We start from the raw sequence: 72,089 nt of genomic DNA, 5'->3' as shown, positions 1-72,089 counted from the left end.
CCCATCATTAGGCAATTTGTGAAATTCCAGGACATGCCGAAAAACCAAAAAAATATTGATGCACAATCCGTAAGTTTCCGTGACACACCGGAAATCAAATGGAAGCATCGTTGCATAATTAAGAGAGGTTCCGTAACATTCCGTAAGTCAAAAAGGGGATGATTATGTAATCCGCAAGGTTCCGTAACATTACGGAAAGAAAACAAGTATCGTTACGAAATTCGTCAGTTTCCGTAACTTTACGAAAAAAGAATCACCAAAAAACAGCAGAGGGGGGTGTACTTAGTAAAAATGGGGGTGCAAATAGCACCCAGGCCCATTTGGGCCCTCCAGAATATTCCTCCAGAAGGCGGTTGCTTCTGGAGGAAGCAACCCTGCTCGCCTGGGCGAGCTGGGCGGCAACCACCTCCCCTATTTTGCTATAAATAGGGGAGGAAGTGAAGAAGGAAGGGGTGCAGCCCCTTAGGCACTTCTCTCTCTTTCGAATTTGCTTGGAAAAATTGTTTCCGTGAAGAAAATCTAAGCCGAGGCGCTTCCGAAACGTTTCCATAACGTTTTCCGTGAGGAATCTCGCAAAGGTTTCAACCGTTCTTCGACGTTCTTCATTCGTTCTTCATCGTTCTTCGATCTTCAACGGGTAAGTACCTCGAACCAAGCTTTTCGATTCATTCTATGCACCCGTAGTGGTCCACATTGTGTTTCGTGCATTTTTTTATTCTCGTTTTGTTTACTTTTTATACCCCCTGTTGACGTGCTTAAGCCATTTTACTTAAGTCATTTCTCGCTTAACTTAAAAATAAAATAAATTTCCACCGAACGTTTGAATTGTATTATCCTTTAACTTCGGTTAAAATAAATTCCGACCGTTCGGTCGTGCATTAACCACATTGGAAATCAAAAAAGAGGTAAAAAACAATATAAATAATCAAAAAACATCTTTTAGTAAAATAAAGCGGAAAATCAATCGGACGTTTTCTCTTTGGGATTTCTCATTCTTAATCGAATTGATTAATAACTAAAGTGAAACTAAAGGCTAAAATCAATTCGCCTAGTCAAGCTCGTCCATAAAAATAGGCCTTTTGAAGTTTGTCATTTCATTTTCTCACTAAGTAAAATGGATCATTTTTTTAGGTCCAACGCCTTAAAATGATCACCTCTTAAAGTAAAAAAGAATCACTTGATAAAAAAGAACTACGTAGGTCTGATTTTCTCATCCCAAATTGAGGAATACGTAGGAGCAAAGGGAAACACCCTTGTCGACCACAAAAAGAAAAAATATAAAAAGGGTATAAAGGACATAGAGACATAAAAAGGGAACATAAAAAATTAGAGTCATGTTTGCACATTCGATTAAAGGCTGTCGTCCCTCGCGACGGACGTGTGGGGTGCTAATACCTTCCCCGCGCGTAAATAGAACTCCCGAACCTTTCACTTAAAAGTTCGTAGATCGCGTCTTTTCCGGTTTTTCCGACGTTTTCCTCAAATAAACGTTGGTGGCGACTCCGCGCGTATTCCTTTCGTGGAACACGCATACCGCGAGTCTCGCGTCGCCCTCCCGCCGAAGGGTAGGTTGCGACACAAGGTTACCCAGAGAAGGAATCTACGGTGGCAATGCTTACCACCTCAAAAGACTGGAAGGCTGTTTCTAATGACTCCTCTGTGGCTTCCACATATGGCATAGAGGACGGGCAACTCACCAAGATGTCTTCCTCGCCCGATACGATAACCAAATGCCCCTCTACTACGAATTTCAATTTTTGGTGGAGTGTAGAGGGAACGACTCCCACCGAGTGGATCCACGGGCATCCCAAAAGGCAGCTGTAAGCTGGGTTAATATCCATTATTTGAAAGGTAACCTGACAGGTATGGGGGCCTATCTGTACAGGGATGTCGATCTCTCCCCTAACCTCTCGGCGGGTGCCGTCGAAGGCATGGACCACCATGGAACTTGGCTTTAGATGGGAAGCATTAAATGGCAATTTCTCCAACATGCTTTTGGGCATTACGTTTAAACTGGAACCGTTATCGATGAGCACCTTGGCCACGACATGGTCCATGCATTTGACTGATACATGCAAGGCCCTGTTATGCCCTCTCCCCTCGGTAGGGATTTCTTCTTCGGCGAAGGCGAGATAGTTGTTGGCGGTGATGTTATTGACGAGTCCTCTAAAGCCTTCTACAGAGATATCTTGGGTCACATGAGCTTCGTTCAAGACCTTTACTAGCAAAGCCCGATGAGGCTCAGAGCTCATGAGTAGTTTCAAAAGAGAGACCCTGGCCAGGGTTTTGTTAAGCTGCTCAATGACCTTGAACTCGCTTTACTGAATAATACGGAGAAACTCGCTTGCTTCCTCTAGCGACACTTCCTTCTTCCACCATCTTTGCCTTCCCTTTAACATTTGCGGGTTGTGTCAGCAGGTCGGGGGGTGAAAACACGCGACCACTGTGGGTCACGCCGCTCAGCCCCGTGATATTGGTTACCTTGGCTGACAATGAGTTGATGTCGGTGGCCTCTTCCTTCCTTTCACTTGGAGGTGCATACCTCCACGGGACTACATGGCTGTTTCGGTATGGGAAAGGAACAGGTTTAACTACCGAGGGGTATCAAGGCTTCTGGGGAGCTGCGTCTTTGGTGAAATATACCACCAAAGGCTTAGGCCTTCCAAAACTTCTCTTATCCGCGGACTGCATACATATATGCTGCTCTTCCCTCCCCTCATCGCTGACTTCCAATCGGCCTTGATCTATCATCTATTGCAAAAGGTCCTCCACTGCTAAACATGTTTCCATGTTATGTAGCTCGCCGGGATGCAACAAACAAGAATCCTCTTCATGCCCACTGTGGGGAATTACGCCCCCCTTTTGTAGGGCCTCGTAGATAAACCTCCTGGGGGTCGTCATGTCCTTTAAAGGCTTAGACCTGCGCAACCTACCCGACTCGACGGCATTAACTGCTCCCCCTCCATGATTGGCGAGCGGGTTTGTTTTCATGTTGGGTCGATCCTCTTGAAACGTTAGCCATCCGGCGTCTATCAAATGTTGGACCTTGTATTTAAGGGCCAGGCATTTTTCAGTGGAGTGGCCCGGGGTTTTCCCATGGTACGCGCAAGTTGCGTTAGGGTCATACCACTTTGGGAAAAGAGGTTGGTAGATCTTCCCGGGAGATATCATAGCCATCTGGTTGGCGATGAGGGATGGCAAGAGATCTTCGTACGTCATTGGGATCAAGGTGAATTCTGGAATTGGCCTCGGGGGAAAGTTCCTCATCGCGTTGGAACCGATGCCAAAGTGGGCATTGCCGACCGAGCGAGTCGTGGTTGGAGCCGGAGCTTGGGGGGCCTCCCTCTGGATGGGGGCGGGCGCTCTAGGCTGTACGGGTGCTGAATTGGAGGAGTTCCCGGCGCGAGCTGAGAAGCTCGGATGATGTTGCGCATACTGATGGGTACCATGAGAGTTCTGCGGTGGCTTGACCCATGTGGGCGTCGAAGTGACGGCATGGGTATCTCCTTCCTTCCTTTTTGCCCCAGTTGCTCCGATTCTCCTAGCATTGGTACTTGTGGAGGAGACGTAATTGAACTTCCCTCTCTTCAACCCTACTTCGATTCTTTCCCCGGCGAATACCAAGTCCGCGAAGCTGGAAGGCATGTAGCCTACCAACTTCTTATAGTAAAACACTGGCAAGGTGTCTACCATCATGGTAATCATCTCCCTTTCGACCATGGGAGGGGCCACTTGTGCTGCCAGGTCTCTCCACCGCTGAGCGTACTCTTTAAAGGTCTCACTTTCCTTCTTAACCATGTTCTGCAGCTGAGTGCGATCGGGAGCCATATCGGAATTGTACTGATATTGCCTAAGGAAGGCAATAATCAGATCCTTCCAAGTACGGACGTGGGAAGCTTCAAGATTAGTGTACCAAATGACAGCGGCTCTAGCCAAGCTATCTTGGAAAAAATGCATTAACAACTTTTCATCCCTAGAATGCGCCCCCATCTTTCAACAATATATCTTGAGATGGTTCTTAGGACAAGTCGTCCCTTTGTACTTGTCGAAATCAGGTACCTTGAATTTTGGGGGGATGACGACATCCGGTACCAAGCAAAGATCTGCCATGTCCGTGAACGGATAGTCGCCAAAGCCTTCAACAGCTCTCAAGCCTCGATGAGATCGAGTTTCCTTCTTTCTTCCACCGCCAGGGGTGGTCCCTCTGTGGACAAGAATATTGGTTGTGCTGTGGGGTTGTGCTGAGGCAATACATTGGGTGCCGGCCCCTTGACAGGGACCGGAGGGTAGAAATAGACATCCCGTTGGGCATACTCTCGATGATCCTCGTGAACCTCGTCGGACTGTCGAGGAGGCTCCCCTTCAAGGATGGGGGAAGGGACATGACCCGCGTCATCATGCATGACTGGCGGCATGTAATTAGGTGGTAATCCATAAAGGTAAGCCACCCGATTGTATCCCAAATGGGGCTTACTGGTGTGCCCCAGTGTGCTCCTTTCTCGTCCTACCGCATTTAGGAGAGGATGGTGCGTGGTAGCCGGGAGAGTTGGGTCTGCTTCGGCAGCCAAACTAACAGCGGCAGCGATGGCCACGTTTTTCTCCATGAGTTGTCTCATTCCTAACATGGACTCCATCATGGAAGTCATTTGCTCTTTCAAAGCTGACATGTCGACTTTCATCTGTTCCTGCGTCTCCTCTTGATCACCCATCGTTCTAGATTTGGCTCTGATGCGATAGGGATGCCTTGGGGCGCATTTAGATATGGTGTTTTTTCCTAAAAAACCAAACGTGAGGAGTAGGTAAAGAAAAATGAATGCAGGCTAGAGATAAAATGCGGGAGTGATTTGATTCGCACTGATCTTTGGAATAAAAACATGGGATAAACTCATTTTATTCAAAAAGTTATAACTAGTCAAGATCTGAGTGACAATACAAACTTCCTAGCGGTTTCTAATTATATGGGCCATTAAGTCTATCATATGCTGACAATAGCCGAGAAGTCCGTGGATCTCCTCGGGGGAGGAGTAGGTGTCCGCCATTGCTTTGGCCTTGGCTAGTAATGGGGAAGTTCTTGACTCCCGTTCAAGGTAAGAGCAAATTGGTCCATCCACATTATTGCCTCTTGATGTAACGAGTCGATCACCCTTCCTCTAGCCTCCTTTTCCGCGTACACTTGGGCATACTCGTCCGCCACTTTGTGCTCGTGGGCCGTGGCTAGATTTAGTTCTTCTTGGTACTTGCTAATGATAGCTAACATGTTGGTCTCTGTCTCGCATAAACGCTGAGACAAGTTTCTTTTGGACCTTGAGCAAGCAGCTAACTCCTCTTTCAAGACCATGCAATGTGCTCGTGATTGGTCTCTCTCTTCCCTTCGAAGCTTGAGCTCACTGTTGCTGCCCCATAAAGCTCCACGAAATTTGTCACGGCCATGCTCTTCTTTGCGAACCCTCTTGGTTTCTTGTTCAAGGGCTCTTGCGGTAGCTGCATTTTCTTCTCGTAACCCGGCACACTCTTTCCAGACGTCTGTCGTGACCAACTTGAATTTTTCTTTGGCAAGTCTTGCTTTTCCTAGTTCTGTTTTTAGAGCTCGGACTTCTTCATCCTCTTCCAGAGCTTCGAAGTTCTCTTCATTGATAATCTTTAACTTGGAGAGCCAATCTAACCCTCGTGTACGAACTTTCAGCCATTCATGATAACCGCCGATGATGCCATTACGAATGCCCCTAAGTTCTTTATCTTTCCTTAGCGGGCTTTCCCACGCCTTATGGACACTTTGTATAACCTTGAAACTTTGCGCGCCGAAATCTCTCACAAGGAAAGGAGACAGGCTTTCTTCTGCCAGTGCTCCTCTCATGGGGTACCCTAACTGTCTTATAGCAAGTGCGGGATTGTAGTTAATGCAACCCCTCGTTCTTATCAATGGGATCTTTGGGTAGTCCCCATATGAGAAGAGAACTCCCTCCTTTCCTTCCTTCCATCGTGGAAACCAGTTGATTGTTCTGCCTCTTATCCCCGCCAAGTGTTGGTCCCAATCTACTATTCTCTTTTCGACACACGAGCGATGGCTTCGGAGCATACATGGATGCCTTATGTCTTGTTGGAATAGGTGCAAAACCAACCATACACAAAGAGCGGGTAAGCAGCAGATGATCCGTGCACTACTCTTCTCACACCTTCGGTCAAATGTGTCAAATAAGTCCGCCAAGATAGCCACTACCAGGCTTTCTTTGCTATGGTGATATGCAAGGAAAGCATCAATTACGGCTAGGTCCACCAAACCATCCATGTTTGGAAAGAGGACAACCCCAAAGATTAGCAATGCTAATACGTCCATAAACGGGACCCACTCCTCTTGATTCGCCATATCCCTTGCCTTGCCTTCTAAGTACTTTCGTGGTAGGCCCACTACACCGTTTCAAGTTTGCTTTACACGATCCAATCCTCTCCCCGAATCCCTGACCACAACTGCAATCTTGCTCAAGGAGGGAAGAAATCCGGAGAAAAGATACGGTTTCCTTCCCCCAAGAGGACATCCTAGAATCTCCTCAAATTCTTCAACAGTCGGTACTAATTGGAAGTCTCCAAACGTGAAGCATCTCAAAGGCTGGTCATAGTATTGGGTGAGTGATACAACGGCTTCTGTGGATATCTCTGCTATGGTCAAATCTAAAATCTTTCCGTACGCCTTGCGGAAGGCTTGCATTTGGAGAGGTCCCATCAACCGCCCTAACTCCTTAATGCTGGTGATATCTAGGCCCTTAATCTTGACTTGATAAAACCTTTTTCCAGTTTGATTTGTTCCCATGTTTACTAAAGTGAAACAAAAACCCAGTGCGAATCAAAACTCCGACATCTATCATGGGTGGAATGGATGAATGCATGAAGAAATGCATATGACATAGATGCATTTATGAATACGGGAGCCCGGGAAATTGTCTCCTTCTTAGATACAACGTCTTGGGGTAGCACGATGCTCGACGTATGTATTTAAGAACGTGACACGGATCCTCCGTTGGTTTGCCAAAGAGAGGGGATCAAGACAGAACCCGTGCATGATGCATATGCGAAAGGCACAACATGGGGATGTACATAGTACGATAATATTCACAAACAAATATAATCAAAGGGGTACACGGCATTTGACTATATGCATGGCAGTGTGAAAAAATGGCACACAGCGTGCTTGCTCCGTGCCCCTATTTTAGGAACCTACATTGGAGAGAGCTAAAGGGGCTTTTTAGTGATAATTCCCAAGGTGGTCTTATCTCTCTTGATGGTCTCTGGAGGTATCATCCCCTTCGAAGAACATATTGCAGCAGTAGGGACTACTAGCAACAATATGTTATCAAAGAGAAAAACTCTAGATGAGGGTTCACTGTAATCAACCAAGTCGGAGACCTAGCATGATCACAGATTCACCTCCACTCCTTATGTTCCCACGAACCCGGGTATAGGGCCCTTTTTCAACTCACCGTGTGTGCGAATAGTGTTGGTGTTTGTGTGCATCAAATGAATAAATATTTACCTCATGCATACATTTAAAAAAATACACTAAAGGCATCCAAAAGTTATATACAAGAACACAAGAGAAATAAAGGGAAACCAACAAAGGAGAAAGTCATGATAACATTGCATAAGATTAAATGGCCTAACTTTCTAAAAACAATCCCCAGTGGAGTCGCCAACTGTCGCAACCTACCCTTCGGCGGGAGGGTGACGCGAGACTCACGGGTGCGTGTTCCAAAAAGGGAATACGCGCGGAGTCGCCACCAACATTTATTTGAGAAAAACGTCGGAAAAACCGGAAAAGACGTGGTCTACGAACTTTAAGTGAAAGGTTTGGGAGTTGTATTTACGCATGGGGAAGGTATTAGCACCCCACACGTCCGTCACAAGGGACGACAGCCTTTAATCAAATGTGCAAACATGACTTCAATTTGTGTTATCTTCCTCTTTTTTACGTTCTTATGTCTTTTTATGCCTTTTATATTTTTTATCTTTTTGTGGTCGACAAGGGTGTTTCCCTTGGTCCTACGTATTCCTTAATTGTGATAAGGAAATCAGACCTACGTAGTTTTTTTAGAACTAAACGTTGGTTAAATTGCTTTTATTCCTTTTTTGCAAGATATATTTTTATTGAATGAAAGGTCATTTAAGGCGTTGGACCATTAAACGATCTTTCGAGTCTTTTGAAAGGAGAGAAAACATTAAGGCATTGGGCCATTAATGATCTCTTGTTTATTTTTTGAAAGAGGTAACAAAGCTATGTGTTGATTTTAAGCTTTTTAGAAATCCACGTTTAACCAATAAAAGCGGAAAAGACCATTTCAAGGCGTTGGACCTTAAAAATGGCTTTTTAGGTGATGACAAAAGTTTGATTTATGAATTGATTTTAGCCTTAGTTTCACTTTGGTTATTAGTCAATTCGATTAAGAAAGGAAAATCTCAAAGAAAAACGTCCGATTGATTTTTTTTTATTATTATTTTACTAAAAGATATTTTTTGATTATTATATTATTATTTTGCCTCTTTTTTTGTTTTAAACGTGGTTACGGCATGACCGAACGGTCGGATTTTATTTTAACAGAAATTAAAAGACATTACAATTCAAATGATCGGTGGAAATTTATTTTAGTTTTTTATTAGGCGAGAAAATGACTTAAATAAATGACTAAAGCACGTCAAAAGGGGGTACGGAAAGTAAATGAAATAAAAATAAAAGCACACAAAACAAGTGGGGACCACTAAGGGTACATAGAATGAATTAAAAAGTTCGATTTCGGGAACTTACCGGTTGAAGACCGAAGAACGACAGAAAATCTTCGCGAAATCACCCACGGAAACGTCTCGGAAGCGTTACAGAAGCGCCTCGGCTTGGATTTTTTTTACGGAAATAATTTTTCTCACTAATTTTAAGTGATCCTCAGATACCAGGAGGGTTGAACATTTTTGTTCTGCCCTCCTACCCCTATTTATAGGAAAAAGAGGGAGAAGCTTGCCACCCAGCTCGCCCAAGCGAGCTAGGTTGCTTCCTCCAAAAGGCACCACCTTCTGGTGGAACTTCCTGGAAGGCCCAAGTGGGCCTGATTGCTATTTGTACCCCTCTGTTTACTAAATACACCCCCTGCCTTTTTTTGCTGATTCTTTTTCCGTAACGTTACGGAACTTTACGAATTTCGTAACGATACTTGTTTTCTTTTCGTAATGTTACGGAACCTTACGGATTACGTAATCATCCCTTTTTTGGCTTCCGGAATGTTACAGAACTTCACAAATTGTGCAGCAATGCTTCCTTTTGACTTCGACATGTTACGGAACCTCACGGATTGTGCAACAATGCTTCCTTTTGACTTTCGGCATGTTATGGAACTTCACGGATTGCCTAACGATGGATGCCAAGTACCTCGAAGTGATCAAATAAGGGTCGCATCCCAACAAACGGATGGTCCCCGGACGAAATTAGGGTATGGCAAGGTGGTTTTAGGATAGGAAACTTAAAGTTTTTTCTGGAAAATCTAGTGATTGTTCATCACAACACAAGCTATGCTTCAACAACACAACCCATGCTCCTAGGTTTCTGATGAATGTCCTTGTTGTTCATATGAAGCATAAGTCGTGCTCCTTCAACACTAGTCATGCTCCTTCAGCACTAGTCGTGCTCCTGGGTTTGAAGTAGGTCGGGCTTCCCAACCATGTTGTTTTGCACCCAAACCAAGCATGGTCTGTGCTGATAAAAACAACTAATAGTTTTTTGTCCATTTCTTTTTCCTACATTCTTCTATGCAAGTTCATGAAGGGCTCTTCCTCAGCTACTGGTTCTAGCACAAGGGCCAAGGTGTCTGGAGGATGTTCTATCTTTCCATGCGAGCTTCAACCACCTCCTCAACAGACACCACCATAGCAAGGTTGTCGTCAACAGGCCATTCGTCACCCATCTCCATCACCATCGCCATTCACCACATGCTGAAGAGCTTGAAGGTGAAGCCCTTGATCCATAGATTTCGGCCCAGCTTGTCGAGCATTATCGGCAGTTGTCCATTTTTCTAATTCATCCCACTCGCCTATTAGACATGGCCACCTTCATAGCTCTTGGAGCACAAGAGCGACTAATGACTTACATCTATGCCTTAGGATGGGGGACTTGGCATTGATTGATGAGCCCACTTATCGTACACCCATTCTGGAGTTCCTAGCCTCTTACTGAAGGTGTCAGTGTACTATTTCCTTACCTAAGGAGGATCCACAGACAATTTGATATGATTTCCATGACCCTTATACTAAGTAAATGGTGTCTTTTTTCATGATGGGCCAGAAGCATCACATGACATTAGTAGAGTTTAATGTCACTCTGGTTTTTGAGACAGATGCCTCCATCCTAACTAACAGAGATCGTCAAGCAAAGTTGAGGGCCCACGAAGGATATGCATGGGCTAGCACTTGGAAAAAGATCACAGGCCAAGGCCGCTACAATGCACAACTCTCCCAAGGCCAATTAGATTCGAGACCCTATTCTTTAAGCTACTCATAGGTGGCTTTCAGGTTTCATTCATGACCGCAAGAATAATGATGGGGTGGTCACAACTAAAGATGCCTACTTGTCTATTATATGACCAAAGGACATCAATGTAATGTTAGCTATATGTACCTCCAAACTGGCATGGATGTGGGCAAGAGGACCTCCAAACTACATCAAAGCTGCAACATCATTGGTTCTTTTATTGTCAGGCTAGCACGCCACCTAGGTTATGACCTTGACACTAATGATACCCAACATGTTCCTATGTTTGTCTTTCACCATACTACACTTCTGAGCATTGGTTGCATTTTTCAAGAAGGCAATGGTTATGCCTTCATTGAGCATGCACCCCATCAACAGTAGCCACCAACTCAATAGCAGCCTCCAAGAGCACCACATTAGGACACTGATATGGAAGACTAGCCTTAGGACCATTCAATGGAGGAGGCCCACTATCATGAGCCTTAATTTCAGCAGCCTCCTTTGCATGCTTTTGATATATAGGGCCTCTGCAGCTACTTAGATGAGATAAGGGCTGGGATTTTTGGCCGTCTTGATCAGATGGAAGACCGCTTCCAATCTCATCATGCTGATCTGGCTACTTTACTCGATGGCATGTAGGATTGGATGGACACTCACTAGGCAATAGCTCAAACTCGTTTGGATGCTTATGATGCCAGATTGGATGGATTCTTTCAGCACCAACATCATGGAGGTGCACCCCCCTCTTGAGGGGGGTTTTATCTTTATATTTTTCATTTTCTTTCATGTCTCCATGCACTTTCCCTTTGTTTTATTTTTCATTCTATATGTTGTATGTATGCACTAGGACATTGCATTTGGGTTGTTGTAATACAGTGGGCATTCGTGACCTGTCACTTCACTCACAACTTGATGATATTTTTTTATGACCTTTATGTGATTTTCTATTTTTTACTCTACATTGGTTTGTTGTTAATTTTTAGGAATTCATTTTGTGTAAAACACTTTTTGAAACTTTTTGTTTTGAACTTACCACTTCAATATAAGACTTTTCCATAGAGGTAAAACACTAGCAAAAAAAGTCATGTATGAGAAGTCCCTTGAGCTTGAACCAGTTAGATAAGTTTTGGGCCTCACCTTGTTGTTTGTGTGATGTATGGTCCACTTGAGTTGTTATGTACTTGGTTTATCTTGAAATACATATCATTGAGTGATTTTCGTGTGTGCATTGAACTGAGTGAGACAATTCTTAAGCTTTATTCTTAAACTCAAAATGTTTGTTTTTACCGATACATTTATCTCTTAGAAATTGTTGTTTGACTTAATTTTCATCTCTTTGACGTAATTGATAAACAATTCGCAAACTAAAGATAAAATCCTCAAAAAAATTTAATTTATGTAATATGAATTATTTAAGAAAATAACTAGTCTTTAAGATATAATATCCAAATTTTCAAATTTATAATTTATTTATAACTAGTCTTTAAGATACAATATCTGAACTTTCAAATTCATAATATCTGGGTAGAATTTATTTATCCTTATGTCAATGCATATTTTACACATCATCAAACAAATAGAAATCAACAATCACACCAGTTTTTCATTACAAAACTTTATGTTTTTAATAGTTCCAATTGCAGTCAAAAATTGATTAAAATATACCTTTTATATTATACATATATTTCAGGTAGAAATCAGTCATCAACACCGTGGATAGATACTAACACTGTTGTTATGATTACTCCAAATTTATATTTTAAACATGCATTATTTTTTAATTTACAAAAAGTTTTCAATCGTTCACAATGGCAGGTTGATCCATCTGCATGCATGCTATTTGGATGAGTGCTAATCGCTGGATTTGGTGATAATGGCACGCTGGGTCAGTGTAGTGCAATACGTGTTTTGTGAACCCACAAGGTGTCGTCTCTATGCATAAGGCAATATTCGGTAGCGTGAAAAAATAAAAAATAAATATTAAAATTTGATACGAGTGACTTACTTTTATAATTTGTTTTAATTTAAATTTTCATCTCAATTTTCATTTTAATACCTAAGTCCTCGAATATTTTCTTATGCAGTAGTCCAATGTATACGCTAAGATTCGAGTTCTTATCTATGGATGTGGGTGTGGGGTAATTTTGTTGTCTTTTGCTGGTTATAGTACACATACTCATGACACATTGGATTTTTATTGGCTGGATAGTATACTTGTCCTCATTTTAGTACTTCTTACACGGTTAATGAAAACAATAATTTAATTGCTGACAAAAAAAATTAGTATATTTTATTTACAAGAATTATTAACGAGTATTTTTAGAATATTGATTAAAAAATTAAAAAAATATATTCAAAAAGTCATAATTTTTTTTTCTCAATTTCAATTTCTTAACCCTTATCTAATTACACTATTTAATATTTACTTAAATTTATTAGGCTTAAATATTGTTTTAATCCATCATAAATATTCATTTTTTGTATTTAGTCTATAATAAATTTTTCCTTTGGATCGAATATTTAATATTTGAAAAATTTTGTCTTAAGTCTCTGTCGTTAGTCTGAAACCATTATCTGTCTATGTGGCCGTTAACCGGCCACGCAGGTATGCCACATGTGGTGTCACATGTAACCTTTGTCTAGGTGGAATTACACGTGGAAAAAAGTTTTTTTTTTTAAAAAAAGGTAAAAAAACAACGTCATTTTATATGTGTAAAAAAATTCCTTTTCTCTTTTTTTTTTCTTTTCCCAATCTGCTGCCCCTTTCTCTGTTGAGCCTAAATCCCAATCTGCTCCTACTCATTGCTGCCACTGCGAAGGTGTGCATCTTGTGCGAATATTAGTAAGGATCAACATCAGAAGAAGAACAATGAATCCATTGATTTGCACACAGCCAAAAACCAAGAGGAAAAGAAAGTCAATTAAGGGAATTTTCTTTTCATGGTTATTCCCTAAAATAACATATAGAAAAAAAATTGAGATGGAGCCCAAATTTGTCCTAGGATTCAAGCTAAAAACCATTACTAGCCCACCTTTATAAAACAAATTCTTCAAATTCTTGGATTTAACTCCGCTCTCCATAGTTACCAAAGCAGCATTCATTGGTGTTGAGTTCAAGATCCAATGGCAGTTGCCACGAGAGGAGGCAGAGGTGATTCTAGTTTTTGTAGCTTGTTCTCGTTTCAGATCTTCATCTCTGTCACATTTTCTCTTTTTTTCCCAACAAGGACAAGGTGTGGGAGAAGGAGAGTCAATGTAAAGAGAAGAAGAGGACAAAGCCACCATGTTAGATCTGAAAAAAGAAATCATGGAAAAAAGAGAAAGGGGAGTGGATCTCAGATCTGGAAAAAAAAAACCATGTCGAGGGTGAAGCTATATCTTATGGCGGTGCCATCGACATCGACATCGACATCGACAGGAAGAAGATGAAGTGGTTGTCTTCGGAGTCCCAATCGTCAGAGAATAAGTCCTTGGCTGGAGATAGGAGACCATGGAGTGGATTGGAACAAGTCTAGAATACATTAAAACGATGTCATTTTCTTTGTTATTTTAAAATAATCTAACTTGTATAAACAACAATAACAAAAGTTACACGTGACACGACACATCATACTCTTACATATCCAGTATCCAGTTAACGATTACGTAAACCGTTGACGATTACGAACTAATAGCAGGAACTTAAGGCAAAATTTTTGAAATATTAAAAATCTAATCCAAAAGAAAAATTTATCAAGAATCAAACAAAAAATATATATATTTATGATGCACAAAAACATATTTAAGTCAATTTATTATCTTTGTTACGTAGACTTTGTGTTGATGATTAATCGCGGGAGTAACACGTTTTATTTACTTTTGTTTAGACAAAAGAAAAATGGCATCCGATCAGCATGCACTAAAATGGAATAAAATTCTTGCTTTCTCATGTGTGTCCCTACCTAAGCACTTTTGATTTATAGCCTCTCTTTTTAGTATTTATTTATTTATACTTATTTTCTTCTTATTATTATTTCCCACTCCACTCAACTCGTATTATTTATTGGTTGGTTATTATTATCCCCGCTATGCGTGCCATAATCTGACACCGATCTCTGCCACCCTTTTGCATTTGCATGCCCTTCTTCCTATTTCTGATTTTTTTTTCTTTAATAATTCAAGGAAACTGGGTTGTTTGAAGATTTGGATTTGTTGTTGAAAAGTTGAGCACTTTTTTGTGTCACAAGTTTGATTTTTTGGGTATTGAGAAGGTTGTGAATTATTTTTTATAATTCTTCTTTTTTTGCGGTGTTTCAATGGGGTGTGTGATTGATGGGCGTTTCACTGTTGAGATTCAAAATGGAGTGAGCAATGGTTGTGGTGAAGTGGGTTTGTGGAATGATGGTGGTGGTGCCATTGAGGATGCTGTGAAGGTTTTGTTGGAGGGTCTAGGGGAAGATGTGAACAGGGAAGGCCTTAGAAAGACACCACTTCGTGTAGCCAAGGCCCTTCATGAAGGAACCAGAGGTGAGCGACATGCTTTACCCTTCAATTTTCTTTGATATAAAAAAGTGTTTTTGAATGGTGTGATGAGTGTTACAGTTCTTCCCCTTTGCAGTGTTGTGTGAGTAATGAATATATTTATTGAGTAGTGATTAAGGCACACCCCATTTTGGGGTGTGTACTAGATGGATAGAATACATGGATAGGAAGAAAAAAGAAAAGGAGAAGAGACAAAGTGATGGATGTGACCTGATGGTAAAATGAGTGTATGAGCATAGTTATTTATATATTTTGTGACCTGATGGTAAAATTTGGATGAATGGATCTAAGGTCATTCATGTCAGTTAACTGGATATATGGAGAATTACTTAAGACTTTCTTTTGCCTGGGAAAATGGTTAAAGAATAAAGAAACAACTGGTTACAGTTAAGGATATTCATTTGTCTTTTTTTTTTCTTTTTCTTTGATATGTAAGAATTGAAAACAAGTATTAGGGGGTTTACAATAACTTACACATCATGCTCAACCAATTGAGCTAGATCCCCTATTCATTGTCTTTTATTATTTGATGACAGTCAAATTTGGTCTATTCTAATGAGAACCTTTTGTAAAGTTTGTCTTAGTCCTTTTTATAAAACTTCCTCCAAATTGTGTACTGCATCAAAGCCATCAATTATTTTTATATATTTTGTTTTACAAAATTATCCTTAAGTCGAGATGTATTATTTTATTAGGTGGGAAATAATTAAGAGAATAGTATCCCTATGGTTAAAGAATAATTCTGGACGAATACTATAAATTCCACTAACTAAATCAACTAAATTTATTAATTTTATGAAGTAATTAAAAGAATTTTATCAAGATGTAGCGTGAGTTTGCATTCACATTTGAAACTTGCATATGCTATAATTTTCACGTCAAATGAATAAAAGTACACAGAAGCTACACTATGTTGCATCTGGCTGATGCGGATCCATTCATTTCAAACACATGGTCAGACATACGGGAAGTATTTGTTATTTTTCTAAAGACTTTCTGCATTCTGAATTACTTTTACAGTAATCTGTTTTTCCTTGCGGGTAGGAATGCCCTGCTGATGAAAAGGATAAACCTGGGTACTGAGTAGTACTGACTATTAATTCATCTTGTTAGCTTTCATCTTAATATTCCTTTTTGGAAATAGAAAACCATAGTGAACTTATAATTTCTTTATTCTATTTTTTTGACTGTCGATACGAACAACTGCATCACAAAGTCTCAGACAGTCAATCATTCAGGGTTGGTTTACATCTTGTCTCAGAAAATCTTAAGTGCTTAACCATACATATATATGAAATGCTTCCATATTCTGTCTACTGTAATAAACTTGTTTGATCTCCTGAGATCTTCACTCAGTTATATATTGCAGAGAAGATATTGGTTGGTTATTTCTTTATCTTACTTAAACATTTCCAGCCTGGCACATGGTTAGGCAGTCCTACACAGCTTTTGGAGAGGGATAATAAATAGTTTATGGAAAAATGTTGATGTGTTGCTGTTAAGCCAGTCTCTTCATTACAACAAAGTATTTGGCATGCTGTTCTTTGTCAAGTTTTTGAATTACTTCAATTCATTTATTCTTTCAGCTACATTGCTTATGCTTTTTTTGTTTATCTGCTTCTGTGAATGTCATGGCCTTGGTTTGGTCACCATTGTTATGTAAATATTATCATTTTAAAGCTTGAAGTAGATTGTTTTTGGTCATTCTTCTTTTTCTTAGGGTAGAATTACTAAAGAGATAATCATTTATTTCATTCATGAATCATGACGATGCACCAAGTACTGGGCTGAGCATGTTTTTCTTGGAAACTATTCATAAGTCCATATGTTTTGAAAGACAAATATTTGGTCAAAATGGTATCTTGAATTCCATGGATGCAGTTGCTAGATGCATTTTCTGTGTCTCTCTTGTGCTCACTTTTGCATTTCTTCTTTCTCCATGCTGTTGGGGACCTTTATTATCTGCTGACATTGCATATTACAGTTGTCAAAGTATGCATGCACATTTATAGGAGAGATAGAAGGTTTTTGGAATCCTATTTCCATATTTTTCTGCATTATGTAATCACCCAAGAATAATGATTTTATTCCATAACAATGTTTTGTGACCTTAATGCACTTGCTGTAAATGAGAAGTGTATTTCTTCGTTTTTGGTTTGTTGCTTTATATGCTTAACCTTTCTCCATAATTTCCTACTTGAGTATGTCACTTTAGCTCTGTATTTAATTAATAATTTTATCTTATTTTCTTGATTAATATCATTACCAATCATAGGGAGATGTATTTTCTTCCAGGTTACAGACAAAAGGTGAACGACATTGTTCAAGGTGCTTTATTCCCTGAAGCTGGTCTAGATAATAGAGTTGGTCATGCAGGTGGAGCAGGTGGACTTGTGATTGTTCGAGATCTTGACTTGTTTTCCTATTGCGAGTCCTGCTTGCTTCCATTCCCGGTCAAGTGTCATGTGGGTTATGTCCCCTCTGGTGAAAGAGTTGTTGGTTTAAGCAAGCTCTCTCGTGTTGCTGATGTATTTGCAAAGCGACTTCAAGAGCCTCAGCGTCTGGCAGATGAGGTGTGTTCTGCTTTACATCAGGGAATAAGGCCAGCAGGTGTTGCTATCATACTTCAATGTTCACATATCCACTTTCCAGACATAGAATCAGTCTTTCTTGACTCAAATTATCAAGGGTGGGTGAAGATACTTGTTTCTTCAGGTTCTGGGGTTTTTGAGAACAAAAATGCAGATGTATGGGCTGATTTCTTTGGTCTTCTTAAATTTAGAGGCATCAATATGGATAAAATTCATTTTAGAGGATCATCTGATCCATGCTGGTGTCCTTCTCAGTCTTCTCTCTCTGCCAAAGTTTCCTCCAAAATAGGACCAGTCAATCCTGTAATGGTTACTGCAGTAGCTTCAGTTATTGAATCTTTGGGAGAAAATCCTTTGAGGAAGGAGCTTATAGGGACTCCAACTAGATTTGTGAAATGGTTGATGAACTTTCAAAAGAGTAACTTTAATATCAAGTTGAATGGTTTTCTTTGTGATGGGATAGATTCTTTAAATGTCAATGAGGATGTTAACATCAACAAAAAAATAACCTCTGAGTTGAACATACCTTTTTGGTCACAATGTGAGCATCATTTGCTTCCTTTTCATGGTGTTGTTCACATAGGATACCTTATGTCTGACGGATTCAATCCTATCTTAAAATCGCTTTTACAATCAATTGTACATTTTTATGGTTTCAAGCTCCAAGTTCAGGAAAGGCTTACCAGGCAGATAGCTGAAACCATTGCCCCACTGTTAGGTGGAGATGTGATAGTAGTTGTAGAGGCAAGCCACACGTGTATGATTTCGAGGGGAATTGAGAAGTTTGGAAGTAGTACGGCTACTATTGGTGTGTTAGGACATTTTTCAACCGACCCTACTGCAAGGGCATCATTCTTGAAGAGTATTCCATATCCTACATCATCTGGGGAGCAATGACTTGTGTTTGAGCTCACTTTAAATAATTTAGCACTATTTCAGGTCATTCTCTCCACTTTGTAATTTCAGCGTCAGCAGTTCAGCTACCTAAGCATGGATAAATTCAGAAGATATCCTTTCCATGGATAATCTTATGCTTTTCAGTTCCTCGAATTTTTGTTTCAGTGTCAGATTTATGGTCAGAATTTGTTTGATGATTGATAATAACATCATTATCTTTCTGTCTTTCTGAGTCTTTTGCATGATCCCTTAAGAATAATAGAGGGTATTTGTCCAGTCCAGATTTACATAATGGTAGACTCTTCCCCTAGAATGTTAACCATCTACCCTTAAAGTTATTCTTGATGTTCACAAAGGGCAGGGTTTAAACTGGTTGCTCTGCATGCAAATGCTTTGGTGCTTTCAGGCTGTTGATTTGCAGATAGATTCTGAAGCTGTTTTTTTTTATGTTCTGAAGATAATGTTATGGGGTGGAGAATAATTCTAAGAGATTCGGAGGTTGGTCAATTCTGGCTAGAGGATAAGGATTTCTCATATATATCGAGAAGGAAATGCTTGTGTGGATGCTTTGGCCAATTTGTCTTATGGCTTGCAGTCGGGGTTTTATGATGTATGAGCAATCTCCTGCTCTCAGTCAGCTGTTGCTTGCTGACAGTAGAGGAGTTGCTTCTCCTTGCACTATTTATGTCGTAGTGTTCTTTTGCCCCGTTTAATACAAAAAAAAAAGGCTTTGGTGTGATTCTGACTGGTTCCAAAAGCATTGTGAGTGCATGTTTAAAAATTCATTTTGAGAAGGAAGGAATCACATTTAGGATGTTAAAGTTATAACTATTAAATTTTGAAAATTAAATTTGAAATGTGAATATTTTCTTATGAAAAAACAGTTCTACTATCACGAAATATGAGCTACTCAATTCAACTTATAAGCAACGGGTAACATAACTACAAAACCCCTTTATAAGAGAAGAACAAAAGATAAGTACAACAAAAGAGAATGAAATTATTGATTTTTTTAATAAAAAAATAAAAATGGACAGTTTTTGGCATGCTTTTCAACACTAATTTATGTGATTCCTACTAAATATGAAGGGACTTCAACTAATTAATTAAATCCACTTAAAACTAACCTAAAAATAATAAGTATCTAACAAGTCATGTTAAAAGGAAAGTGAAATGTTTACTTCAGAAAGAAATGAAATATATAACTTTCATATGTCAATGTATATTTTTTTAATGATTTTTTTTTACCTCTCTTCATAATGGAGTTATGTTAACAAAACCACTTTTTTAAAGGATCGCACAACACACCATTAACTGCTTCCAATTATTATTATTTTTTTAAAAAAAGTATTGAACAATTTTATATTTTGATAAAATATAATGTATGTATTTTTCATAAAACATTTATTTTTATTTCCTTAACTATTGCTTAAGAATGTTTGTTTGCTAGCATTTGCCTTTTTTCTAAAAGATTGTTTCCGCTCTAAATATTAACCGCATATTATCATGAAATAACCATTGCAAAGAACAAAAAACAATTAATCACCCACATGCTAAAGGGTTCCCAATTCAACAGTAACCAAACACTTCCTTAATTACAAGTCTTTTCACCCAACTCCATTACGGACTAAATAACCATTATATATGTACAAGCCATGTTTACAAATGTTTATAGCTACCATATGTGTCGAATTTTATGCCACTCTATTGGCTTGCTCTTGGGAACTTTCTGTTTTGGACGTGGAAATTGAACTCTTCTATTTTCAGTATTTTGGGCCCAGCCAATCGCGATTCCTATTCCTAGAATCAGCAAAATCATGTACAGTGACAGAGACATTTTATGAACCTGCAAGCACCATCAGTTAGCAAAATATCAACATAACATGCAAGAATGATCGAAAATTCCTATTGCAAGAGTAATAAATAGGATTTTGAGAAATGAAAAAATAGAAACTATTAAACCAAAAACAAAAGAATTTAATATATTAAAATCCTAAAACATAAAAAGCATTTATATTTTCTTGTTTAACTAACGTGGGATGGGATTAATAATAAATTCATTGCAATATGCAAGTAATATCAACCTAATAAGTTAAGACTAAAAGAAGACCATGAATCATTAGAAATTAATAGAAGCACACAACTTAGTATATTTGAATGACAAAATCTACGGAGAAGATTATATCCAATCTTATCAACTTAAAAAGCTGTAAAAATATACAATCTGGAAACATGGTAACATAATTAAAATCAGATTGAAAAAAGAACGATAAAAGTTCATAATTTTGTTATGAGCCTGTAGCTAATAGCTATAAATTTGGGGAAATAATGCATACCTTATCCATAACCTTGCTTCTCTGAGGAAAATGTCTGTCGGCATGTGCAAGACTATATCTTAGCATTCGAATTATGGCAGACTCAGTTGCTGGACAATCACAGTCTGCAGAATAGATAAGTTGTTGAATTTCTGTGAACTTAATGACATCAAAGAATAATATTCAATAAAAGGAAAGGTGTCAAGGTGATTAAATTAGAAAGGCTACCTGGGATATCAAAAATTTGCTTGGTGGGTGGAATTCCCAATAACGTTCCCAAATGTTCACGAACAAGAGCACGCTCAGAGAACGAAAGGAGATCCCCATGAGTGAAAACAAGTACAGGTTTGTCATCTGTAGTGCAGGTATGAGAAATAAACTATCAGATTGACTATATATAGAGAATAGTAATTTGATCCGCAGAGTATATAAGATGAACAGTGGAGAGATATGAGCACTATTTTCAATGAACATCAAAAGCAAATAGTATACAGTCCTTTATTTACACAATACATTATGCAAGAGCTATTACACCAGCACTGCAGAGAACTTTGAACAACCCAAAATATTTTGTACAGACATAGATGGTCAGTCTTTCATAAAAGTTCGAACAATATAATGCAATTTTTTTAAAATGTAACTCGTGTGAACAAGTGACTTGAATATCTACCGGAATTGCCTATTTAAAAAGCAATATTAATTGTAAATGGCAAGAAACAAAAACATTGTGAGCCTTCCAAGTTTCAGAGAATATCTTACAAGACTCAAACATTTAATCGAGTGGAATTAGATTAGATGGAAATCAAAAGTAGTCATGATATTCTTTTTCACAATTGTAGGTTTTATAGTACTAGGATTGTGTGCCACATGAAAGAAACTGGAAAATAAAGCTGAAAATTTGATCTATTCACACTATAATTCACTCTCTGCTATTGATATAAACTGATATCAATAACAGAAATCTTGTATTTACCGTATACCTCTCAGAAAGGAAAATGAAAAGAGAGAAACAAAAATAAAGGCAAATACAAGGGTCCAGTGTCTTCCCTGTCCAAAGGTCCCAACTCGCACTCAGTTTCTGCCTCCCTCTCTCTTCCTCTCCTATCACATTTTATCAAAGTGACAAAATACCACTTTTTCCATACTTTGTCTCTCCTCTTGCCATGTAAGCATTCAGTTATAAGTATAGTGAATATTTCCTCTTTCACATTCCTTAAGCAAGACAAACACAAAATCATGTGTATTTCATATCAAATTCCCACAGCATGAAGCAGATGATAATGCAAAATTCTGAATCAATGTGCAGTTGCATCAAACCGAAATTATTCTGACACTATCTATAAAAGGGGAAACACAGAAACTACTTCTGCAAATACCTTTAAATGACAGGAATGGGCAATTGAAAGTAGAAACAATTGATTGAACACACTGTGTCTCCAAAGCACCATCATTCTCCATTGCTTTCAGAACCAAAAGACCATTAACAACATATATTACAAAATTAACTTTTCTGGTCTTACTGGATAAGTAACCTTTCTTGTGAGCTTTCCCCTTCAAACTTTTCCTCAATCTCTGATTATCTGTTTTCCTGACAGGTGATTCGTAGAATTTTATTTAAAAATTAACATGAGTAAATGCGGAAATAAAGTATATTAAATATTCAAACCTGACAACAAGCTCTCCATGGTGAACACCTTTTGTCATCCAACTCTTCAGCATTCTAATATTCTCATCTTTTTCTGAGTTATCCGACAAACTACGTGTATCATACAGACAGATAGAATTTGAATATCTTGGAATCATATACTCCTGGAGGAAGGATGTTCCGTCCCCTAAAAGTGAATTATCTGGCATCAGAAAGGAAATTTCTAAGGTGAATGAACAGCGATTTATCGTCATATACAGAGATATATACTACAATGAAATGCCCCTAGTAGGGGGAGGTAGGGCTAAGCGGAGCAAAAAGGGTTTTCCATGAGATGGGAAATGAAAACTATTAGCCCTGAAGTTATTTCTTCAAATTGACATCTGAATTGAAGTGTTAATTATACATGATTCTTGTGCTCTTGCTGGTGCAAATCTGTCATCCTCAACCACCTTAGAGATTCTATTTATGAGACTACTTTTCCCAGATCCTCTTGGACCAACCAATAAGAGGCATGTTGTCTTTGGCACATCATAATCACTTATCTTTAAGCCACCAGCCTTCTCAATCCATGCTCCAGGCTTATATCTGCGACAATAAAACCACAATATATTGAGGTTTGATATACACTAGCAATAACCTTACTCAAGAGCTGCAACTATGCATGCTCACACAAATATTAAAAGTTGATTTTAAAATAAACTGCACATCAATTTCAGTCACATACTTAAGGATTACAATTTTTCATCAAATGAATCATAGAAAATAAGGAGTAAGAAAGAAGAAAATTGGCAGAGGCTTGCATCCATGGAGTATAGTGGGAAGAACAAAATTGCATGCACAAAATACAAATATAAAATTAGATATTAACATTCAACAAATATTTAGGGCCTGATCAGGATGATACTGTTCTCAATTTTTTTTTCTACAACACAGTTTTCATGAACGAAGCATAGAAAAACTCCACCTCACTTGGCAATAATTAAGGAACATCATTGCTCCCTAGATTACAGAAACAAATGTGCAGAGTGACTGCAATTGCGGTGCTCAACTTATGTTACATAATACAAAACAAAGAATCTGAAGTTGATGCTTTTGACTGATGTCCTTTGATACAAGAAAAATAATGAACCCCAACTCCTCAACTTGGATGGGATATTTTTATCCTTTTCTTCAATTAACTAATCAAATTTCCAAAGAGGGTGCTACAAACTTTCAATGTTCAAATATTGAATTTCAAAATAATTTAAAACAACCTGGATGCTTAACGTTAAAAAGCATATGGGTTAGTAAAACTTATGTTAAAATGAACACCTCAAAATTTTTTGTTTCTCCCTTTTCAAATCCTTGCTATGAATCTTCAATTCATCACAACATTGAAGGATTTCTTGGTAGTTAATAACCCTTCTCCTTTCATTGACTTCAAAATCAACTCTAGAAGGATGTATGATTTCTTCATCAGTTTCACTACAAGTTAACCCATTCTCCGCTTTCATTCTGTTGTCTTCATCCTGCAAGCCCAAATTATCCCTGAAACAATGGAGATCACAAAATCATCAACAAGTAACTATTAGTATACTAATGTCAACCAAGTGATGGCAAAAAGAGGATAAAGAAGTAAAGGAATTAACTTTAATCCTAGAACCTTAAAAAATGTAGTGCACCTACTGAACCAAGATGCACAGTTAAGTTTTGCAAATTTCCCCTAAAATGCCAAAATGGCATGTATATTATACTACCCTTGGTCATTGAGTGGTATACAGACACTAATTATGTTTTCTTGGCAGCTTATATTTTCTGCCCTAACAAGCACTTGCAAATTGAAAAGCCAATCACTAAAGTTGTTAGAAACATTTAAATATATAATTTTCAAATTGCAAGACAACATTGATAAATAAAGAGATCTCCCGATAAATATAATGCACGTTTAAAATTTTTGTTTGCACAAAACGTATATTCTTCTATGCATTTATACACTCTTTTTTCCTTTTGCAGAAATATTAAAAAGAAAAACGAAATAATGAATATATAGTACTTTTTAGGCATTATTATAAATCTAATCAAACAAAAATACACAGTATATTATTATTTTTCATCCTTCTGTCTTATACCAAAAACGTAGCATCACCTGAAAACAAACTTTGAGGAAAATCAAAGAATTTTAAACAAGAACAATAGCCAGTGATGATCAAAAAATACCTGAGAGCAGGTGAGGAGTGAGATGAAAGCAAGGGAAAATTCTCCTCCAAACAAGAACCTTCGTCTGTACCTTAACATTCGGACATGGGGTAATTTGATCAAACAAAAAAGAAACCTTCAAAAGAAAATGATGGAAAAAAAGATGCTTTTGGCATAACAGAGAGAAGAGAAGGAAAACTGAAAAAAAAGACCCAGAAAACCAAATACCATGAGAAACAATAGAATCCCCACCCATGTTGATGCTGATGCTGAAAATGCCTTCTGTTCATTCAATGCTTCTGGTTTTGGGGTGAAGGCATCTTTTCATCACTACTTACTACTCTCTCTGGTTTCTGGCCAAGTCAGAAGAAAAATCAAGGTGCCTTATTGTCTACGAAAATGAACCTTTCCCGTTTTTATTTATTTTTTATAAAAAGAAAAAATATCAGAAACCCACGTACACAAGTTGTTGCTGGGATATTTGTAAACCGCACCCGCAATTACCTGGATTTGGGACGGATTATGTTATTGTTGAGGTGAGATACGTGGTTGCTTATTACAAATTTGTTACATTTTTTTTTTTTACTGATTTTCCTCAATCTTTCTTAATTAGAAAAAATAGTGTTTTGGTACTAGTTAAAAAGATAAAAATTTAATTTATATAATTAAAATTCATAATAACTAAATATTTTTTAATATGTAAGTTAATTAAATTTATAATCAATAAATATATTTTAGGCTAAATTATAATTTTGATCCCTATAATTTTAAATCTATTTGGTTCTCCTATTTTTAAATAAGACATTTAATTTCTTCGTTTGTCAAATAAATAATTTTAGTTTTTCATAACTTAACATTCAACGTGAAAGGTTAATTTTGACTAACTTATATAACAAAGAGTTAAATAAAATATAAAATAAAAAAAATAATCTAGATAAGAATTAAACTCATAATGTCTTATTGAAAGTAAGGTAATAAATTACTAACATATTTTCTTTTTCTAATTAAATTTATAAACATTATTTTATGAGTATCATTATTCTAAGAGTTATTATTTTTTAAATTATAAAAATGTATAAATTAAAAAAAAATTAATATATAAATCTTTTTAATTTTATTTTGAATAGTTTACATATTTTAATTTTACCAATTTATATATAAATTATTGAAATAAATTATTTTGTAAATTTATTTTAATATAAAGATTAGTTTTTCTCTAATTATATAAATCAATATAATTGCATCAAAAAGTTACTAATTATGAAAGTTATTGGAAGTTGAAAGTTGAAAATGGAGGTGGGAAGTTGGAATTTAAAATTTAAAATTTAAAAATTTGAAATTTGAAATTTGAAATTTGAATTTTGAATTTTTTTTAATAATAGAAATTATTGTGTATAGTTAGTTGATTGTTAATTTAATTAATTTGATTTGAAATATTTGATGATTGATTGTGTTTGATTGATGTGTTATTGTACTTGTTTTTGTTTGATTAATATTGAATGATTGTTTTAATGCCTTTTGGTATCACTTGATTCTCATACATTGCAACAAGTGGTAACATCTTTCTCCTCTCTATTCATGATTTGTTTTTGATGTTGACAAAGGGGGAGAGAAAGATAAAAGATAAAATAGTAAGGAAAATTATCTATTGTTTATAAGACAATTTGTTTACATATGAAAAATATGAAATCTTCAAATGTCTCATATAAGCAATTATTGCAAAACCAAGGGGGAGTAAACTATATGCAAATAGATATTTTTTCTTTGTTGTTGCTCCTAACCTACAGGTGGTTGTCATCATCAAAAAGGGGGAGAATGTAAATCATGAAGATTTTGATGATGTCAAGAAGAATTAAGAATTTGCTTGAGAAAGGGGGAGAATGTAAATCATGCAAGCTTTGATGGTGTTGAGAAGAAATCACATGTTTGTCATCATCAAAAAGGGGGAGAATGTGAATGTATGTATACATGATTTTGATGATGTCAAAAGAAGAATCAAACAAGGCTCATTTTGCTTCAAGATTAATACAAGATTGTTTCAACAAACAAAGCCTTGATTCAAGATTTCTTCAAGATCAAGCATTGCCTCACAATGAAAGGTTTCAAGTCATTCAAGGCACATGTAATCGATTACCAATACATGTAATCGATTACCAATGGTTTGAAAGTGTGTAATCGATTACACATCATATGTAATCGATTACCAGAGACTCTGAACGTTGGGAATTCAAATTTTAAATGAAGGGTCACAACTGTTAAAGAAAAACAACTGTGTAATCGATTACACTAATTCTGTAATCGATTACCAGAGAGGATTTTCAAGGAATATCGCCAATAGTCACATCTTATCATTTGGATTTTGAATGGCCATCAAAGGCCTATATATATGTGTGACTTGGGACGAAATTGAAGAGAGATTTTTGCTTGGCAAAAATGTCTTATCCTCTCAAAAGACAATGAGAGAGATTCCAAAAGAACTTCGTTTTCAAATGCTCTCTCAAAAGAAATCCTTGACCAAACACTTGCAAAATCTATAAGGATTCTTACATGATCTTCATTGTAATATTCTTCTCTTGAAGAGAGAATTCTTCTTCCATTCTTCTTATTCAATGAGATTGGTTAAGAGACTGTAAGTCTCTTGTTGTAAAGCATCTGAACACAAGAGACGGGTTGTCCCTGTGTGGTTCAGACTTTGTAAAGGATTTTACAAAGATAGTGGAAATCTCAAGTGGGTTGCTTGAGTACTGGATGTAGGCACGGGAAGTGGCTGAACCAGTATAAAATTGTGTTTGCATTCTCTCTTCCCTTATCTTATTTATTTTGTTGCAATCAATTGTGTCTTGCATGTTTAAAGAACATTGTTAAATTGATTGTTGTTGCTTCTTCTGCATTCTAAGCCTATCCCTCTTGAGATTATTGAGGCCACAAGGTCCAACAAAAACCTCTTACCTATTTTCAGCACAAGCTTGTTTCTATTCTCAGTCATCAAAATTACTTTATTAATACTGGCGATCTCGCTCATGACATAATTACTTATCTTTATGCACCAAAAAATCTCCTATTTGGTATGAAGGATAGGGAGTATGATGGAAGGATACTCTTGAGTCAATTATCCATATGCAATCATTAGATGCAACATTTAGATAATTTTTTTCTTTGACAAGAAATATATTCTCATCATTTAAGGTCACTATTGTGGTTGTTCATCTTGTTTCTTCTTTGGGTTAATCTAGTTAGGATGAATTGTTCTAGCCTATTGATCTCTCTTGAAGAATCTACTTGTAGACTTCTTATGATCTGATTTGCCATAGTAATAACAATTTAGTCTAGTGTGATATTTGAATCTACCTTATGATTTTCCATGGCCTTGTTATGATTCTTACTCTTTCATATATTTTTAACAATGTTGGCTTCAAACTTTTATTAAAGACTCTTTCTTTAAATATTGCCTTTTCATTCAATAATTTGAGGCTATATGAGAGGCGTTCGGAGAGATGACTGGTGTAGTCTGATCCTCAGGAGTGGACGGGTCTGCTGCCTGCTGCGGTGAGGTTGTATCTACCATTGGTGCTGGAGGCTCAGGAGTGGCCTCAAGAGATTTCTCAGAAGTGGCTGCAGCTTCTTGTGTTTCAACCACCCTCTTCTTTCTGATCAGGGGCTCTGGAGTGGAAGTCTAAGATGACTCATCCTCCATCTGTTGTGGTACCTGAGTGGTGGGACCTTCGTCTTCCCTGTGAAGGGGAGGTTGAGTCTCGGGCCAGGCTACCCATTCATTAAACTTCTCTACAGAAGGAATAGAGTCTGGAGGTGTTATCAGCTGTAAACTTTGTAATAAAACAATCTGCCCCTTATGTATGCTTCGAAGCATGGCTTCAAGAAGTTGAAAGTCTGCAGAAGGTGGGGTAGAAAAAGCTGCTGAGGTACGTGCTGGAGGAGGAGCTGCAGATGTGGAAAGAGCCTCAGCTAGCCTTGCCCTCGCTCTCCTGGCCCCTCTAATAGTAACTGCCAGATCATCAGGGTTCCAATAGTTCTTCCTGATATAGGCCAAGTTAATGACCGGGCTCAAGCATTCGAAGACCAGGCTGTCAGAAGCAACCCCTCTAGACCTACATAGAGCTGTGATAAGAGTAGGGAACCCAAGTCTAGAGGAGTTAGACTGGACCATAGATGTGATCTGGCATGAGATGAGAGCTCCTACATTCATGTCCAGCTGAGAGGCTAGGCCAAAGATTAACCTAGCTCTATCTACAGTCAAATCCGAGGTGTGGGAAGTCGGAGCCAAGTTGGAGTATGAAAGAACACTCCAAACCTTAGCAAGAGTTGTTAGATCTTTCCTGAGGATCTTCCCAGGATGGCCTTCAACATTTAAAACAAACCCTCAATCGGGTATACACAAAGCAGCCTCAATCTCTCTGATATCAGTGGGCATCCTGCAGTATCTGGAGTAAGCGGGTAAGATTCTCCCTCAGCTAGTACCATAGGTGTCTCCAGGAAGGTGTTGAGGCTGTCTGCATCAATTCTTATCAAGTGGCCTCGGATTCTGACTTGTTTTGGTGAAGGCCCCTCGGGGCTGTAGAGGTTGGCATAGAACTCCTTCACCAAGGCTAGATCGATGCTGCTGTCAGCTAAATTGGTGAGGCGCTTATAGAAGTTACGCCTCTCCAATTCAGCCTTGAACTCATCCAAATCTGTATGGTATATTTCTACCTTTCTCTCAGCTAGTATATGTCTTCCTAGCACATTATCTGTATATCTGGTTCAGGCCTCGAAAGAGTGGAACCTTCTTGTGTCATATTAAGCTGTGGGCCTTGCACCAATGCTCTTTCTTTTTTTGGAAGACATCTGCAGACAAAGGAATCAAACATTTGATCAGGACTCAATTTATTAAAAATCAAAAACTGGAAAATAAAACTGAAAAGGACACTGGCCACTTAGCAAGACATGGTCCGCTTAGCTGGCCTTTGTAGAAAAACACTACCGCTTAGCGACATGTGGAGCCACTTAGCGGAAATTGCAGAATTTTAGTTTCTGCAGAATTAGCTTAGCGGGAAAGCCCCCGCTAAGATAAACATCTGCCGCAAGGATATGCGCTAAGCTCCTTAAAGGCTGCGCTTAGCGACACCAACTCTTCAAAAATTCCACTAAGTGTTGGGAGCTTAGCGAGCGAAGCTCGCTTAGCTCAGTGGATGCCGCAACCAATCGCGCTTGGCCTAGGAAAGCATGGCTTAGCGCGTGACTATCAACAAAAAAATTGGTTAAGTTACTTGGGCTTAGCGATTCAGCCTCGCTTAGCCATAGGTAGTTTAGCAAGAGGATGAGTATTCATCCTCAAAAGATGAACTCGCTTAGCGCGATAAGCGCGCTTAGCGAGTTCTTCAGAGAAACACTTACATACAATGAGTATTGATGAACTCGCTTAGCGCAGCATGCTCGCTTAGCGAGTTCATCGCATTTTCCAGAAAACACAGTTCGTTTTCTTGCACTATTCAAGCCTCTAAAAGGTATATCAAACATGCAATGTGGGCGTTATACTCGATACAATATATAAGCGTATATAGCCCTAATTTTAAACTAAATCTAACAAAACATAAAAACCCTAAAAATCTAAAACTACAGTTGAAGTCTTCTACCCTAAAGTTAAGACAAGAAAAAGAGAAAAAGAATCAAGGAACTTACTTGGATGGTGTATGGTTGATGCTTTGAAGTTGAAAATGCACAAAGAAAGCACAAATGCAAAATGTGAAAATTTTTTGAGAGAGAGAATGCAGAGACAAAGTTTCCGAAATCTGGCAAATGTGAGTGTAACTGCTGTTACACTCACTTAAGCAGTTTTTCGATACTCTCGCTTAGCGGACCGCTGCGCTAAGTGAGCCAGAGAGACGTTTGGTTTCTCAACGAGGCTTGCTTAGCGGACCCGCACACTTAGCCGACGTTTCAAATTCAAAATTAGTTTTTTTTATTTTTTTTAACACACAAACTTGGCTTAGCGTGAGGATCAGACCGCTTAGCGAGGTTTGCAGATCTGAAAGCTGCAACTCTTGCTAAGCCAGACTCTGGATGGCTTAGCTAAAATGATGCATCTTAAGTATAGAGGAGCATGCGCTTAGCTGATAAGGACTCGCTTAGCATGCACATTATCATAATAAATCTCGCTTAGTTGCCATGATTGGCACTTAGCTTCATTGACCTCAGTTATGGCCATAAGGAATTGCGCTTGGCGACAATAGGTCATGCTTAGCCAAGGATAAGCTGTCGCTTAGCGATTCGACTGAAGCTTAGCCGAATTCAGATCGAATTGAGTTAGCTTAGCTCAACCTTGGCCAGCTTAGTAGACCAAATCAGCCTTAGATGCAAGGGTTGGGTGCTAAGCGCTTGAGACTCACGGCTTAGAGCATGAACAGAGTTGCGCTTAGCGCGAGGCTTGCGCTTAGCGAAAGGACTATTTTTCAGGAAAAAGTTTTCTGAGTTATTTTTCAGTCCTTTTTCCAAGAAATTGAAACCCTTATGTTAAACATTCAAAGATAGGCTGATATACTCCTATGTACAGATCAAACAGCAAGTTCCAAATGATTAAATGCATGAAAAACATAGATAACAAAAATTAAAAACTGGGTTGCCTCCCTGGAAGCGCTTCTTTAACATCATTAGCTTGACGCTTTTATCTCATTGGGTGATCTTATGTTTTGGTTCTTACTTTCAGAACCTCTTGACCTCCTTCCATTACCTGTAAGCAAACATTGTGTTCTAGAGCAGGCTTGTCTTCAACAAACAAATCAAAATCAATTTTCTGATCTTCAAAACCTAGCTCCAGCTTCCTCTTCCCCATATCAACTATGCATCTTGCGGTCAACATGAATGGCCTTCCCAATATTACAGGGATGTCAGTATCTTCAGAGATATCCATTACCACAAAGTCTGTTGGGAAGATAAAATGTTTTACTCTGACCAACAACACATATTTAATTACTCCATATGGCCTGGTAATGGAGCAATCAGCTAATTGTAAAGTCATTCGAGTGGGCATTATTTCCAACTCTCCCAATCTTCTGCACATGGAGAGTGGCATCAAATTGATACTAGCTCCTAGGTCAATAAGAGCTTTTACCACATTGACTTCTCCAATTAAACAAGGAATAGTTACACTCCCAGGATCTTTATGCTTGGGTGGAAGGATCTTCTGGATCAGCGCACTACAATTTCCTTCCACTATCATGTTTTCCTGATGAATATATTTATGCTTCCTTGTTAACATATCTTTAAAAAATTTAGAGTAGAGTGGCATCTGCTGCAAAGCTTCTTCGAAGGGCATGGTTATTTCCAGTTTCCTGAAAATATCTAAAAATCTCGCCAAATGACGATCTTTTTCTTTCTTGGAAGGTACCACAAGATATGGTACTACCACACCTTCATCCACAGCTTTTTCACTCCTACTCTTCTTTGTATTCTTATTATTGTTTTCTTCTTTTTCATTTTCTATTTATTTTTCTACTTCTTTTTCTTTTTCTTGGTCCTTCAATTCTTTATTCTTGACCATTATTTGTTCCTCTTTTTCTTGATTACTTTCACCTCTCACCTCATTTTTCTTGCCATCAGTACCTTTTTTGTCAGCAGTTTTCTTCTTATGCACAACACTATCCTCATCCTCAACCTCCATGAACGAGGCCGTACCCGAATCAAATAAACATGAAAATGCAGTAACTAGGAAGTGATCCTAGGTCGTTTCCCAACGAGCAGTGACAAGCCAAATGTTCATAATATACTTGCAGTAACAGTAACAGTAACGATGGGGGGGGGGGGGTTTGGTTGTTTGGTAATTAAAGAGCAGAACAAATAAAATGGAATACGAAACTACTAATACTAAAAACGGGTTGTTTCCTCTGATTCAGAAGCCACTCTCTTATCCTGGGTTATGGAGAATTCGTCCCTAACAGTCAACCACTTAATCCAACCCTATTTCAATTTACTAAGCGAAAATCAACTTAGGGTTTTCAATACGTGATTAGGCATCACATACACCAGTTAGCCCTTCGTCCATTAAGCATGAACGCAAGTTAGGCTCAGAGGCAATTAATCGAACACGAAGCGTGCACTGATTAATATTCACGAAATTGGGATAACTGGTGAAGGGAAAACTGCCAGGAAACCACATTGCAAGCGAAACCTCAAAGAGAGTTGGGCTTCGTCCTCAAAAGGAACAACACCAGAAAATCTAGCCTTCCATTAATCAATAGAGAACGAAATTATAGATTGAAGAACGAAATTTTATTGCTAAAATGAAAAGTCAAAACTGGAATTGCAAAACAAAAAAGTGTCTAAGAAAAGCCTAAAACTAAAAACGAAAATAGGAGAGAGAAGAAGAGAGAGAGAGAGAGAGAGAGAGAGAGAGAGAGAGAGAGAGACTAAAACTAAAAACGAATAATCCAAGAGAGACCTAAACTAGAACCTTGGTGCTGTTATATAGTTTTTCAGTCCCAAAGCTTACAAATCTGTTTTAAATCCAGGCCCATAAATAAATTAAATTCAAATCTAGATAAGATAAGATAAGATCTAGATTAAATAATATCTAGATGAGAAATTCAAATCTAGATAAGATAAGATCTAGATTAAATAATATCTAGATGAGATCAAATCTAAATAATATCTAGATAAGATAAAGATAAGATAAGATCTAATTTTGTAGAATAAAATAGTCTGCCCTCTTCAAGTCCAAGCTCAATTCTGGATTCAAGCCCAAGCCCAATTCTGGATTCAAACCCAATGCTTCATTAATTCCTGAAATTAGATTAAAAACATCAAATTAGCTGAATGGGCCCAAATAATAAAACTGCCTAATAAATTTGACAATTAAGACTAATCAGTATTTAAAATGGGGCAAAAAGGGTTAAGAAATAGGAGAAAATGATGGCACATCAAAACCCCCCATACTTAGCCTTTTGCACTCCTGGGCAAAATGAAACAAAGAACAAAATCCAAGGATATCAGAGGGAGACAAACAAAAACATTCACATATTTCTCAATGAACATCAAGGAATAAAAGGAATGGGTAACATCTAACATAAGGAGATCCAAAAAGTCAAGACATTCATGAAAATCATCCAAGCAACCCAATCATGGCAAAATAGTTAATCAGCTCAAGAATGAAAAGTGATAAAGCCTCACAAGATATACACTCTATCTCTCAAGTGTCTAGGCTACTATTTACCCTCAAAGCACCCATGAAAGCAAACACCACATAAACTTGGCAAGATTCTAAAATTGACAATCAACCATAAACACAAGCACATGAGGATCAAAAGGTCTTTTAAGGTTGTAATGGGGCCAAGGACAAGGTACGGAGAAATATGGAATAAGTGGCTAAATCCCAAAGGAATAGAGGAGCAAAGGGGAATAAGTGCATATTAAGAAAAAAAATAAGAAAATAAAAAGAAGTAAAGATAAAAATTAAACATGAAGAGTAGAACCAAGAGTTTCATCATTCTTGTGCCATTAAAGATCCTATTCACTCAACTTTATTGCTTTTTTTTTTTGTTTTTTCTTTTTTTTTTTTTCGAAATATTTTTTTTTTTTTTTTTTTTGCCTTTGAGAAACAACATTTCATTCAGCATGTCCAACATTTAACCAATATACAATGTACATCAAGTATGGCCCAAAATACATCATGAAGCATAGTCAACAAAACAAGTTGTCCAATGAAACAAAAACCCCCCACACTTATTCCCAAAACAATTCCAAAGCTCCAAAATTCCTTAAGGATATGGTAATATCATGGTTTTTCACTTAAGGCTTGTAGTGAGCTTCAAAACAAGGAAAGGGAAACAAGGCTCAAAAGGGCTATCAAAGGAATTAATTCAAGGTAAGTCCATTTGGCTAGAAGCTTATAAGAACAAAATTGCCTTAATCATTTCCAAATATGCATGTGAATTAGGACGCATCAACAAGAATCAAGCCAAGGCTATTGTGCAAGCAATCAATGGGGCAAAACACACCAAATGATTATAATGATGGATGGCTCAAATTCTCACAAAGGTAAAATCATCACTTTCAAATTGAGCTTTCAAAACTATCATGACATGTAGAGAAGAATCAAGGATTTCAAGTCACAAAATGTCAAGAACTTTTATTTTCAAAACAATTACCCATTTCTTGAACATATCCTATATTTCAAAGAAAAACATGCAAAGTCGTACGTGCACACAAAATTGACCCAAAATATTAAACTGAAAATCCGACGAAACTAACAACATTAACAAATTAACACAACTAACAAATTAACAAAACCAACAAAACTAGCAAAACCAAAGAACACTCCCCCCCCCATACTTAAACAACACATTGTCCTCAATGTAGCACAATTAAAAGATTAAAAACAATTAAATCATCAAAGAGAATCGGACAAGTGTAATAAAACCAAAGAAGGAGATAGGAAAAGAAAAACTCCCTAAGTCATGGTGGAGGAAGAGTAGGGTGGAGTAGGGAAGTCTCTTCCACCACTACGTCCACTAAAGAAGGGTTCGTGAGGAATGGCTTAAGTCGATGTTCGTTGACCTTGAAGCTCTTGTTTGTGGAGTCGCTTTTGATCTCAACTGTACCATAAGGAAAAACATTAGTAACAACAAAAGGACCAATCCACTTAGACCTCAACTTACCACTCATGAGTCCAAGCCTAGAATTATACAATAACACTTTTTGCCCAACCACAAAGTCTTTTTTAACTATCATGCTATCATGGAACTTCTTGGTCTTTTCTTTGTAGAACTTGGCATTCTCGTAGGCGTCTAGGCGGATTTCATCTAACTCACTCAGTTGCAACTTCCTTTCCTCGCCAGCTTGATCCATAGAGAAGTTGCAAGTCTTCACTGCCCAGTATGCTTTGTGCTCAATTTCCACTGGAAGATGACATGCCTTTCCAAAGACAACCCGATAAGGAGACATTCCTATGGGTGCTTTGTAGGCAGTCCGATGTGCCCAGAGAGCATCATCAAGCCTGGTACTCCAATCTTTCCTGCTTGGATGCATAATCTTCTCTAGAATTCTCTTGATTTCCCTGTTAGAAATTTCTGCCTGTCCATTAGTTTGGGGGTGGTATGGTGTGGATACCCTGTGTACCACCCCGTACTTTTTAAGCAGGGCATGCATTGTCCTGTTGCAAAAATGGGTTCCTTGATCACTAACAATTGCTTTAGGTACTCCAAACCTGCAAAACAGATTAGACCTGACAAAGTCTGCGACAAATTTAGCATCATTAGTTCTAGTGGGCTTGGCTTCCACCCATTTTGAAACATAGTCAACTGCAAGGAGAATGTAAACATAACCAAAAGAGACAGGAAAAGGACCCATGAAATCTATACCCCAGACATCAAACACCTCACAAAATAGCATAGGTTGCTGAGGCATTTGTTGTCGCCATGTAAGTGTATGTCCTGCTCTCTGACACTGCTCACAAGTGCTGCAGATCTTCCACGCATCTTTAAATATGGTGGGCCAATAAAAACCACAATCAAGCACTTTGCGAGCTGTCCTTTGAACACCCAGATGACCTCCTGGTGCGGAAGAATGACAGAACTGCAGGACTGAGTCAGTCTCATGATCTGGAATGCACCGTCTAATGACCTGATCACTGCACAATTTCCACAAGTAGGGGTCATCCCAAATAAAATGCTTAGCATCACTTTTAATCTCATCTTTTTGGGCCTTAGATGCTAAGGGAGGAAAAACAGAGGCAACTAAATAATTGACAATGTTAGCAAACCAGGGAGTAGAAAGAGAGTCAGAAATACTATACAATATATACAAATGATCATCCGGGAAATCATCCCGAATAGGTGAATCTGCATCAGAGACACGTTCGATCCGGCTCAAATGATCAGCAACTAGATTTTGTGCTCCGCTCCTATCACGGATCTCCAAGTCAAACTCTTGGAGCCAGAGCATCCATCGGATCAACCTAGGCTTAGAATCAGCCTTCTTCAACAAGTACTTTAGAGCTGCATGGTCAGTATAAACAATAATGCGAGTACCAAGCAAATAAGATCGAAATTTTTCAAGAGCAAAAACTATGGCTAGAAGCTCTTTCTCAGTAGTAGTATAATTTGCTTGGGCAGCATCTAAAGTCCTAGAAGCATAATATATCACCCTGGGCAATTTATCAATTTTCTGAGCAAGGACAGCCCCCAATGCATAATTTGATGCATCACACATAAGCTCAAAAGGGGCTGTCCAATCGGGTGCCTGGATGATGGGGGTGGTAGTCAACGCTCTTTTGAGGCAATCAAAGCCTCTTTGCATCTGTCATTAAAGTCAAACTCCACCTCCTTTTGCAACAAGTTGGACAGTGGAAGGGCTATTTTGCTAAAATCCCTTATAAAGCGCCTGTAGAATCCTGCATGACCAAGGAAAGATCGCACCTCTCGCACACAAGAGGGGTAAGGCAATTGTGAAATAACAGAAATTTTTGCAGGATCTACTTCAATGCCCTTATTGGAAATAATGTGGCCTAAAACTATACCTTTCTCAACCATAAAATGACATTTTTCAAAATTTAGAACAAGGTTAGTTTCAATGCATCTATTCAAAACTTTTTCCAAACTATTCAAACAACCATCAAAAGAGGATCCATATACAGTGAAATCATCCATAAACACCTCTATGCAATTTTCTAAAAAATCACTGAAAATACTAATCGTGCACCGCTGGAAGGTACCAGGGGCATTGCACAGGCCGAAAGGCATCCTCCTATAAGCAAAAGTGCCGAAGGGGCAGGTGAATGTGGTCTTTTCCTGATCCTCAGGAGCAATAGTAATTTGCATATAACCAGAAAAACCATCAAGGAAACAGTAGTGGGATTTACCTGCCAGGCGTTCAAGCATCTGGTCAATGAATGGCAGGGGAAAATGGTCCTTTTTGGTAACCTGGTTCAGCCTCCTATAGTCAATGCAGACTCTCCAACTGTTCTGCACCCGAGTAGGAATCAGCTCCCCCTTCTCATTTCTGATCACTGTGAGGCCAGTCTTTTTCGGGACTACCTGGACGGGACTCACCCATTGGCTGTCGGAGATAGGATAAATGATTCCAGCTTGCAAAAGCTTGGTTATCTCCTTCTTCACTACATCAAGAATCACCGGGTTGAGTCTTCTCTGTGGCTGTCTTACTGGTTTAGCTCCATCCTCTAAATTTATTCGATGCATACATGTGGATGGGCTAATACCAGGAATGTCCGCCAGTGATGTGCCATCATTTTCTTCTATTTTCTAAACCCTTTTTGCACCATTTTAATTATTGATTGGTCTTAATTGTCAATTAATTAGGCAGTTTTATTATTTGGGCCCATTCAGCTAATTTGATGTTTTTAATCTAATTTCAGGAATTAATGAAGCATTGGGCTTGAATCTAGCATTGGGCTTGAATCTAGAATTGGGCTTGGACTTGAAGAGGGCAGACTAATTTATTCTATAAAATTAGATCTTATCTTATCTAGATATTATTTAGATTTGATCTCATCTAGATCTTATCTTATCTTATCTTATCTAGATTTGATTTGATTTTACTTATGGGCTTGGATTTAAAACATATTTGTAAGCTTTGGGGCTGAAAAAAACTATATAACAGCACCAAGGTTCTAGTTTAGGGGCCCCCCCCTCTCCCCCTCGCGGGAGACTCTCTCTCTCTCTCCTCTCTCTCTTCTATTTTTCGTTTTTAGTTTTAGTCTCTCTTCTCTTTCTCTTTTATTTTCGTTTTTTTTCAATTCCAGTTCAGACTTTTAGTTTTATCAAAAAAATTTCGTTCTCTATTTGATTAATGGAAGGCTAAGTCCGCAACGTTGTTTTCTCTTGAGGATCAAGCACAGTTCTCTTTGAGGTTCTATTATCACTGTTAAATTCTGTTCAGTTTTTCCTCTTCACTAATTACTTTGAATTTGTTGCTTTTAATTCATGCATGCTTAGTGCTTGATTAATTGTCTCTGCGCTTAATTTACGTTCATGCTTAATGATCGTTTATGAGTAATTGGTGTATGTGATGCTTAATCACATAATGAATGCCTTATGTTGAATTTCGCTTAGTAATTTAATTTAGGGTTGGATTAAGTGGTTAAACTGATAAAGGATAAACTCTCGTAACCTAGGATAAGAGACTTGCTTGTGAATCAAGGGGAAGCAACGTGTTTTAATTCTGATATTTTCTAATTCACATATATTCGCTGTTTAATTTACAAAAGCAAACAACCCCCCCCCCCCCATCGTTACTGTTACTGTTACTGCAAGTATATTATGAACATTTGGCTTGTCACTGCTCGTTGGGAAACGACCTAGGATCACTTCCTAGTTACTACATTTTAATGTTTATTTGATTCGGGTACGGCCTCGATCAAATTTGGCGCCGTTGCCGGGGAGCAGTGTCCAAAGGTTCATAATAGCTAGCTATTGTTGTGTGTTTAATCCTTTCGTTTTTTATGTTTAATTGTTAGTATTGTGTTAGTATGTGTGTTAGTGTTGAGTAGTTCACTGGTATTGATAACAGACAAATCCAGAATCCATATATCTAGGCTAATTAGACTTGTCAGGTTTTAGCGATTTTAATATATAGATTTTAGTCCTTATTTTCATTGTCGGTCTTCCTTAGAAGTAGTTATTCCTTATTTTTTTTTACTGTTGGGTTTTAGGAGTAAGTATTTAGATTTAGTAGATTTAGATCTTATTTATTTGAATTTCGTAGAAGTAGTTATCTTTATCGCAATTTAAATATTTTATCATATCTTATCTTTAAATTTTTTATCTTATCTTATCTATTATCTTTATCTTCTATTTTGATCTTTCAATCTTTTATCTTCGAATTTTATCTTTAAATATCTTATCTTTTCTTTTATCTTCTAATTTTATCTTTAAATATCTTATCTTTTCTTTACCTTATCTTCTATCTTCTATTTTAAATTCTTATCTCTTGCTTTTAAATTGGGTTTGCATTAATCTAAATACAAACAAAGTCCCTGTTTCAGTCTTGGGTGTTTTGCTGTGAAGATTGTGCAGCCAAGCAGGAAAGATTGGAGTACCAAGCTTGATGACGCTCTCTGGGCACATCGGACTGCCTACAAAGCACCCATAGGAATGTCTCCTTATCGGGTTGTCTTTGGAAAGGCATGTCATCTTCCAGTGGAAATTGAGCACAAAGCATACTGGGCAGTGAAGACTTGCAACTTCTCTATGGATCAAGCTGGCGAGAAAAGGAAGTTGCAACTGAGTGAGTTAGATGAAATCCGCCTAGACGCCTACGAGAATGCCAAGTTCTACAAAGAAAAGACCAAGAAGTTCCATGATAGCATGATAGTTAAAAAAGACTTTGTGGTTGGGCAAAAAGTGTTATTGTATAATTCTAGGCTTGGACTCATGAGTGGTAAGTTGAGGTCTAAGTGGATTGGTCCTTTTGTTGTTACTAATGTTTTTCCTTATGGTACAGTTGAGATCAAAAGCGACTCCACAAACAAGAGCTTCAAGGTCAACGGACATCGACTTAAGCCATTCCTCACGAACCCTTCTTTAGTGGACGTAGTGGTGGAAGAGACTTCCTTACTCCACCCTACTCTTCCTCCACCATGACTTAGGGAGTTTTTCTTTTCCTATCTCCTTCTTTGCTTTTATTACACTTGTCCGATTCTCTTTGATGATTTAATTGTTTTTAATCTTTTAATTGTGCTACATTGAGGACAATGTGTTGTTTAAGTATGGGGGGGGGGGGGGGAGTGTTCTTTGGTTTTGCTAGTTTTGTTGGTTTTGTTAATTTGTTAGTTGTGTTAATTTGTTAATGTTGTTAGTTTCGTCGGATTTTCAGTTTAATATTTTGGGTCAATTTTGTGTGCACGTACGACTTTGCATGTTTTTCTTTGAATTATAGGATATGTTCAAGAAATGGGTAATTGTTTTGAAAATAAAAGTTCTTGACATTTTGTGACTTGAAATCCTTGATTCTTCTCTACATGTCATGATAGTTTTGAAAGCTCAATTTGAAAGTGATGATTTTACCTTTGTGAGAATTTGAGCCATCCATCATTATAATCATTTGGTGTGTTTTGCCCCATTGATTGCTTGCACAATAGCCTTGGCTTGATTCTTGTTGATGCGTCCTAATTCACATGCATATTTGGAAATGATTAAGGCAATTTTGTTCTTATAAGCTTCTAGCCAAATGGACTTACCTTGAATTAATTCCTTTGATAGCCCTTTTGAGCCTTGTTTCCCTTTCCTTGTTTTGAAGCTCACTACAAGCCTTAAGTGAAAAACCATGATATTACCATATCCTTAAGGAATTTTGGAGCTTTGGAATTGTTTTGGGAATAAGTGTGGGGGGTTTTTGTTTCATTGGACAACTTGTTTTGTTGGCTATGCTTCATGATGTATTTTGGGCCATACTTGATGTACATTGTATATTGGTTAAATGTTGGACATGCTGAATGAAATGTTGTTTCTCAAAGGCCAAAGAGTTAAAAAAAAAAAAAAAAAATTCGAAAAAAATTCGAAAAAAAAAAAAGAAAAAGAAAAGCAATAAAGTTGAGTGAATAAGATCTTAAATGGCACAAGAATGATGAAACTCTTGGTTCTACTCTTCATGTTTAATTTTTATCTTTACTTCTTTATATTTTCTTATTTTTTTTTTAATATGCACTTATTCCCCTTTGCTCCTCTATTCCTTTGGGATTTAGCCACTTATTCCATATTTCTCCATACCTTGTCCTTGGCCCCATTACAACCTTAAAAGACCTTTTGATCCTCATGTGCTTGTGTTTATGGGTTGATTGTCAATTTTAGAATCTTGCCAAGTTTATGTGGTGTTTGCTTTCATGGGTGCTTTGAGGGTAAATAGTAGCCTAGACACTTGAGAGATAGAGTGTATATCTTGTGAGGCTTTATCACTTTTCATTCTTGAGCTGATTAACTATTTTGCCATGATTGGGTTGCTTGGATGATTTTCATGAATGTCTTGACTTTTTGGATCTCCTTATGTTAGATGTTACCCATTCCTTTTATTCCTTGATGTTCATTGAGAAATATGTGAATCTTTTTGTTTGTCTCCCTCTGATATCCTTGGATTTTGTTCTTTGTTTCATTTTGCCCAGGAGTGCAAAAGGCTAAGTATGGGGGGTTTTGATGTGCCATCATTTTCTTCTATTTTCTAAACCCTTTTTGCACCATTTTAATTATTGATTGGTCTTAATTGTCAATTAATTAGGCAGTTTTATTATTTGGGCCCATTCAGCTAATTTGATGTTTTTAATCTAATTTCAGGAATTAATGAAGCATTGGGCTTGAATCTAGCATTGGGCTTGAATCTAGAATTGGGCTTGGACTTGAAGAGGGCAGACTAATTTATTCTATAAAATTAGATCTTATCTTATCTAGATATTATTTAGATTTGATCTCATCTAGATATTATTTCATCTAGATCTTATCTTATCTTATCTAGATTTGATTTGATTTTACTTATGGGCTTGGATTTAAAACATATTTGTAAGCTTTGGGGCTGAAAAAAACTATATAACAGCACCAAGGTTCTAGTTTAGGGCCCCCCCCCTCTCTCCCTCGCGGGAGACTCTCTCTCTCTCTCCTCTCTCTCTTCTATTTTTCGTTTTTAGTTTTAGTCTCTCTTCTCTTTCTCTTTTATTTTCGTTTTTTTTCAATTCCAGTTCAGACTTTTAGTTTTATCAAAAAAATTTCGTTCTCTATTTGATTAATGGAAGGCTAAGTCCGCAACGTTGTTTTCTCTTGAGGATCAAGCACAGTTCTCTTTGAGGTTCTATTATTACTGTTAAATTCTGTTCAGTTTCTCTTGAGGATTAAGTGGTTAAACTGATAAAGGATAAACTCTCGTAACCTAGGATAAGAGACTTGCTTGTGAATCAAGGGGAAGCAACGTGTTTTAATTATGATATTTTCTAATTCACATATATTCGCTGTTTAATTTACAAAAGCAAACAACCCCCCCCATCGTTACTGTTACTGTTACTGCAAGTATATTATGAACATTTGGCTTGTCACTGCTCGTTGGGAAACGACCTAGGATCACTTCCTAGTTACTACATTTTAATGTTTATTTGATTCGGGTACGGCCTCGATCAGCCAGGGTCTAGCCTATAGCCTTCTTATGCTTCTTGAGAACTGACAACAACTTCTCCTCTTGCTCATCCGCAAGGGAGGCAGATATAATCACTGGAAAACTCTTGCTATCATCCAAGTAAGCGTATTTTAAATTTGATGGCAGAGGCTTCAATTCTGGTGTGGTCGGCTGGACAGTGGTAGAAGGAGATATGTGTACTTCCTGAAACATGGTTAGTCCTATCTGACTCTATAAAATCAATCTCAAGAGGTAAAACACCACCACCAGGCATGCAATCAATATCACTCTCAGATTCACTCTCAGCATCAAATTCAGACATATGATCAAGTACAATTTCAGACTCAATGCATGAAGAGTGAGAGGCATGCAGATTAGAATAAAGATTAGTCATGTATTCATCAACAACATGGTCAATTATTTCAGCACGAAATACAGAAAGATCTTCAGATGGGTATTTCATAGCATCCAGAATATTAAAATGAACAGTTATATCACCAAACTCCATAGACAATGTGCCTGCATAAACATCTATCTTAGTTCTAGCAGTTTTCATAAAGGGTCTGCCTAGAATGATGGGAACTGATCCTTGAGAAAATCCATCTTCCATATTCAAGATATAAAAATCAACAGGGAAAATCAGTTCACCAACTCTAACTAAGACATCTTCTATGAAACCAACAGGATAGGCAACACTTCTATTAGCTAAATGAATTACCACATCAGTTGACTGCAAGGGACCTAGAGATAGAGAATTAAAAATAGACAGAGGCATAACACTAACAGAAGCTCCTAAATCTAGCATGGCATTGTCAAACTTACTATTCCCTATGATACAAGGTATGCTGAATGTACCTGGATCTTTGCATTTTTCAGGAATTTGAGGAACAGATTTACCAATCAATGCGGAGACATTTCTGCCCATGCTAATCCGTTCACTTCCTTTAAGCTTCCGCTTATTAGTGCACAACTCCTTCAAGAATTTGGCATATCTTGGAATTTGCTTTATTGCATCCAACAGAGGTATGTTTACCTCTACCTTTCTAAACGTTTCCAAGATCTCTTTCTCTGCCTCTTCCATTTTTTTGTTGGAAACTGCTCTTGGAGGGAATGGAAGAGGGGGAATGTGCTGCTTCTGCAAATCAGAATTACCTGTGAAATTGTTAGGTAAATTTTTGTCATCACCTTTTTCTGGAATAGAGTGAAGTTTGGCAGGTTCATTTGCAGATGAGGAAGGTGCTACGGGTTGAGGTCCTTGACATTGCTTTCCCGACCTCAATGAAATGGCACTGACATTTTTGGGGTTTTGGACAGCTTGAGAAGGCAGCTTGTCAGAATTCTGGGACTGTTGTTGATTCAATTGAGTAGCTAATTGTCCCATCTGATTGGTTAAGCTCTGAATGGAGGCTCTGGTCTCTTGCTGAAACTGCATGTTCTGCATAGTCATTTGCCTCACAAGTTCTTCGAGGGAAGGTTGTGGAGGGGCCTCAACTGTTGGCTGTTTCTGGGGTTGTTGCTGTTGTTGGATTGGTGGAGGAATGTATGGTCTGCTTGGGCCAGCAGCATTTTGGAAGGAAGGAGCAGGCTGCTGTTGTTGTTGAGGGCTGGACCATCTGAGGTTAGGGTGATTCCTCCATCCAGGGTTGTATCTGTTGCTGGAAAGGTCATAATTGTTCTGCTGTGGTTGATTTTGCTGCTGAGGTTGAGGAGGTCTATTGTAAATATTTGCAGCATAAGCTTCAGGCTGCTCAATTGCTCCAGGTTGCTGCATGGAAGGGCAAAGGTCTGTATGGTGGTCAGCAGAGGAGCACAAACCACAAACCCTTGCGACAGGTACAGATTTCTGATTCAAGGCCAGCTGGGTTACCAAGTTGACCAACGCATCCAGTTTGCCTTCAAGCTTTTTAGTTTCAGATGATGCAGATGGGTTTGTAGCTACCTCATGCACTCCTCTAATGACTATGGCATCATTTCTGGCACTAAACTGCTGGGAGTTGGAGGCCATCTTCTCAATTAAATTTTTGGCTTCAGCAGGAGTCATGTCTCCAAGGGCTCCACCACTGGCAGCATCTATCATACTTCTCTCCATATTACTGAGTCCTTCATAAAAATATTGGAGAAGAAGCTGTTCTGAAATCTGATGGTGGGGGCAACTGGCACATAGTTTCTTAAATCTCTCCCAGTACTCATACAGGCTCTCTCCACTGAGTTGTCTAATACCTGAGATATCCTTCCTGATGGCTGTGGTCCTGGAAGCAGGGAAAATTTTTTCTAAGAATACTCTCTTAAGGTCATCCCAGCTCGTGATGGACCTTGGAGCAAGGTAATACAGCCAGTCCTTTGCCACTCCCTCTAATGAATGAGGAAAAGCCTTCAGAAATATGTGATCCTCTTGGACATCTGGGGATTTCATGGTAGAGCAGACAATGTGAAATTCTTTCAAATGTTTGTGCGGGTCTTCACCTGCAAGGCCATGAAACTTTGGAAGCAAATGAATCAGTCCAGTCTTAAGAACATATGGGACATCCTCATCAGGGTATTGGATGCACAAGCTTTCGTAGGTGAAATCAGGTGCAGCCATTTCCCTTAGAGTCCTCTCACGAGGTGGAGGTTGTGCCATGTTCTCAGAATGTGCAAAATCAGAATGCTCAGAATCAGAATGCTCAAAATTATAATGCTCAAGATCAGGATGTTCAAAATCACCAATAACAGAATGCACAGATTCACCAGTTATGGAATGCTCAGAATGATCAAAAGGTATAAAATGATGCCTAACTAATCTATGAGATGTCCTATCTATCTCAGGATCAAAGGGTTGTAAGTCAGATGGATTGCCTCTAGTCATACACTACATTCAGCATGCACACAACTAGTTGCCTTGTCATGTAAATAAAGGTGTAGGTTTGAACTACAGCTACCCTCAAATGATATCCAAATGACTTGAAATTTTGTGAGCAACCTTATAAAATGATGATAAGATAGCACAAAAAATTTCAGACAAAAATTCAAAGTCTAACTATGAAAGCTAAAAATGGTAGGTTAAGAAAAATAAGTGAATAAAACTTGAAAAATAAAAAACTTTTGACAGAATCGGTTTTTTTGGACGATGGAGACCTCAGCCGGCCTATGGCGGCTGCCACGGTGTAGGAAATTTTTTTCTACCCCAAATGCATATATAATAATTGCGATTCTGATAACCGGAGCAAAAGTTATGGCCGTTTGAAGTTTTGACAAACACAAAATTTGCTAGTTTTTTGGAACTTTCAAATTTGACCAAACTAAAGGCTCTAGCTATTTTTCCCACAAAATATGGATTAAAAGAAGTTACCCCAAAAAAATTCAGCCAAAAATAACAACCCTAGCTACTAAAACAAAAAAATCCCAAATAATTCAGCATGGGTGGTCGCTAAAATCCGTCTCTAGCTGATTTCTACTACTGCCCTGTTTTCAAGCACAATTTTCACAGCAAAACACCCAAGACTGAAACAGGGACTTTGTTTGTATTTAGATTAATGCAAACCCAATTTAAAAGCAAGAGATAAGAATTTAAAATAGAAGATAGAAGATAAGGTAAAGAAAAGATAAGATATTTAAAGATAAAATTCGAAGATAAAAGATTGAAAGATCAAAATAGAAGATAAAGATAATAGATAAGATAAGATAAAAAAAATTTAAAGATAAGATATGATAAAATATTTAAATTGCGATAAAGATAACTACTTCTAAGAAATTCAAATAAATAAGATCTAAATCTACTAAATCTAAATACTTACTCCTAAAACCTAACAGTAAAAAATAAGGAATAACTACTTCTAAGGAAGACCGACAATGAAAATAAGGACTAAAATCTATATATTAAAATCGCTAAAACCTGACAAGTCTAATTAGCCTAGATATATGGATTATGGATTTGTCTGTTATCAATACCAGTGAACTAATCAACACTAACACACATACTAACACAATACTAACAATTAAACATAAAACACGAAAGGATTAAACACACAACAATAGCTAGCTATTATGAACCTTGGGACACTGCTCCCCGGCAACGGCGCCAAATTTGATCGAGGCCGTACCCGAATCAAATAAACATGAAAATGCAGTAACTAGGAAGTGATCCTAGGTCGTTTCCCAACGAGCAGTGACAAGCCAAATGTTCATAATATACTTGCAGTAACAGTAACAGTAACGATGGGGGGGGGGGGTTTGGTTGTTTGGTAATTAAAGAGCAGAACAAATAAAATGGAATACAAAACTACTAATACTAAAAACAGGTTGTTTCCTCTGATTCAGAAGCCACTCTCTTATCCTGGGTTATGGAGAATTCGTCCCTAACAGTCAACCACTTAATCCAACCCTATTTCAATTTACTAAGCGAAAATCAACTTAGGGTTTTCAATACGTGATTAGGCATCACATACACCAGTTAGCCCTTCGTCCATTAAGCATGAACGCAAGTTAGGCTTAGAGGCAATTAATCGAACACGAAGCGTGCACTGATTAATATTCACGAAATTGGGATAACTGGTGAAGGGAAAACTGCCAGGAAACCACATTGCAAGCGAAACCTCAAAGAGAGTTGGGCTTCGTCCTCAAAAGGAACAACACCAGAAAATCTAGCCTTCCATTAATCAATAGAGAACGAAATTATAGATTGAAGAACGAAATTTTATTGCTAAAATGAAAAGTCAAAACTGGAATTGCAAAACAAAAAAGTGTCTAAGAAAAGCCTAAAACTAAAAACGAAAATAGGAGAGAGAAGAAGAGAGAGAGAGAGAGAGAGACTAAAACTAAAAACGAATAATCCAAGAGAGACCTAAACTAGAACCTTGGTGTTGTTATATAGTTTTTCAGTCCCAAAGCTTACAAATCTGTTTTAAATCCAGGCCCATAAATAAATTAAATTCAAATCTAGATAAGATAAGATAAGATCTAGATTAAATAATATCTAGATGAGAAATTCAAATCTAGATAAGATAAGATCTAGATTAAATAATATCTAGATGAGATCAAATCTAAATAATATCTAGATAAGATAAAGATAAGATAAGATCTAATTTTGTAGAATAAAATAGTCTGCCCTCTTCAAGTCCAAGCTCAATTCTGGATTCAAGCCCAAGCCCAATTCTGGATTCAAACCCAATGCTTCATTAATTCCTGAAATTAGATTAAAAACATCAAATTAGCTGAATGGGCCCAAATAATAAAACTGCCTAATAAATTTGACAATTAAGACTAATCAGTATTTAAAATGGGGCAAAAAGGGTTAAGAAATAGGAGAAAATGATGGCACATCACTCCACAAACCTTTTACTCCTTGTTATCACAGCTTTGCATTCCTCCTTGGGATTCTGTTATGTATTTGCCACAAAACTGTTAGATGACTTGTCAGCTATCTGCTTGGCCAGTTGTCCCACCTGGACCTCAAGGTTCTTCAGTGCTGACTTAGTGTTTTTATGATTTGACATTGTTACCTGCATAAACTGAGTCAAGGTCTCCTCCAGCTTAGTAGTTCTCTAGAATATGTTAGGTCCTTGTTGGATTGGCCAGTTTGAAGGCCTACTCTGGTCTTTGTTGAACTGATTTCCAAGGTGTGCCCTCCACTGCCCTTGTTGATTATAGGGACCCTGCTGAAAGCCTGAAAATCCTACTTGAGTATACCCTTGTCGCTGTTGATTTCCCATATAATGAATTTCTTGAGTGTTTTCTTCAGTGGGAATACATTGGCCTGTTTCATGAGCCTCACCACAGATGGTACAACCCGTAACCTGCAAAACAGAAGAGTGTGTAGGTTGACCCATAGACATCTTAGTTGGCAGCTTACTAAGTGTTTCTGTTAAAATCTCAAGTTTCTTAGAAATAAACTTGTTCTGTGCCAATAAAGCGTCATGTGATGATAGCTCTATCAAGCTTTTCTTCGTGGGTTGGTGGGTTCTGTCTCGTAGAATGGCATGATCACTGGCTGACATGTTCTCAATTAGCTCAGTTGCTTCATTCGGGGTCTTCAGTTTTATCTTTCCCCCTGCAGAAGCATCTAACAGCTGCTTGGTTTGTGGTCTCAGTCCATCTATAAACATATTCAATTGGATTGGCTCGGAAAACCCATGAGTGGGAGTTCTTCTTAACAAGCCTCTGAATCTCTCCAATGCTTCACTTAGAGATTCATCACGAAACTGATGAAATGAAGAGATTGCAGCTTTCCCTTCTGCAGTCTTGGACTCTAGGAAGTATTTCTTTAGGAACTTTTCAACAACTTCTTCCATGGTTTTCAGACTGCTGCCCTTGAATGAGTGGAGCCACCTCTTGGGTTCTCCTGCCGTTGAGAATGAGAAAAAGCTGAGCCTAATAGCTTCATCTGGTACATTGGCAATCTTGACAGTGTTACATATTCCAATGAACGTTGCTAAGTGTGCATAGGGATCTTCATCAGGTAATCCTTGAAATAAGTTCCCCTGTATTAAATGAATTAAGGAATATGGATAGTTGATGTTGTTAGCTTGTACTTCAGGACGTGCAAAGCTGGTGAAAAATTGTGGTACTGAACTACTTGAATAATCCTCAAGGGTAATCCTCTGGTCATGCTTTTCTGCCATGGTAATGACTTCAGGTAATTGAGTGGCAGATTCCCTTGATGATGGTGAATCAGGTGATAATAAGTCAGAGAAATGAGTCTCCTCCTCAAGAATGGATGCAACCGTTCTGTCTTGCAGAAGTTTCCTTCTCCTCTCGACCTTGTTCCTTCGCAATGTAGCTTCAATTTCTAAGTCCAGAGGAACTAAATTGCCTGTGGGAGATCTATGCATATACAATACTAATAGAACAACGGTTATCCAGTTAAACAAGAAAAGACAAATAGGGATTAAGAACAAATATTCATAAAAACAATCAAAGAATAACAAATAAAGAATAGACACCTAAAAACGAGCTAACTTCCCAAATAAAAAGAAGTTCCCCGGCAACGATGCCAAAAACTTGTTCGACTTCCGACAAGTGCACCGGATCGCACAAGTAGTATAAAACGGTAAGAACAGAGTATCGAACACTCGGGGAACTTGTGTTATTTGGTAAGCTATTTCAGCAAATAGGTGTCTGGTGTGTAAAGGTAAGTGTGAATATGAACAGGTGTATAAACTATCTGTGCAAAAAGAAAGAAAATCACGCGAGAGAAATGATGTGTAAAAACAAGTAGAGAACACGCTGGTCTTCCTAATAGGTGCCTGATGCTAAAAAGATATTCTCTATCTAACAATGCTCATGTGTTCTTATGGTGTCTCCTGAGATACTAAACCCTAATTCCTCATGATAGTTTAGCCTAATCCTGATCAAGCATCGTCCGCAGATTCCTCTTGTAAGACTAAACTAAACCAAGACCGCATTAAGACACACATACTCAACTAAATTATCACACCCCGATTCCTCGTGAAAGCACGACAACTCAACCCTGCACTATCAATGACTTTAGAGTCAGACCAGTTTCCACTGTTGAATGACCCTAAAAAAGCATGCATCTACATGATCAAGGTAAAGACATACTAGAATGAAAAGCAGATAGCATAGAGAACACACAAAACCATTAAATAGATAGAAATATATTTACATCAGGTACCTATAGGGAAGATCCAACAGAGGATTTAGCTTTCCATACCAGGAAGCCTTCTTAACAAAAAAGAGAAGAACAAGATGAAAGATTGAAAAAATACAAGTGGTGAGGATGTCTCCTTCACCTCTAGGATCTCACAATCACTCACAAACTCATCTCAAGCTCTAAAACCGGCTCCTGTTTCAAGCTCTGGTCTCTGCAGATCTTCACACAGCAAAATCTCTCTAAACTCTCTGGAACTTGGACCTTTCTCTCTCTAGAAACCCTAGACATGCAAAGCTCTGAATCCCAGTCCAAACTCCCTTTCTAAAATCTGATTTCATGTTTAAATAGGTGGCCTTGTTCGTGCTCGTGCGCTTAGCGCACTTATGGACCGCTTAGCGCATGTTAGTGATTTTTGGCTTAGCGCGCCTTTCTTGCTTAGCGGATGAACTGAAGTGGTGCGCTTAGTGAGATGAAGTGGAGCACTTAGCGAACCTTTACAACTCATTTTCTTCCAGAGTCTTCCTCGCACTTAGCCCAGGAGTGTTGCGCTTAGCAGACACTCTCTAAGCCAACATATTGGCTTAGCGAGAAGGTGAAAAACAACACTTTCCAAATCTTGCCTAATTAACCTGAAATTGAGAGAAAATGATTATTAAACACACAAAATGAAAATAATAAGTATTTATTACCTATACTTAACAAAAAGTACTTATAACACTACAAAATAACCATAAATTGGGAGAGTTTGATACAATTTATACAAGTTTTATACACAAAAGTTAGTCGTTTTCACCAACTAACAAATCTCCGATCATCTTTCTTCCTTCTCCCTTCTGCTGCCATTCATTTTCAAGAAGCAAAGGACTCCATTGATGAAGAAGACCCAAGGCCTACAAGCTCCATATGGGGCTACATCATGTGGTATCAAGAACACCTTCGTCTAGGTGATGTTCTTTTTCTTCCTCTATCTTTTTGTTCAGTCAATTCACTTTAATTCCTTGTTCTTCATCTTATTCTCCATCTATATCCTCCATTGTCTTGTGGTTTTCTGTTGTTTAGAGTAGATTAAAAAAAAAGAAATTGATTAAATCTTAGATCTACACTTGTTCTTGCATTTCTATGGTTCAAATTTTATAGATCTACTCTTGAATCATGTTTTTGTGTTGATTTTAGGTTCTATCATTTTTCAGTCATAATCTTCTTGTGCTGAACCTTTAGATCTAAATTTTATTCCAAAATATTGATTAGAAAAAAAAACACAAAAATCTAAGTGTAAATCACTTAATCAATGTTGTCTTACAATCATTTTAGTCATAATAATTGTCACATTATGTTCTAAGTTTGTGTTGAATTTTGATTTTGTTGATTGAATTCTAGATACATTTTTTCATGTATTCTTGTCATTCTTAGCCTATCTTTTGAATTTTGAGTCTAATTCATGCAGGTTATTTAGTTCATAACATGTTTGAAATCAATTCCGAGAAGTAGTCTTGTTGTTGAACTTTGTTTTGTTTTCTAAGTTTCCTATATGATGCCTATAAAAAAATTGAGTTGTGGTGCTGAGTTGTGGCTGGATTTGTGAATCAAAATAAGTCTTAAACTCTCTTGAATTGTTTTATTCAATACATTTGAGCATAAGCAAACACAAATTGTAATTATCCAAGCCTTAAGCAACATAAACACTACTCTTGATTTCTAGGTTGAAATCGCTGGTGCTAGCAGCTTGAACATACGAACTTGTAAAAATTATTGGGAATTGGTAACTATGAATTTTGAGCTGATATTTTTACTTAATTTTCTAGACATATGGAAAAAAATTATAAAAAATAACCAAGTGATTTGGATAAAATTAAAAAATAAGAAAAATCACACAAGTTGGCAGGAAAATTAGTGTCCAGAAAAAAAAAGTGAAAGGGAAGTGTGCTTGTTGTTTTGGCTCGAAATTTGTTCAATAATGGGTGCTTATTTTATACCAATCTTAGTTCTGAAATTTAAATTGAAAATTAGTGTGAAAACAAGTGCCAAAACTAGAGGTTTCTTGTGTCTTAGATTTTTAGTTTTTTTTTACTATACTCTAGAACCATTCTAGGTTTCTCTTTGAGTCCTAGCTTGCTTTTATGTGCTTTTCATTGCTTTAATTGTTGAATAATCCTTGAAAATTTCTCTTGTTAAAACTCTATTATTGGTTTAGCTTTCATTTCATTTTTTGGTCTTTGGTTATTGCTTGTCTCTTTGTTTCCTTGTTTGTGAGTTGCCATATAGGGAATTGGAAAGGAGGATTGGTGCCATCCCTTGAAGAATTTGAGTCAAGAAGCAAGGGGCCAACTACCTTAAGAGCTATTGGACTAAGAAGCACTCCAAATTGAGTGAATCACCAAATAGAGAACAACTACCAAAATTGAGGACCGTTTTGTAATTTTGTAATTGGCAATTTACTTACTTTCATTACTTTCAAGTTTTGTAACAAAAAGGCCTTTCATTGGAAGTGTGTTGGGAGCCTCCAATAGGTTACCAAACTTCCATTTGTGTGTATTAATTTTAAGCAATTTTACCTTAGGATAGTGAGTGTTTTGTTGGGAACCTTAAATCTGGCCATCCATACACTCTTAGGATCCGCCTAGTTTACATTTCTTGCACTTTAATTTCTTTCTTACTTTCATAGCTTATTTTCTTTACTAGTCACACCTAGTTTATCGTGTAATTACAAAATACTTTCTTCTTGCTTATCACACTTATCTTGAGTTCTTTTGAACCCTAACTTTTACCTTTTACAAACCCCTAACAAGATAGAACCACAACTTAGGAACCAACATGAGTCATCATTCATCTAGTGTTAATGGTGAGGGTACTAGTCATAAGGATCCTCTATCTAGAATCTTAGATGAGTTGAGTTCCCTCAAGTTATGGAAAGAAAAACTAGAAAGAAAAGAAAAAGGAAAAGAGAGGGTAGAAATAAATCAAGATGAGAGAGAACAAATAAGAGAGGAAGAAAGAAGGAAAATACTAAAAGAATTAAGAAAATAAAAACATGCCTCCTATAGTAGCCATGACCCTTGCAAGAGCCTAAGTGAAGAACTTAGTGATTATTATGAAGGAAGGGATAGGTCACATCTTAGACCTCACTCCCATAGGAGAGAAAAGGAAAGAAAGCCTCAAGAGGATAACATTAACCTCCCATACTTCCATAGGAAGGACAATGTAGAGGCTTACTTAGATTGGGAAATAAGGATAGAGCAACAACTTAAAAGGAAGTCTACTTCAAAATCTTATTGCCCTTACTCTTATCCAAAGAAAGACCAAGGTCAAGGCATCTTAGGGGCGACACCTTCTAAGCCCAAAGATGATAAGGGGAAGAGAATAGAAAAGCAATCCCTTAAGGCTAGTATGCAAGTGAAGACTAGCTCTATAAAGTGCTTTAAATGTCTTGGAAGAGGATAGATACATTACTTCTCAATGCCCCACCAAGAAAAACATGATTATGAGGGGCCAAGACATTTATAGTAGCCAAGATGAGGCTACTACTTCACCTTCCTCTAGTGAAAGTGAAGAAGTAAAATGGGAAGAATTTAGTGAAGAAATCTACCCCCAAGAAGAAGGACAACCTTTAATGGTTAAGGAGAAGTGTAAGGAGGTAAGTGTCTCCTCCAAGAGGTTAGCTAAGAAGGAAAGTCATTTTGCAATAAAGACAAACATTAAAGAAACTTCCCCTCTTAGACAACCTCTACATCTTCTCCTTTGTAAAAAGACACTGGTGAGCACTGCCATACCTCTTGGGCTTGAGATTATTCCTCAACTAAAGGATTTGTTGGATGAGGGTTTGGTTCGTAAGAGCTTAAATCCTTGTTCTTTTTTGGTGCCCAAAATAGGTATTATGAGGCACCAAATCCCTATGATAGGTGGTATGATGAATGTGTTGAGTGGTGCAACCCTCATTTGTAAAATCACCCATGCATCCAACATCTTCATGATTCACATATATAGGGACTCATTAGGTAGGTTTGTTATTTTTTGTTTCAATACAAACCTAGGTGCTCATATGGGACACTGTAGGGTTGTCATACTTTTTGGTAGGAGTAATCAACATGAAAATATAAAAAGGTACATTTTATTGCATTACTTTCCTTAATTTTTTAAATGTCGATCAATGGGTTCCCACAAACCCTAAGAGAATAAAGGTCATTCCTGAGTGGCCCACTCCACCAAGTATAAAAAAAAATTGGGACTTCCATGACTTAACAATCTTTTACAAAAGTTTTTCCCATATTTTGATATACTTGTAGCACCACTCATTGAGTTGGTGAGGAACCATGTTCCCTCATGGAAGATGCCCAGGAAATGGGTTTTCAGACCTTACCTTACTCCAACATACCAAACACCAATAATATATATGTTTTTATTCTTTTTACAGGTGTTGAGGGAAGAAGCCCAGAGTTTCAAGAAGCTTTAGATTTGAGGTCAAATCCTTTTCTAGGGGGATGGAATGATGCAATCCTACCCCTCAAGGGCATTGAATAGAAGACTCCAAGAAGATTGGGCCAGAGATGCAAGAGAAGGCGCTATGGTTCTCATGAGCCTTAGGGTAGATTTCGGGCCCGTGGGCTAAGTATGAACCCACTTATCTTTGTACATATTAGATTAAGGTTTCATTATTTTTTAGCCTTGTATTTAGGGCTCCATAATGTAGGTAGGGTACCCTAGAAATGTAGGATTTTGTAGCCCTTGTATTTTAGGGCACCTAGACTAGTTTTTGTATTATGGGTAATTTTGTAATTTCACATGCATTAAGTGAATATTTGATGTGTGTTGGGAAATAAATTTAATTAAATTGGGAGAAGCCCAATCCAATTAAATTTTAGAGGGGGAGGTGAGCGTTTGCTTGCTACACCCCATTGCCACATCATATAATCACACTTTGTGCATGTCCTTCATACTTTACATGCCTCATGACACCTAAGCTCACTTAGTGGAGAATCTTGGACTTGATCTTGGATTAGTGGGCTGAACCATAGCTAAAATTCACTAATCATAATTTGTGAAATTTTGGCTCCACAAATTCAATTTCAAATTCAAGTGAAATTTGAATAGAAATTCAAATTTAATTTCCCTATAATTTTGTGTGACACTTAGGCTATAAATAGAGGCTATGTGTGTGCATTTTTTCAACTTTGATCATTTGAGAATTACACTTCAAAGTTCAGACCTCATTTGAGGCACAAAATTTCGTGCTCCTTCTCTCCTTCTCTCTCCACTCATCTTCTCCTACCTTCAAACTCTTATCCATGGCTTCTTATGGTGGTGAGCTTGTTCTTGACTCATCTTCTCCTTGAAGTGGCGTCTTTGATCATCTTTCTTCCTTCTCCATTGCGCTGCCATTCATCTTCAAGAATCAAAGGACTCCATTGATGAAGAAGATCCAAGGCCTACAAGCTCCACATGGAGCTACATCACTATCATGTGTAAAAGACTCACATTTGAGGGGGAGATTTTTGGAATACAAGTGTGAGGTGAAGTTTTACATTTGATAGGAGTGAAAAGGTTGAACACCATATAAGTGAGGAAAAGACCTATAAACCTGAGCTTTAAAAGATTTTGGATTAAAGTGTGGTGTCAAATTCACTTATATGGTTTACTCGGTAACTCATTAGTGTAAATTTTCTAGTGCTTAGCCACCCAGTTGCAGAACATTAAGGCTCATTAGTTATATTATCTTAAAGAAGAATTTACAAGAAGAAGTTCTAGTCTAAGACTTATCACCCCGAGAGAATGGAAAAGATTACAAGAGCTTAGAAGGATTATGTTTGCAATATAAAAATTCTCTTGCTCTTCAAATCTTTGGTTTTTTATAGGCATCTTTAAAAACATGGTTGTTGTAATACTAGTGTTTGTTCATCTTTCTTTAACTTCAATATAGTTTATAAGTCAACGTTGGGCATTTAATGCCCTATAAATTTCTTTTCTCCAACTTGTCACTCTGATTAAAGCACTTTGTTTATCATCCTTTTCTTGTACTATTGTTGTGCTACATATGAAAAATATTCTATTGTGCATATAAGTATGCTATTGTACTCTGACAAGTAGGTGCGTCTTTTTAAGACAAAAAGTGAGTTGTTTATGTTTGACTTTCATGAGACTTCCTTGATACACTTTTATTCATGCTTCAGGTCGTGTGTGTTTTGTTCCTACAAGGTGATTAGACTATGCACATATATTTCATAAGTGTAAGTATAATAAAATGTTACATTTTGCTACCATCTTACTAAGACAATTGTTTTTGTCTGTCTTATAAAAATGTGTGTTGTCTTGTCGACATGTAAGACTTATTTCCTTTTTATGAGAGCTTATTGTCTTATAAAAACATATTTTGTTTGTTTAATCAAAATACTTAAAGAGTTGTAAGATGTCATTTGTCTAACAAACCTTTCATTAGGTTTTATACATTGATATTGGATGCTAATTTGGTATGCATTGAGTTTTAGCTTATGGAAGTTAAACAAATTCAACCTTTTTACATCTTTTTCTCACATTGGCTTGACCAAATGTACTTACCAAAATCTGGAGTTGATCCACGTAATGTGGACGTGGCCAAGAATAGCTCCACGATCTCGCATGTCGGGCTGTGAGTACCCTTTGGTAAGAGGACATGAGAGGGGGCCTACAAAACAAAAGATTTTGATGCTCAAGTAAGTATGTGAGTTAGGTGAGAATGAGAGATGAAAATGGTGAGATAGAACTTAGTACTTATAGAGTGGAGTAGGAGCTTTGGGTCCTTGTTTGTAGGGGTTGCTACGGTGGTGTAACAACCCTTGGAGATAATTGCTAGCTTGTAGATAATAATAGCTTACAAATATTGTGCATCTTATAGATAACTAGCTACCTGCCACTTGATAAGGAAGTTGCAATATTATCATTAATATTCAAATAATGAAGTGCTTAAAGATAATATGTTAGTTTGGGAGCCTGATTGCTAAGGGCGATGTATCCGTGCTCTTGTGCTAGGGTTGATATAGAGGGCTGACGTGTGTATTAGAGAGCCACGTAGTTTGCCACATCCACTTTGTGGGCCCTGTGATCGAGGCCGTACCCGAATCAAATAAACATTAAAAATGCAGTATCTAGGAAGTGATCCTAGGTCGTCTCCCAACAAACAATGGTCAACCAAACATTCATAACAGATTGTAATAAAACAGTAATGAATTGGGGGGTTGTTTATTTTTGTAAATTAAACAGCAAGTAAATTTTAATTATAAAATATCAGAATTAAAACACGTTGTTTCCCCTTGATTCACAAGCAAGTCTCTTATCCTAGGTTACGAGGATTTATCCTTTATCAGTTCAACCACTTAATATAATCCTAAATTAAATTACTAAGCGAAATTTAACATAATGCATTCATTATGTGATTAAGCAACACATACACCAATTAATCATGAAAGAAACTGATCATTAAGCATGAACGTAAATTAAGCACAGAGACAATTAATCAAGCACTAAGCATGCATGGATTAATAGCAACAAATACAGAGTAATTGGTGAAGAGGAAAAACTAATCAGAATTCAATAGTAATAATAAAACCTCAAAGAGAGTTGTGCTTGATCCTTAAGAGAAAACAACGCTGGAGACTTAGCCTTCCATTAATCAATAGCAAACGAAATTGTAGTAGAAAACTAGAATTATTCTCCAAAACGAAAAAAAGCTCAAAACAAAAGATAGAGTCAAAACAAAAAGAGAGAGCTAAAACTAGAACCTTGGTGCTGTTATATAGTTCTCAGCCCCAAAGCTTACAAATTTGTTTTAAGTCCAAGCCCATAAATAAAATAAAATCTAGATAAGATAAGATAAGATAAAATCTAGATGAAATAATATCTAGATGAAATAAAATCTAGATATGATAAGATAAGATCTAGATGAAATAATATCTAGATGAGATAAAATCTAGATATGATAAGATAAAATCTAGATGAAATAATATCTAGATGAGATAAAATCTAGATAAGATAAGATTTGGTAGAATAAAATTGTCTGCTCTCTTCAAGTCCAAGCCCAATTCCGGATTCAAGCCTAATTACTTATAATTCTCCTGAAATTAAATTAAAAACACAAAATTAATCCAGTAGGCCCAAATGATAAAACTGCATAATTAATTTGACAATTAAGGCTAATCAGTAATTAAAATGGTGACAAAAAGGGTTAAGAAATATGAGAAAATGACGACATATCAAATCCCCTCACACTTAGCCTTTTGCACTCCTGGGCAAAAAACAAAAAATTAAGCAAGGGACAAATCTAGAGACATTAAAGAGAAACAAACAGAAACAACAACAATTACATATTTCTCAATGAATCTCAAGGAATGAAAAGAATGGGTAACATGCAACACGTAAAGAGTTAAAGAGTCAAGGCCGTCATAAAAATCATCCAAGCATCTCAAACATGACAAGATAGTAAATCAGCTCAAGAATGAAAAGTGATAAAGCCTCATAAGATATACACTCTATCTCTCAAGTGTCTAGGCTACTTTTTACTCTCAGAGCACCCATGAAAACAAACACCACATAGACTTGGCTAGACTCTAAAATTGAAAACCACATCACAAGCACATGCACATGAGGATCAAAAGGTCTTCTAAGGTTGTAATGGGGCCAAGGACAAGGTAGATGAAAGTATGGGATGGTAGCTAAAACTCAAAGGAATAGAAGAGCAATGGGGAATAAGTGGGAAGTAAGAAAAAGTAATAAACCCCATTCCGCTGCCATTCATCTTCCAAGAAGCAAAGGAATCCATTGATGAAGAAGATCCTAGGCCTTCAAGCTCCAATGGAGCTTGCATCACTATGTCTGACCATCCTTCTCATCTATCAGCGGAAGCACTGGAGTAGTTGGAGGAGAAGTGTCCACAGCTAGAACTGGTGTAGTCGGGTCCTCTGGCATCTCTAGAAGAAGAGTGGAGGGGTCTGCTGCAGGCTGGGGTGAGGGTAGGTTTACCACTGGTGCAGAAGGCTCTGAAGTAGTCTCAAGGGATCGCTCAGGAGTGGCAGCAGCTACCTGTCTCATCTGTGTCTCGTTTGCCTCTTCTCCTATATCAAATGGCTCTGGGATGGTGGCCTCAGATGACTCATCCTTCATATGTTGAGGTACCTGGGCTGTGGTACCTTCATCTTCCCTATGAAGAGATGGTTGGGTCCCAGGCCAGGCTACCATCTCATTAAACTGCTCTACTGAAGGGATAGAGTCTGGAGGTGCCACCATCTGTAAACTTTGTAGTAAAATGATTTGTCCCTGATGAATGCTCTGAAGCATAGCTTCAAAACACTGAAAATCTGTCTGAACTAGGACAGAAGGGGCTGCTGAGGTGGATGCTGGAGTAGGAGCTGCAAAAGTAGAAGGAAGCTCAGCTGGCCTTGCCCTCGCCCTTCTAGCCCCCCGGATAGAAACTGTTAGATCGTCGGGATTCCAACAGTTATTCCTGATGTAAGCCAAGTTAATGACTGGGCTCAGGCGCTCAAAGGTAAGGCTGTCAGAGACAACCCCTTTGGCCCTACATAATGCGGTGATCAGAGCAGGGAACCCAAGTCTAGAAGTGTTAGACTGGGCTATAGAGGTCATCTGGCCAGAGATCAGTGCTCCTATGTTCATATCCAAGTGAGAGACTAGGCCAAAGATCAGCCTAGCTCTGTCCACTGTCAGATCAGAGGTATGTGATGTGGGGGCCAAGTTGGAGTATGAGAGGACACTCCACACCTGAGCTAGTGTAGTCAAATCCTTCTTGAGAATCTTCCTAGGATGGCCCTCAGAGTTCAAGATGAACCCTCGGCCAGGTATGCATAAGGCAGCCTCTATCTCTCTTAAGTCTGTAGGCAACCTATAGTATCTGAAGTATGCGGGTAGAGTCTCTCCCTCAGCTAATACCACAGGTGTCTCTAGGAATGTGTTGAGACTGTCAGCATTAATCTTCACCAAATGACCTCTGACTCTGGACTGCTTTGGTGGACGGTCCTCAGAACTTCCTCTCAGGTAAAATGTTTCTCCCCAGAACATTATCTGTGTATCTGGTCCAAGCATCTAAGGAGGAGAATCTCCTTGTGTCATACTAAGATGTGGGCCTTGTACCAATACTCTTTCTCTTTCTGGAAGCCATCTGCAGACAAAGGAACCAAACAATTAATCAGGACACAAGTTATTCAAATTTCAAAAACTGAAAAATTAAACTGAAAAATATGTTGGATCGAGTGACCTCAGAATAATTAAGAAGGGGGGGTTGAATTAATTATTCCTAAACCTTTACTAATTAAAAATTACTCTTCTAAGGCTTTTACTAAATTGTTAAGAGAATGAGGTGTAGAAGAGAAACTTAACAGAAAGTAAAAGCGGAAATTAAATGCACACGGGTTGAGATCATACTGGATTCTTCTCCTATCTTCTTCTGTCCACTTATCTCTAGGTTTTTGGGTTGTAGTGCTTGTGCTTACATCTACTATAGTGGGTATGTGTGGTCCTATTTCTATTGCTTCCCAAATATTTAGATCTATGGCTTCAATGAATATCTGCATACGGGTTTTCCAATAATGGTAACCCTCACCATTGAAAATGGGTGGTCTGTGAATGGAATTTCCTTCAGAAAACAAGGGATTTGAAGACGCCATGAATCTTGAAATTGTTAAACTTTCTACAAGAAACCTGCTCTGATACCACTTGTTGGATCGAGTGGCCTCGGAATAATTAAGAAGGGGGGGGGGGTTAAATTAATTATTCCTAAACCTTTACTAATTAAAAATTACTCTTCTAAGGCTTTTACTAAATAGTTAAGAGAATGAGGTGTAGAAGAGAAACTTAACAGAAAGTAAAAGCGGAAATTAAATGCATAGCGGAAAGTAAAAGAGTAGGGAAGAAGGAAACAAACACACAAGAGTTTTTGTACTAGTTCGGCAACAACCCGTGCCTACATCTAGTCCCCAAGCGACCTGCGGTCCTTGAGATTTCTTTCAACCTTGTAAAAATCCTTTTACAAGCAAAGATCCACAAGGGATGTACCCTCCCTTGTTCTCTTTGAAACCCTAATGGATGTACCCTCCACTAGAACTGATCCACAAGAGATGTACCCTCTCTTGTTCTCAGTCAAACCCAAGTAGATGTACCCTCTACTTGTACCACAAAGGATGTACCCTCCAATGTGTTAAGACAAAGATCTCAGGCGGTTTAACCTTTAATACTTTGTGAATGGGGATACAAAAGAATTCTCTGGCGGTTAGTCCATTGAAAACTTTTGTATAAGGGAATGGGAAGAATCAAAAGAATTCTCAGACTGTGTCGTTTTGAATTCTTTGACAAGAGAGAAGGCAGACACAAAAGAATTCAGGCGGTTAGTCCTTGGCGAATTCTTTTTGGCAAAGGGAGAAGAGATGAAAAGAATGAATAGCATAAGTTTTCAAGGTTTAGAAAACCAGAAAACTTTGGAAAGCTTTTGGCACAAAGAAGAAGAAGAAGTTCAAAGAGATTCAAGGCTTGTAAAGGATTGTATAAGATTGATTGGAAAAAAGTGTATTCAAGATGATTGAAATGCAAAACAAAGCCTTGCTTTTATAGACTCTTCATGTCTGGTCAAGACAACCATTTAGAAGAGTTTTAACTTTTAGAAAAACTTAAAACCAATTTGTAAAAGTCAAAAACCATTTGAAGAGTTACATCTTTTGATTTATTCAGAAACAAACACTGGTAATCGATTACCAAATCAGTGTATTTGATTACACAAAGCTTTTATGTGAAAGGATGTGACTCTTCATATTTGAATTTGAATTTCAACGTTCAAAAGCACTGGTAATCGATTACCAAAACATTGTAATCGATTACAACTTTTTGAAATTAATTGGAACGTTGTAAATTCAATTTGAAAACTTTTTCAAAACAATTTTGCTGCTGGTAATCGATTACAACAATCCGGTAATCGATTACCAGAGAGTAAAAACTCTTTGGTAAACACGTTTTGAGGAAAATCATGTGCTACTCAATTTTTGAGAAAAACTTTTCATACTTATCTTGATTAAGCCTTCTCTTGATTCTTGAATCTTTAGTCTAGAATCTTGATCTTGATTCTTGAGATCTTGAGCCTTGAATCTTGATTCTTGACTCTAAACTTTCTTCTTGAGTCTTGAATTCTTCTTGATTCTTATCTTGAACTCTTGAATTGTTCTTGATTCACTTGAGTTGTTCTTTGATTAATCTTTGATTCACATGAGTTGTTCTTTGATTGATCTTTGAGCTTTTTGTCATCACCTTTGTCATCATCTTTTGTTATCATCATTGTTATCATCAAAACACCTTTGAATCACCTTTGATTCACCATGAAGCTTTGCTTCTACAAAAGTCACTGGCCGCTTAGCGAGACATGGCCCGCTTGGCCGGCCTTTGCAAAAAAACACTACCGCTTAGTGACATATGGAGCCGCTTAGCGAAAGTTGCAGAAATTTAGCTTCTGCAAAATTCGCTTAGCTGGACAGCGCCTGCTATGCTGAACATCTACCGCAAGGATATGCGCTAAGCTCCTTAAAGGCTACGCTTAGGGGCACCAACTCTTCATAAATTCCACTAAGTGTTGGGAGCTTAGCGAGTGAAGCTCGCTTAGCTCAACGGATGCCGCAACAAATCGCGCTTGGCCCAGGAAAGCTCGGCTTAGCGCGTGGCTATCACCAAAAAGTACAGCTAAGTTACCTGGGCTTAGCGATTCAGCCTTGCTTAGCCACAGGTAGTTCAGCAAGAGGGTGAGTGTTCATCCTCACAGGATGAACTCGCTTAGCACGGTCAGTGCGCTTAGTGAGTTCTTCAGAGAACGCTTATATACAATGAGTACTGATGAACTCGCTTAGCGTAGCATGCTCGCTTAGCGAGTTCATCGCGTTTTCCAGAAAACCTAGAAAATGCAGTTCGTTTTCTTGCACTTTTCAATCCTCTAAAAGGCATATCAGACATGCAATGTGTGCATCATACTCAATACAGTATACAAGTGTATATAGTCCTAATCTTAAACTAAATCTAACAAAATATAAAAACCCTAAAAATCTAAAACTACAGTTGAAGTCTTCTACCCTAAAGTTTAGACAAGAGAAAGAGAAAATGAAACACGGAACTTACTTGGATTGTTAATGCTTGGAATTGGAAGTAGACAATGCAAAGAGAAAGCATATATGCAAAATGTGAAACTTTTTGGAGAGAGAGAATGCAGAGAAGGAGTTGGCGAAATCTGGCAATTGTGAGTGTAACTGCCATTACGCTCACTTAAGCATATTTCGACACTCTCGCTTAGCGGACAGCTGCGCTAAGCGGGCCAGAGAGATGTTTGGTTTCTCATCGAGGCTCACTTAGCGGATCCATGCTGTCATACCCTAATTTCATCTGGGGACCATTGTTTGATGGCATACAACCTTTGCTTGACCGCTTAGAGGTACTTGGCACCCATCATTGCACAATACGTGAAGTTTTGTAACATGCCGAAAATCAAAAGGAAGCATTGTTACATAATCTATGAGATTCCGTAACATGCCAGAAATCAAAAGGAAGCATTGTTACGCAATCTGTGAGGTTCCGTAACATTTCGAAAGCTAAAAAGGGGATAATTACGTAATCCGTAAGGTTTCGTGACATTACGGAAGGAAAACAAGTATCGTTACGGAATTCATAAATTTATGTAATGTTACGGAAAAAGAATCAGCAAAAAAGACAGGGGGTGTATTTAGTAAACAGGGGGGTGCAAATAGCAACCAGGCCCACTTGGGCCTTCTAGCTTGCCTGGGCGAGCTGGGTGGCAAGCTCCTCCCCCATTTTCCTATAAATAGGGGGAGGAGTGAAGGAGAAAAACGTTCAGCCCTCCTGGTATCTTGGGATCACTTGAAATTAGTGAAAAAAATCATTTCCGTGAAGAAAATCCACGCCGAGGCACTTTTGTAACGTGTCTGAAACGTTTCCGTAGGTAATTCCGTGAAGATTTTCCGTCGTTTTTCGTTTGTTCTTCGTGTTCTTCGGTCTTTAACCGGTAAGTTCCCGAAATCGAGCTTTTTCAATTCATTCTATGTACCCAAGGTGGTCCCCACTTGTTTCGCGTACTTTTATTTTCATTTCGTTTACTTTTCGTACCCCCTTTTGACGTGCTTTAGTCATTTATTTAAGTCATTTTCTCGCCTAATCAAAAAATAAAATAAATTTCCACCGATCATTTGAATTGTAATATCCGTTAATTTCTGTTCAAATGAAATCCGAACGTTCGGTCGTGCCGTAACCACGTTGGAAACCAAAAAAGAGGTAAAATAATAATATAATAATCAAAAAAATATCTTTTAGTAAAATAAAACAAAAAAATCAATCGGACGTTTCTCTTTGGAATTTTTCTTTCTTAATTGAATTGACTAATAACTAAAGTGAAACTAAGGCTAAAATCAACTCACAAAATCAAGCCTTGTCCGCAAAAATCACTGAGAAAACATTTTAAGGTCCAACGCCTCAACTTTTCTCACCATGTAAAAATGAATCATTTTAAGGTCCAACGCCTTAAATGACCACCTTCCAAGTAAAAAAAAGAGAATCACTTGATTCGCCCCTTTTGAAAGAACTACGTAGGTCTGATTTCCTCTTCGATGGAGGGTACGTAGAAGCAAGAGCCCCGCTTTTGTCGACCTCAAAAATAAAAAAGAAATAAAAGTTTAGATACATAATTTCACACAATCCTAATCTAAGGCTGTTGTCCTTTCGGACAAACGTGAGAGGTGCTAATACCTTCCTCAAACGTAAAGATAACTCCCGAATCTGGAATATTCTTCATGACCGGTTTCCTTTAGTTTTTCTAACGTTTTCCTTTCAATAAACGTTGGTGGAGACTTCACGCATTTTTCTCCTTTGGAAGATGCACCCGCGAGCCTCGCCTCGCTCACCCGCAAAAGGGTAGGTTGCAACACACGCGCTTAGCCGATGTTTCAAATTCAAAATAAGTTTTTCAACACATGTTTGGCTTAGCATGAGGATCAGACCACTTAGCGAGGTTTGCAGATCCAAAAAGTTGTAACTCTTGCTAAGCCAGGCTTTGGTTGACTTAGCTAAAATGATGCATCTTAAGTATAGAGGAGCATGCGATTAGCTGATAAGGACTCACTTAGCACTCACACTGCTGCAATGAATCTCACTTAGATGCCATGACTGGCGCTTAGCTTCATGGACCTCAGTTATGGCCGTAAGGAATTACGCTTAGCGACACTGAGTAGCGCTTAGCCAAGGATAAGGTGTCGCTTAGCTATCAGGTTGAAGCTTAGCTGAATTCAGATTGAATTCGATTAGGCTCAGCTTGGGCATGGCTAGCTTAGCGAAATGAATCAGCCTCAGATGCAAGGGTTGGGCACTAAGCGCGTGAGACTCGCGACTTAGCGTATGAACAGAGATGCGCTTAGCGCAAGGCTTGCGTTTAGCAAAAGGACTGTTTTTTTTTTTCAGAAAAAATGTTTTCTAAGTTATTTTTCTGTCCTTTTTTCAAGAAATTGAAACCGTTATGTTAAACATTCAAAGATAGGCTGATATACTCCTACGTACAGATCATACAGTAAGTTCCAAATGATTAAATGCATGAAAAAAAAAACAAAGATAACAGAAATTAAACCTGGGTTGCCTCCTAGGAAGCACTTCTTTAACATCATTAGCTTGACGCTTTTACCTCTCTGGGTGATCTTATGTTTTGGTTCTTACTTTCAGAACCTCTTGACCTCCTTCCATTACCTGTAAGCAGATATTGTGTTCTGGAGTAGGCTTGTTTTCAACAAACAAATCAAAATCAATTTTTTGATCTTCAAAACCTAGCTCCAGCTTCCTCTTCCCCATATCAACTATGCAGCTTGCGGTCAACATGAATGGCCCTCCTAATATTACCTACTTCCATTTGTGTTCAATAATTTTAGGCAACTTCCCTATAGGATAGTGAGTGTTTTGTTGGGAACCTTAAATGTGGTCATTCGAACACTCTTAGGATCTGCCTAGTTTACATTTCTTGCACTTTAATTTCTTGCTTACTATCATAGCTTGTTTTCTTTACTAGTCACACCTAGTTTATGTTGTTAATGCATAATACTTTCTTCTTGCTTATCATGCTTATCACGCTTATCTTGAGTTCTTTTGAACCCTAATTTTTACCTTTTACAAAGCCCCCAACGAAAAAGAACCACAACTTAGGAACCAACATGAGTCATCATTCATCTAGTGTTAATGGTGAGGGTACTAGTCATAAGGACCCTCTATCTAGAATATTAGATGAGTTAATTTGCCTCAAGTTATGGAAAGAAAAACTAGAAAGAAAAGAAAAAGGAAAAGAGAAGGTAGAAATAAGTCAAGATGAGAGGGAACAAATAAGGGAAGAAGAAAGAACGAAAATACTAAAAGAGTTAAGAAAAGAAAAACATGCCTCCTATAGTAGTCATGACTCACGCAAGAGCCTAAGTGAAGAGCCTAAGTGAAGAACTTAGTGACTATTATGGAAGAAGACATAGGTCACATCCTAGACCTCACTCCCATAGGAGAGAAAAGGAAAGAAAGCCTCAAGAGGCTAACATTAATCTTCCATACTTCCATGGGAAGGACAGTGTAGAAGCTTATTTAGATTGGGAAACGAAGGTTGAGCAACTCTTTGTTTGCCATTATACAAGTGAGGAAAGGATGGTTCCTTTGGCTACCCTTAGCTTCCAAGGGTATGCACTCTATTAGTGGACTTCCCTTGCTAGGGAAAGAAGGATTCATGGGGATCCTCTAGTAAAGTATTGGAATGACTTGAAAAGTGTCCTTAGGAAGAGATACATCTACTCTTACTATGAAAGGGAGCTTATGGACAAGCTCCAAAGTCTTAGACAAGGGAGTATGAGTGTTGAAGAGTATAGGCAACAAATGGAACTACTTCTTTTGAGAGCTGAGCATAGGGAGGAGGAAAGAACAAGTATTGCAAGGTTCCTTAGTGAAGGACAAGGTTGAGCTCCTTCCATATAGGGACCTAGATGACCTAGTCCAACTTTGCATAAGGGTAGAGCAACAACTTAAAAGGAAGGCTACTTCAAAATCTTATGGCTCTCACTCTTATCCAAAGAAAGACCAAGGTCAAGGCATCTTAGGGGTCGTACCTTCTAAGTCCAAAGATGATAAGGGGAAGACAATAGAAAACCAAACCCTTAAGGCTAGTATGCAAGAGAAAACTAACTCTATAAAGTGCTTTAAATGTCTTGGAAGAGGACACATTGCTTCTCAATGCTCCACCAAGAAAAATATGATTATGAGGGGCTAAGACATTTATAGTAGCCAAGATGAGGCTACTACTTCACCTTCCTCTAGTGAAAGTGAAGAAGCAAAAGGGGAAGAATCTAGTGAAGAAATCTACCCCTAAAAAGGGGACCTTTTAATGGCCAGAAGGCTTCTAGGAGGCCAATCTTGTGACTTGACCCAATCTCAAAGAGAGAATATTTTTCACACAAGGTGTAAAAAATTTTATAACACATGCTCTCTCATTGTAGATAGTGGTTCATGTTGCAATTGTTGTAGCACAAGATTAATCTCTAAGTTGAACCTTGCTATCACTCCCCATCCAAAGCCTTACAAACTTTAATGGCTCAATAAGCAAGGGGAGATGATAGTCAATCAAAAAGTGAAGGTGCCCTTCTCCATTGGAACATATAAGGATGAAGTGATTTGTGATGTAGTTCCTATGGAGGCAGGACACCTTTTCTTAGGTAGGCCATGGCAATATGATAGGAAAATCATCTATAATGACCTAACTAATGAGATAACCCTCACCCACCTTGGAACTAAGTTTATGTTGCATCCTCAAACACCTTTCCAAGAGGCCAAAGATCAACTAACTATGAAAGATAAGATGGACGAGGAAGAAAAACTAGAAAAACAAAAGAAAAAAGAAGGATAGTAAGGCCTTGTCTTCAAAGGCCAAGGGGAAGGAAAAAGAGGAAAAGGATTCCTACAAGAAGATTGTTAAAAAGGAAAATCATTTTGCAACAAAAGGTGATATCAAAAGAGCACTCCTTCTCAAACAATCCTTCTACCTTTTCCTATCAAGGAAAACCTCCCTTAGCATTGCCACAATTCCTACATTTAAGACCTTACCCCCAAAGGTCTAAGAACTCTTACATGAATTTGGTGATATATTTTCCAAAGAGATACCCCTTCGGCTACCTCTTCTTAGGGGAATAGAACACAAAATAAACTTAGTCCCAAGAGCAAGCCTTCCTAATAGGCCAGCCTATAGGACTAACCCTCACTAGACTAAGGAGATAGAGTCTTAGGTTAAGGAATTGTTGGAGAAGAGTTGGGTCCAAGAGAGCCTAAGCCCTTGTGTTGTGCCAGTGTTGTTGGTGCCCAAAAAGGATTGTAAGTGGAGAATGTGTACAGATTGCAGGGCCATCAACAACATTACTGTAAAGTATAGGCACCCCATTGCTAGACTTGATGATTTGCTTGATAAGTTGCATGGTGCCAATATCTTTTCAAAAATTGATCTTATAAGTGGTTATCACCAAATCAGGATGAAAAAGGGTGATGAGTGGAAAACCGCTTTCAATACCAAGTTTGGTTTGTATGAATGGCTAATGATGCCTTTTGGGCTCACTAATGCACCAAGCACCTTTATGAGGCTTATGCATCATGTCTTCAGGGATTTCATAGGTAGATTTGTAGTTGTTTATTTTGATGATATTTCAGTGTACACTAAAAGTCTAGATGATCACTTAGGACATCTAAGGCAAGTTCTTTCAGTTCTTAGGAAAAACACTCTCTATGCCAATATAGAGAAGTGTACCTTTTGTGTAGATAATATAGTTTTCTTAGGATTTGTAGTTGGTAGAAATGGGGTCCAAGTGGACCCTGAGAAAATCAAGGCCATCCAAGAATGGCCCACCCTAAAAAGTGTAGGAGATATTAGGAGCTTCCATGGGTTAGCAAGTTTCTACAAAAGGTTTGTTCCTAATTTCTCTACATTTGCATCACTTCTCAATGAGCTGGTGAAGAAGAATGTGGCATTCACTTAGGGTGAAAGACAAGAGCAAGCCTTTGCTTTGGTCAAAGGAAAGCTCACTAAGGCATTTGTTCTAGCTCTTCCTGACTTTTCTAAAACTTTTGAGCTAGAATGTGATGCCTCTGGAGTTGGTGTAGGAGCTGCATTGTTGCAAGATGGACACCCTATTGCTTATTTTAGTGAAAAAATTCATGGTGCTACCCTCAACTACCCCACCTATGATAAAGAGCTTTATGCCTTAATAAGAGCCCTCCAAACTTGGGAACATTACCTTGTTTCCAAGGAATTTGTCATTCATAGTGATCATGAATCACTGAAGTACATTAGAGGGCAAAACAAGTTAAACAAAAGGCATGCAAGATGGGTAGAGTACATAGATCAATTTCCATATGTTATCAAATACAAAAAAGGAAAAACAAATGTGGTAGCTAATGCCCTCTCTAGGAGGCACACATTGTTTTGCTCCCTAGGAGCTCAAATTTTAGGATTTGATAACATTAGGGAATTGTATACTCCAGATGAACAATTCTATCCCATTTATGAGAGTTGTGGGCAAAAGGCCCAAGATGGATTCTATTTGGCTGAGGGGTATTTGTTCAAAGAGGGAAAACTTTCATACCCCAAGGATCCATCAGGAAATTACTTGTGAAAGAGAGCCATGAGGGTGGGCTCATGGGCTACTTTGGGATAAACAAGACCTTTGTCTTACTTAAAGAAAATTTCTATTGGCCCCATGTGAAGAAAGATGTCCATAAGAATTGCACTAATTGTGTGGCTTATTTACAAGCCAAGTCTATGGTGATGTCTCATGGGCTATACACACCCTTACCCATCCCATCTGCACCCTGGTAGACATTAGTATGGATTTTGTCCTTGGGCTTCTTACAACCCAAAGAGGTGTAGACTCTATCTTTGTGGTGGTGGGTAGGTTTAGCAAGATGGCATACTTAATATCATGCCACAAGGTAGATAATGCTTCTCACATCTCAAAACTCTTCTTCAAGGAAGTTGTGAGAATCCATAATTTGCCTAGGACCATTGAGTCAGATAGAGATGCTAAGTTCCTTAGTCACTTCTGGAAAACCTTATGGGTTAAGCTAGGAACTAAGCTTCTTTTCTCTACCACTTTCCATCCACAAACTGATGGGCAAATAAAGGTAGTGAATAGTCTCTATACACCCTTTTAAGGGCTCTTCTGAAAAGCAACCATAAGTCATGGAATGAGTATCTTCCTCATGTAGAATTTGCCTACAATAGGGGGGTCCATAGAACCACCAAGCAATCCCCTTTTGAGGTTGTTTATGGGTTCAATCCTCTAACACCATTAGACCTAATTACCCTCCTACTTGACACTTCTTTTATACATAAAGAAGGAGAATCTAGGTCAGAGTTTGTAAAGAAGTTTCATGAGAGGGTTGGGAACCAAATAAAGAACCAAACAAAGGTGTATGCAACTAAAGGCAATAGAGGAAGAAAGGAGCTAGTTCTTAATAGGGGGGACTGGGTTTGGCTCCATCTTAGGAAGGATAGATTCCCTACTAAGAGGAAATCCAAGCTTAGTCCTAAAGGTGATGGACCTTTTCAGGTCTTGGAAAGGATCAATAACAATGCATATAGGTTGGACCTTCCAGAAGAGTATGGAGTCAGCACCACTTTTAACATTTATGATTTAATTTCTTTTTGCAGGTGGAACCAATAGATTTGAGGTCAAATTCTCTTCAAGGGGGAGGGGATGATGCAATCCTCCCTAGGAATGGACCAATCATCAGAACCATGAGCAAGAGGCTTCAAGAGGATTGGGCTAGAGCTGCTAAAGAAGACCTTAGGGTTCTCATGAATCTCAGGGTGGTAGATTTCTGAGCCCATGAGCCAAGGTTGGGTCCACTTTTCTTTGTAAATATTAGAATAAGTTTTCCTTTTTTTGGACCTTGTATTTTGACCATTTTAGGTTTGTAAGGTACCCTACAAATTAAGGGTATAAGTTAAGGGTACCCTAGTAGTATAGGGTTTTAGCCTTGTATTTTAAGGTATTTTGAGTAGTCTTTGTAGTATGAACTTGTTTTTTGTATTTTCATGTATTTTGAAATGGGGTGAGCTTAGCTATTGGAGGGGTGTGAGTAGCCCTCCCCCCCCCCCCCCCCCCCCAGCTTTTCAAGAAAGCTTTCTTCCTTGCTTCCCAAGGAAGCTACCTTCCTTGCCTCTCAAGGAAGCTTCCCATTATATTTTCATGTATTTTGGCATGGGGTAAGCTTAGCTATTGGAGGGGTGTGAGTAGCCCCCTCTAGCTTCTCAAGGAAGTTTTCTTCCTCTAGCTTCCAAGGAAGCTACCTTCCTTGCTTCTCAAGGAAGCTTCCCATGTGTTAGGCTATAAATAGAAACATGTGTAACACTTGTCATAACTTTGATGAATGAGAAACTTGTGAGACACACTTTAAAGTTCAACTTATCTTCCTAATTTCTTTCCTTCCCACGCCCCCTCTTTCTCTTATTCTCTTCCTCCATTGAAGCTTCCTCTCTAAGCTTATTATCCTTGGCCCTCTCTTGGTGGTGAAGCTTCTCCTTCCATGGTTTATTCTCTAGTGAATGACACCTCTCACCTCTTCTCTTTTATCTTCCGCTGTAACTTCATGACTGAAAATCACCATTGAAGGACCTTAATGAAGCTCAAAGATTTAGCCTTCATAGAAGCTTCTCAAGCAAATTTCCATCATCCTCTATAAATCAGCTCGTAGA

At 38.0% G+C, this 72,089-nt stretch overlaps 2 protein-coding genes and 1 non-coding gene across 6 annotated transcripts; 2 read left to right on the top strand and 1 right to left on the bottom strand.

The window, feature by feature from the left end:
- The first annotated feature begins 14,530 nt into the window (after positions 1 to 14,530).
- On the top strand, positions 14,531 to 19,249 carry LOC114397490 (GTP cyclohydrolase 1-like). Its single transcript, XM_028359545.1, has 2 exons — positions 14,531 to 15,004; positions 17,315 to 19,249. Exons 1-2 carry the CDS (start codon positions 14,794 to 14,796, stop codon positions 18,505 to 18,507), a joined length of 1,404 nt encoding a protein of 467 aa, XP_028215346.1. The 5' UTR covers positions 14,531 to 14,793; the 3' UTR covers positions 18,508 to 19,249.
- A 742-nt stretch (positions 19,250 to 19,991) lies between these two features.
- Positions 19,992 to 25,053, bottom strand: LOC114397591. Of its 4 annotated transcripts, none has more exons than XM_028359703.1 (9): positions 24,898 to 25,053; positions 24,667 to 24,730; positions 23,782 to 23,997; positions 22,874 to 23,055; positions 22,489 to 22,669; positions 22,199 to 22,410; positions 21,051 to 21,176; positions 20,844 to 20,947; positions 19,992 to 20,353 (listed from the first exon to the last, which is right to left on the bottom strand). In XM_028359703.1, the coding sequence occupies exons 1-9, from the start codon at positions 24,899 to 24,901 to the stop codon at positions 20,183 to 20,185; spliced, it is 1,260 nt and encodes a 419-aa protein (XP_028215504.1). In that variant the 5' UTR covers positions 24,902 to 25,053; the 3' UTR covers positions 19,992 to 20,182. The 4 variants fall into 4 exon arrangements, with proteins under 4 accessions (XP_028215504.1, XP_028215502.1, XP_028215501.1 ...); XM_028359701.1 differs by having other exon boundaries at positions 24,874 to 25,051; XM_028359700.1 differs by having other exon boundaries at positions 24,667 to 24,736; positions 24,874 to 25,050.
- Positions 25,054 to 44,876: 19,823 nt separating this feature from the next.
- LOC114397864 lies at positions 44,877 to 44,983 on the top strand. Its single transcript, XR_003663480.1, has one exon. It is a non-coding gene; the product is annotated as a small nucleolar RNA R71 (small nucleolar RNA).
- The last annotated feature ends 27,106 nt before the right edge of the window (positions 44,984 to 72,089 follow it).

The sequence above is a fragment of the Glycine soja genome, chromosome 18, assembly GCF_004193775.1.
Source record: "Glycine soja cultivar W05 chromosome 18, ASM419377v2, whole genome shotgun sequence".
In the NCBI taxonomy this organism is placed as follows: domain Eukaryota; kingdom Viridiplantae; phylum Streptophyta; class Magnoliopsida; order Fabales; family Fabaceae; genus Glycine; species Glycine soja.
Note: the sequence above shows the minus strand (reverse complement) of the source record. Positions and strands in the feature narration are given on the sequence as shown.

Bases quoted from the DNA above. Each gene is read 5' to 3' on its own strand.
- LOC114397490 (XM_028359545.1), top strand. From the start codon at position 14,794: ATGGGGTGTGTGATTGATGGGCGTTTCACTGTTGAGATTCAAAATGGA. The intron at 15,005-17,314 runs GTGAGCGACATG...ATTTTCTTCCAG, and splicing joins CCTTCATGAAGGAACCAGAG to GTTACAGACAAAAGGTGAAC.
- LOC114397591 (XM_028359700.1), bottom strand. From the start codon at position 24,901: ATGGGTGGGGATTCTATTGTTTCTCATG. The intron at 24,737-24,873 runs GTATTTGGTTTT...CCGAATGTTAAG, and splicing joins GGATTCTATTGTTTCTCATG to GTACAGACGAAGGTTCTTGT. The intron at 21,177-22,198 runs GTATTTGCAGAA...CCTGCACTACAG, and splicing joins CCCATTCCTGTCATTTAAAG to ATGACAAACCTGTACTTGTT.